Raw genomic sequence first — 72,089 nt, forward strand, 5'->3', positions numbered from 1 at the left:
CTGATATAATACTACTCTGTGAATGTGATTTAGGGTACTGATACAGTACTGCTCTGTGAATGTGATGAGGGATACAGATACAGTATTACTCTGTGAATGTGATGTGGAATACTGATACAGTATTACTATGTGAATGTGATATAGACACTGACACATTACTTCACTGGGAATTTGATGGGGTACTGATACATTATTCCTTTTGGAATGTGATGGTTTCTTATAAAATACTACTTTGTGAATGTGATGTAGGTATTGACACAATACTCTTCTGTGAATGTGATGGTGGTACTGATATAGTACTACTCTGTGAATGCGATATGGAATACTGATACAGTGCTGCTTTGTGAATGTCATGTGGGTACTGATACAGTGCTTCTCTTTGAAGGTGATGTGGGGTGCTGATACAGCATCATTCAGTGAATGTGATTTATGGTATTGATATAGTACTACTATGTGAATGCGATGTGAGGTACTGATACAGTAATATTCTGTGAATGTGATTGGGGTAATGATATTGCACTACTCTCTGAATGTGATGGGGTTTACTGATACAGCACAACTCTGTGAATGTAATGTGGGTAATGATGCATTATTTCTCTGTTAATGTGATGTGTGGTATTGATACAGTACTATTCTGTGAATGTGGTGGGGGCTACTGGTACAGCACAACTCTGTGAATGTGATGTGGGGTACTGATACAGTACTACAATGTGATAGTGATGTGAGGTGCATATACAGCAATATTCCGTGAATGTGATTTATGATATTGATATAGTAATATTATGTGAATGTGATGCGGGGTACTGATATAGTTTCTGTGAATGTGGTAGGGGTTACTGTTACAGCACAACTCTGTGAATGTAATGTGAGGTACTGGTACAGCACAACTCTATGGGTGTGATGTATGGTATTGAAACAGTACTATTCTGTCAGTGTGATGGGGCTATTGATACAGCATAACTCTGTAAATGTGATGTGGGGTACTGATACAGTAATACTCTGTGATGGTGATGTGGGGTGCTGATACAGAACTATTCCATGAATGTGATTTATGGTATTGATATAGTACTACTATGTGAATGTGAAGTGGGGTACTGATACAATACTATTCTATGACTGTGAGGAAGGCTACTGATACAGCACAACTCTGTGAGTGTGATGGGGCTACTGACACAACACAACTCTGTGAATGTGATGGGGGCTACTTATACAGCGTAACTCTGTGAATGTGATGGGGCTACTGATACAGCACAACTCTGTGAATGTGATGGGGCTACTGATACAGCACAACACTGTGAAAGTGATGGGGCTACTGATACAACACAATTCTGTGAATGTGATGGGGCTATTGGTACAGCAGAACTCTATGAATGTGATGTGAGCTACTGATGCAGCACAACTCTGAATGTGATGTTTATAGTTTATACAGGGTGTATACCAGTTGGTATGTCTTTAAATAACTTTTTGGCGGTTTTCTGTAGGCAGTCATTCTATTATTCAATTTAGATGGGTATAAATTGACATGAATTTGGATAATGCATTGTTCTGAGGAAGACTGTGCTTTACAGTTGAAAGCGCTTAACCTGTACCTGTACTTTTTTTACTTTTTTTACTGTTTGGACTCATTAAATTTATCTTTTGTATCCTGGTGTACGAGCAGTGTGGTCTATTGCACATCCATCCAGATTGTGTTATCTACCTGAATGTGATGGGGCTACTGATACAGCACAACACTGTGAATATGATGAGACTACTAGTACAGCACAACTCTGTGAATGTAATGGGACTACAGATACAGCACAACTCTCTGAGTGTGATGGGGCTACTGATACAGCACAACTCTGTGAAGGTGATGGGGCTAGTGATACAACACAACTCTGTGAGTGTGATGGGGCTGCTATACAACACAACTCTGTGAATGTGATGGTGCTACTGATACATCATAACTATGTGAATGTAATGTGGGGTACTGGTACAGCACAACTCTCTGGATGTGAGATGTGGTATTGAAACAGTACTATTCTGAGATGGCGATGTGAGGTGCTGATACAGAACTATTCAGCGAATGTGATTTATGGTATTGATATAGTACTACTATGTGAATGTGATGTGGGGTACCGATACAATACTTTTCTATGACTGCGATGGAGGCTACTGATACAGCACAACTCTGTGAATGTGATGGGGGCTACTGATACAGCACAACTCTGTGAATGTGATGAAGGCTACAGATACAGCAAACTCTGTGAATGTGATGGGGCTACTGATACAGCACAAGGCTGTAAATGTGATGGGGGCAACTGATACAGCACAACTTTGTGAATGTGATGGAGGCTACTGATACAGTGCAACTCTGTGAATGTGATAGAGGCTTCTGACACAGCACAACTCTGTGAATGTGTTGGGGGCTACTGATACAGCACAACTTTGTGAATGTGATGGAGGCTACTGATACAGCACAACTCTGTGAATGTGATGGGGGCTACTGATACAGCACAACTCTGTGAATGTGATGAAGGCTACAGATACAGCAAACTCTGTGAATGTGATGGGGCTACTGATACAGCACAACTCTGAATGTGATTTGGCTACTGATACAGCACAACTCTCTGAATGTGATGGGGGCTACTTATACAGCATAACTCTGTGAATGTGATGGGGGCTACTGATACAGCACAGCTCTGTGAATGTGATGGGGCTACTGATACAACACAACTCTGTGAATTTGACGGGGGCTACTGATACAGCACAATTCTGTGAATGTGTTGGGGCTACTGGTACAGCACAACTCTATGAATGTGATGGGGGCTACTGATATAGCACAACTTTGTGAATGTAATGTGGGCTACTGATACAGCACAACTCAGTGAATGTAATGTAGACTACTGATACAGCACAACTCAGTGAATGTAATGTGGGCTACTGATACAGCACAACTCTGTGAATGGGATAAGGGCTATTGATACAGCACAACTCTGTGAATGTGATGGGGATACTGATACAGCACAACTCTGTGAATGTGATGGGGGCTACTGATACAGCACAACTCTGTGAATGTGATGGGGCTACTGATACAGCACAACTCTGTGAAAGTGATGTAGGCTACTGATACAGCACAACTCTGTGAATGTGATAGGGCTACTCATACAGTACAACTCTGTGAATGTGATAGGGGCTACTGATACAGCACAACTCTGTAAATGTGATGGGGCTACTGATACAACACAACTCTGTGAAAGTGATGGAGGCTACTGATACAGCACAACTCTGTGAATGTGATAGGGCTACTCATACAGTACAACTCTGTGAATGTGATAGGGGCTACTGATACAGCACAACTCTGTAAATATGACGGGCTACTGATACAGCACAATTCCGTGAATGGGATGGGGCTACTGATACAGCACAACTCTGTGAATGTGATGGGGGCTACTGGTACAGCACAACTCTGTGAATGTGATGGGGCTACTAGTACAGCACAACTCTCTGAATGTGATGGGGCTACTGATACAGCACAAGTCAGTGAATGTAATGTGGGCTATTGATACAGCACAACTCTGTGAATGTGATGGGGCTACTGATACAGCACAACTCTATGAATGTGATGGGGGCTACTGATAGAGCACAACTCTGTGAATGTGATGGGACTACTGATACAGCACAACTCTGTGAATGTGATGGAGGCTACTGATACAGCACAACTCTGTAATTGTGATGGGGTCTACTGATGCAACACAACTCTGTGAATGTGATTGGGCTACTGATACAGCACAACTCTGTGAATGTGATGGAGACTACTGATACAGCACAACTCTGTGAATGTGATAGAGGCTACTGATACAGCACAACTTTGTGAATGTGATAGAGGCTACTGATACAGCACAACTTTGTGAATGTGGTGGGGCTACTGATACAGCACAAAATCTGTGAATGTGATGGGGGCTACTGATAAAGCACAACTCTGTGAATGTGATGGGGGCTACTGATATAGCACAACTCAGTGAATGTGATGGGGGCTACTGATACAGCACAACTCTGTGAATGTGATGGATGCTACTGATACAGCACAACTATGTGAATGTGATGGGGGCTACTGATACAGCACAACTCTGAATGAGATGGGGCTGCTGATACAGCACAACTCTGTAAATTTGATGGGGGCTACTGATACAGCACAACACTATGAATGTGATGTGACTACTGATACAGCACAACTCTGTGAATGTGATGGGACTACAGATACAGCACAACACTGTGAATGTGATGGGACTACTGATACAGCGTAACTCTGTGAATGTGGTAGAGGCTACTGATACAGCACAACTCTGTGAGCGTGATGGAGCTACTGATACAGCACAACTCTGTGAATGTGATGGGGCTACTGATACAACACAACTCTGTGAATGTGATGGGGCTACTGATACATCACAACTCTGTGAATGTAATGGTGGCTACTGGTACATCACAACTCTGTGAATGTGATGGAGGCTACTGATACAGCACAACTCTGTGAATGTGATGGAGCTACTGATACATCACAACTCTGTGAATGTAATGTGGGGTACTGGTACAGCACAACTCTGTGGATGTGATGTGCGGTATTGAAAAAGTACTATTCTGTGAATGTGATGGGGCTATTGATACAGCATAACTCTGTGAATATGATGTGGGGTACTGATACAGTACTACTCTGTGATGGTGATGTAAGGTGCTGATACAGAACTATTCAGTGAATGTGATTTATGGTATTGATATAGTACTACTATGTGAATGTGATGTGGGGTACCAATACAATGCTTTTCTATGACTGTGATGGGGGCTACTGATACAGTGTGACTCTGTGAGTGTGGTAGGGGCTACTGATACAGCACAAGTCTGTGAATGTGATGGAGCTAGTGATACGCCACAACTCTGTGAATGTGATGGAGGCTACTGATACAGCACAACTCTGTGAATGTGATGGGGGCTACTGATACAGCAAACTCTGTGAATGTGATGGGGGCTACTGATACAGCACAAGGCTGTAAATGTGATGGGGGCTACTGATACAGCACAACTTTGTGAATGTGATGAAGGCTACTGATACATCACAACTCTGTGAATGTGATAAAGGCTAATGACACAGCACAACTCTGTGAATGTGTTGGGGGCTACGGATACAGCACAAAAGGGATTTGCCCTTTTCCCAACTCTGTGAATATGATGGATGTTACTGATACAGCAAACTCTGTGAATGTGATGGGGCTACTGATACAGCTCAACTCTGTGATTGTGATGGAGGCTACTGATACAGCACAACTCTGTGAATGTGATGGGGGCTACTGATACAGCACAACTCTGTGAATGTGATGGAGGCTACTGATACAGCAAACTCTGTGAATGTGATGGAGGCTACTGATACAGCACAACTCTGTGAATGTGATAGAGGCTAATGACACAGCACAACTCTGTGAATGTGTTGGGGGCTACTGATACAGCACAAAAGGGATTTGCCCTTTTCCCAGCTCTGTGAATGTGATGGATGCTACTGATACAGCAAACTCTGTGAATGTGATGGGGCTACTGATACAGCACAACTCTGTGAATGTGATGGATGCTACTGATACAGCACAACTCTGTGAATGTGATGGGGCTACTGATACAGCACAACTATGTGAATGTGATTTATGGTATTGATATAGTACTGTTAGTGTGATGTGTGGTATCGATACAGTACTACTCTGTGAGTGTGATGTGGGCTGCCAGTACAACACTATTCAGTGATTGAGATTTATTAATTTGATATAGTATTACTTTGTGAATGTGATCTGGGAAACTAGTCTTTGAAAGTTATGTGATATAATCTAACGGGTCCTTCTCTGTGACTGTAATGTAGGTGTACTGCTGGTATTGCTCTACTTCTGAATGTGACATGGAGGAATTTTGAAGGTTGTGCTTTCCGGGAATAATGTATGTGTTGGTGCTATTATTATAGTCCCCAAATATGATACCGGGTAAAGATGTCAGTGTTTTGTGAAGCAATCTAAGAATGCTATGCAGGGGAATTTGATAATTCTGTTATTTCTGTTATGGTGTTGATTTCTGTTTTTTTGTGTGAATGTCCTGTTAATCTGTTGCTTTCTGAACATTACACAGCATACTGTGAAGTTACTGCTCTATGAATAATACACCGGGGTACTGCAATCAGTTCTGGCTGTAAATACAATATGTTTCACCTATTAAACAAGCATAGGATCAGGGTTTATATAAGATCTTCGAAAGCTTAGGTTGTCAAATGCCAAAACGTCGACACTTAAACATCAAAATCTAATAAAAGTGATAGGCCAATTACCCAAATTTGTTTCTCTGGGAGAATATTTGCTTGACCATCATCGAGGATTTGCCCTTTTCCCAATATAGGGCATCTTGGAGTTGGTATATTTAGTTAAGGGGGTGTGGGGGCACAGTCCCCCACATCGGGGGGGGGGTGTGGGGGAGAAGCCTCCCACTTGATTAGGGTTTTAGAGTTTGTTTTTTTTTTTTGTTGGCCATGCAAATTTTTTCCCCTGGGAAAAAATTGCGTAATTGGCCTGTTGCGTTTATTAGATTTCAACATTTAGGTGTCGGTGTTTCAGCATTCGACAATCTAATCTTTCAAAGATCGAATATAAACCCTATCATCACACCATATAAAACGTTTTATACCTCTAGTTAGCAAACACAGCTTGTTGAGTTGGACTTAGTGCATTCTGGTTGGTTCTACTGTCTGAGCATGATATGGTTACTTTGATAGTTTCTGCTCTGTGAAATTGAGGTAGGAGTCTTGCAATGATCCTGCTCTGAGAATGGGATGTGGGCACTTTGATGCTGCTGTTTTGCAAATATGATGTAAGTTCATTGTAAAGCTGCCTAAATGTGATATTGATGCTGCTGTTTTGCAAATATGATGTAAGTTCATTGTAAAGCTGCCTAAATGTGATATGGTGTACTCTGATGTTCCTGCTCTACAAATAATTGCTGCTGTTCTGTACATATGATGTTGGTCCTGTGATTGTACTGTTCAGTGAATGTGAGTACAGTGAAAGTAATGTAGGGAAAGTGTGATGTTAGTACTGTTCTATGAATGTGATAGTGCTACTGTTAAGGTCCTGGTCTGTCCATGTGATGTGAGTACTGTGATGGTACTGCTCTATGAATGTGATGTGAGTATTGTGATGGTACCCTTCTGTGATACTGTGATTGTACTGTTCTATGAATGTGATGTTGGTACTGTGATGGTAATATTCTGTGAACATTATGTTGGTACTGTGATGACACTGTTATGTGCATCTAAGTACTGTGAATATATTGTTCTGTGAATGTGATGTTCATACTGTGTTGGCACAGTTCTCTGAATGTAAGTTGTATAATGGTACTAATATATAAATGTCATGCTGGTACTGTGAGGGTACTGTTTTATGAATGTGAGTATGGTAATGATACAGTACTGAAAATGTGATAGTGATAATTTGATGAAATTATTCTGTGAATGTGAGTACTGTGATGGTACTAATGAATGAATGTAATGCTGGTACTGTTAAACTGTTTTTTGTGACTGTATTGATCATACATGGGTGGCACAGTGGTGCAGCAGTTAATGCTGTTGCCTCACAGCAAGAGGTTCTCTGGTTCAATTCTTGGCCAGGGTGCCATCTGTGTGTAGTTTGCATGTTCTCTCTGCATTTGCTTGGGTTTCCTCTGGGTACTCTGGTTTCCTTCCACATTCTAAAGACATGCATTTAGAGCATTTCTCCCTGGGTCTCTGCAGAAAATAGGCCCTGTCCAAGTCCGACTTTCCCAGTCAACAAATGTTAAAATAAAAATAAAAAAACAAGTACTGTGATGGTACTGTTCTGCGTATGTGATATTGGTTCTGTGATGGTACCTTATTTGAATATAATTTGGTACTGTGATGGTACTGTTCTGTGAATGTGAGTACTGTGATGATACTGCTCTATGAGTGTGATGTGAGTATTGTGATGGTGCTATTCTGTGAATGTGAGCACTGTGATGGTAATGTATAGAGAATATGATGTTGGTACTGTTCTGTGATTGTGCTAGTGTTGCTGTTATGGTACTGGTCTGTGCATCTGATATGAGTACTGTGATGGTACTGTTCTATGAATGTGATGCTGGTACTGTGAATGTAATGTTCTGTGAATGTGATGGTGCTGTCATGGTATTGTTCTGTGAATCTGAGTATTGTGATGGTATTGTTTTGTGAATGTGAGTACTGTGAAGGTAATGATCTGTGAATGTGATGTTACTGTAATGGAGCTGTTCTCTGAATGTAAGTTGTGTGATGGTACTAATATTTAAATATCATGTTGGTACTGTTTTGTGAATGCGATGTTGACACTTTGATGATATTGTTCTGTGAATGTGAGTACTGTGATGGTACTAATCAACGAATGTGATGCTGGTGCTGTGAAAGTGCTTTATTGTTAATGTAGTTTATTCTGTGAATGTTATATTGGTACTGTGATCGTACTATTCTGTGAATGTTATATTGGTACTGTGATAGTACTGTTCTGTGAAAACGATATTGGCATTATAATGGTACTATTCTGTGAAATTGAGTTTGGTAGCCTAATGGCACTGTCTTGTGAATGTGATGTTGGTGCTGTGATAGTATTATTCTGGGAATGTGAGTATGATGATTGTAATGTATAGAGAATGTTATGTTGGCACAGTTCTGTGAATCTGATAGTGCTACTGTTATGCTTCTGGTCTGTGCAAATGACGTGAGTACTGTGATGCTGCTGCTCTATGAATGTTGTGTGAGTATTGTGATGGTACTCTTCTGTGAATTTGTTGTTGGTGCTGTGATGCACTGTTCTCTGAATGTAGGTTGTATGATGATACTAATATATAAATGTCATGTTGGTACTGTGATTGTACTGTTTTGTGAATGTAAGTACTGTGATGGTACTGTGCTGTGAATGTGATGTTGATACTTTGATGATATTGTTTTGTGAATGTGAGTACTGTGATGGTACTAATCAATGAATGTGATGCTGGTACAGTGAAGGTGCTTTTTGTGAATGTAATGTTTGTACCGTGATGACACTGGTTTGTGCATGTGATATGAGTAATGTGATGGTACTGTCCTGTGAATGTGATGTTGATACTTTGATGATATTGTTTTGTGAATGTGAGTACTGTGATGGTATTGTCCTGTGAATGTGAGGTTGATACTTTGATGATATTGTTTTGTGAATGTGAGTACTGTGATGGTACTGTCCTGTGAATGTGAGGTTGATACTTTGATGATATTGTTTTGTGAATGTGAGTACTGTGATGGTACTGTCCTGTGAATGTGAGGTTGATACTTTGATGATATTGCTTTGTGAATGTGAGTACTGTGATGGTACTAATCAATGAATGTGATGCTGGTACAGTGAAGGTGCTTTTATGTGAATGTAATGTTTGTACTGTGATGACACTGGTCTGTGCATGTGATATGAGTAATGTGATGGTACTGTCCTGTGAATGTGATGTTGGTGCTGTGATAGTATTATTCTGGGAATGTGAGTATGATGATTGTAATGTATAGAGAATGTTATGTTAGCACAGTTCTGTGAATCTGATAGCGTTACTGTTATGCTTCTGGTCTGTGCAAATGACGTGAGTACTGTGATGCTACTGCTCTATGAATGTTGTGTGAGTATTGTGATGGTACTCTTCTGTGAATTTGTTGTTGGTGCTGTGATGCACTGTTCTCAGAATGTAGGTTGTATGATGGTACTAATATATAAATGTCATGTTGGTACTGTGATTGTACTGTTTTGTGAATGTAAGTACTGTGATGGTACTGCCCTGTGAATGTGATGTTGATACTTTGATGATATTGTTTTGTGAATTTGAGTACTGTGATGGTACTGTCCTGTGAATGTGAGGTTGATACTTTGATGATATTGTTTTGTGAATGTGAGTACTGTGATGGTACTAATCAATGAATGTGATGCTGGTACAGTGAAGGTGCTTTTATGTGAATGTAATGTTTGTACTGTGATGACACTGGTCTGTGCATGTGATATGAGTAATGTGATGGTACTGTCCTGTGAATGTGATGTTGATACTTTGATGATATTGTTTTGTGAATTTGAGTACTGTGATGGTACTGTCCTGTGAATGTGATGTTGATACTTTGATGATATTGTTTTGTGAATTTGAGTACTGTGATGGTACTGTCCTGTGAATGTGATGTTGATACTTTGATGATATTGTTTTGTGAATGTGAGTACTGTGATGGTACTGTCCTGTGAATGTGAGGTTGATACTTTGATGATATTGTTTTGTGAATGTGAGTACTGTGATGGTACTGTCCTGTGAATGTGAGGTTGATACTTTGATGATATTGTTTTGTGAATGTGAGTACTGTGATGGTACTAATCAATGAATGTGATGCTGGTACAGTGAAGGTGCTTTTATGTGAATGTAATGTTTGTACTGTGATGACACTGGTCTGTGCATGTGATATGAGTAATGTGATGGTACTGTTCTGTGAATGTGATGTTGATACTTTGATGATATTGTTTTGTGAATGTGAGTACTGTGATGGTACTAATGAATGAATGTAATGCTGGTACTGTTAAACTGTTTTTTGTGACTGTATTGATCATACATGGGTGGCACAGTGGTGCAGCAGTTAATGCTGTTGCCTCACAGCAAGGGGTTCTCTGGTTCAATTCTTGGCCAGGGTGCCATCTGTGTGTAGTTTGCATGTTCTCTCTGCATTTGCTTGGGTTTCCTCTGGGTACTCTGGTTTCCTTCCACATTCTAAAGACATGCATTTAGAGCATTTCTCCCTGGGTCTCTGCAGAAAATAGGCCCTGTCCAAGTCCGACTTTCCCAGTCAACAAATGTTAAAATAAAAATAAAAAAACAAATACTGTGATGGTACTGTTCTGCATATGTGATATTGGTTCTGTGATGGTACCTTATTTGAATATAATTTGGTACTGTGATGGTACTGTTCTGTGAATGTGAGTACTGTGATGATACTGCTCTATGAGTGTGATGTGAGTATTGTGATGGTACTATTCTGTGAATGTGAGCACTGTGATGGTAATGTATAGAGAATATGATGTTGGTACTGTTCTGTGATTGTGCTAGTGTTGCTGTTATGGTACTGGTCTGTGCATCTGATATGAGTACTGTGATGGTACTGCTCTATGAATGTGATGCTGGTACTGTGAATGTAATGTTCTGTGAATGTGATGGTGCTGTCATGGTATTGTTCTGTGACTCTGAGTATTGTGATGGTATTGTTTTGTGAATGTGAGTACTGTGAAGGTAATGATCTGTGAATGTGATGTTACTGTAATGGAGCTGTTCTCTGAATGTAAGTTGTGTGATGGTACTAATATTTAAATATCATGTTGGTACTGTTTTGTGAATGCGATGTTGACACTTTGATGATATTGTTCTGTGAATGTGAGTACTGTGATGGTACTAATCAACGAATGTGATGCTGGTGCTGTGAAAGTGTTTTATTGTTAATGTAGTTTATTCTGTGAATGTTATATTGGTACTGTGATCGTACTATTCTGTGAATGTTATATTGGTACTGTGATAGTACTGTTCTGTGAAAGCGATATTGGCATTATAATGGTACTATTCTGTGAAATTGAGTTTGGTAGTCTAATGGCACTGTCTTGTGAATGTGATGTTGGTGCTGTGATAGTATTATTCTGGGAATGTGAGTATGATGATTGTAATGTATAGAGAATGTTATGTTGGCACAGTTCTGTGAATCTGATAGTGCTACTGTTATGCTTCTGGTCTGTGCAAATGACGTGAGTACTGTGATGCTACTGCTCTATGAATGTTGTGTGAGTATTGTGATGGTACTCTTCTGTGAATTTGTTGTTGGTGCTGTGATGCACTGTTCTCTGAATGTAGGTTGTATGATGGTACTAATATATAAATGTCATGTTGGTACTGTGATTGTACTGTTTTGTGAATGTAAGTACTGTGATGGTACTGTGCTGTGAATGTGATGTTGATACTTTGATGATTTTGTTTTGTGAATGTGAGTACTGTGATGGTACTAATCAATGAATGTGATGCTGGTTCAGTGAAGGTGCTTTTTGTGAATGTAATGTTTGTACCGTGATGACACTGGTTTGTGCATGTGATATGAGTAATGTGATGGTACTGTCCTGTGAATGTGATGTTGATACTTTGATGATATTGTTTTGTGAATGTGAGTACTGTGATGGTACTGTCCTGTGAATGTGAGGTTGATACTTTGATGATATTGTTTTGTGAATGTGAGTACTGTGATGGTACTGTCCTGTGAATGTGAGGTTGATACTTTGATGATATTGTTTTGTGAATGTGAGTACTGTGATGGTACTGTCCTGTGAATGTGAGGTTGATACTTTGATGATATTGTTTTGTGAATGTGAGTACTGTGATAGTACTAATCAATGAATGTGATGCTGGTACAATGAAGGTGCTTTTATGTGAATGTAATGTTTGTACTGTGATGACACTGGTCTGTGCATGTGATATGAGTAATGTGATGGTACTGTCCTGTGAATGTGATGTTGGTGCTGTGATAGTATTATTCTGGGAGTGTGAGTATGATGATTGTAATGTATAGAGAATGTTATGTTAGCACAGTTCTGTGAATCTGATAGTGCTACTGTTATGCTTCTGGTCTGTGCAAATGACGTGAGTACTGTGATGCTACTGCTCTATGAATGTTGTGTGAGTATTGTGATGGTACTCTTCTGTGAATTTGTTGTTGGTGCTGTGATGCACTGTTCTCTGAATGTAGGTTGTATGATGGTACTAATATATAAATGTCATGTTGGTACTGTGATTGTACTGTTTTGTGAATGTAAGTACTGTGATGGTACTGCCCTGTGAATGTGATGTTGATACTTTGATGATATTGTTTTGTGAATTTGAGTACTGTGATGGTACTGTCCTGTGAATGTGAGGTTGATACTTTGATGATATTGTTTTGTGAATGTGAGTACTGTGATGGTACTAATCAATGAATGTGATGCTGGTACAGTGAAGGTGCTTTTATGTGAATGTAATGTTTGTACTGTGATGACACTGGTATGTGCATGTGATATGAGTAATGTGATGGTACTGTCCTGTGAATGTGATGTTGATACTTTGATGATATTGTTTTGTGAATTTGAGTACTGTGATGGTACTGTCCTGTGAATGTGATGTTGATACTTTGATGATATTGTTTTGTGAATTTGAGTACTGTGATGGTACTGTCCTGTGAATGTGATGTTGATACTTTGATGATATTGTTTTGTGAATGTGAGTACTGTGATGGTACTGTCCTGTGAATGTGAGGTTGATACTTTGATGATATTGTTTTGTGAATGTGAGTACTGTGATGGTACTGTCCTGTGAATGTGAGGTTGATACTTTGATGATATTGTTTTGTGAATGTGAGTACTGTGATGGTACTAATCAATGAATGTGATGCTGGTACAGTGAAGGTGCTTTTATGTGAATGTAATGTTTGTACTGTGATGACACTGGTCTGTGCATGTGATATGAGTAATGTGATGGTACTGTCCTGTGAATGTGATGTTGATACTTTGATGATATTGTTTTGTGAATTTGAGTACTGTGATGGTACTGTCCTGTGAATGTGAGGTTGATACTTTGATGATATTGTTTTGTGAATGTGAGTACTGTGATGGTACTGTCCTGTGAATGTGAGGTTGATACTTTGATGATATTGTTTTGTGAATGTGAGTACTGTGATGGTACTGTCCTGTGAATGTGATGCTGGTACAGTGAAGGTGCTTTTTTGTGAATGTAATGTTTGTACTGTGATGACAATGGCCTGTGCATGTGATATGAGTAATGTGATGGTACTGTCCTGTGAATGTGATGTTGATACTTTGATTATACCGTTTTGTGAATGTGAGTACTGTGATGGTACTGTCCTGTGAATGTGATGTTGATACTTTGATGATATTGTTTTGTGAATGTGAGTACTGTGATGTTACTAATCAATGAATGTGATGCTGGTAAAGTGAAGGTGCTTTTTGTGAATGTAATGTTTGTATTATGATGACACTGGTCTGTGCATGTGATATGAGTAATGCGATGGTACTGTCCTGTGAATGTGATGTTGATACTTTGATGATTTTGTTTTGTGAATGTGAGTACTGTGATGGTACTGTCCTGTGAATGTGATGTTGATACTTTGATGATTTTGTTTTGTGAATGTGAGTACTGTGATGGTACTAATCAATGAATGTGATGCTGGTACAGTGAAGGTGCTTTTATGTGAATGTAATGTTTGTACTGTGATGACACTGGTCTGTGCATGTGATATGAGTAATGTGATGGTACTGTCCTGTGAATGTGATGTTGATACTTTGATGATATTGTTTTGTGAATTTGAGTACTGTGATGGTACTGTCCTGTGAATGTGAGGTTGATACTTTGATGATATTGTTTTGTGAATGTGAGTACTGTGATGGTACTGTCCTGTGAATGTGAGGTTGATACTTTGATGATATTGTTTTGTGAATGTGAGTACTGTGATGGTACTGTCCTGTGAATGTGATGCTGGTACAGTGAAGGTGCTTTTTTGTGAATGTAATGTTTGTACTGTGATGACAATGGCCTGTGCATGTGATATGAGTAATGTGATGGTACTGTCCTGTGAATGTGATGTTGATACTTTGATTATACCGTTTTGTGAATGTGAGTACTGTGATGGTACTGTCCTGTGAATGTGATGTTGATACTTTGATGATATTGTTTTGTGAATGTGAGTACTGTGATGTTACTAATCAATGAATGTGATGCTGGTAAAGTGAAGGTGCTTTTGTGAATGTAATGTTTGTATTATGATGACACTGGTCTGTGCATGTGATATGAGTAATGCGATGGTACTGTCCTGTGAATGTGATGTTGATACTTTGATGATTTTGTTTTGTGAATGTGAGTACTGTGATGGTACTGTCCTGTGAATGTGATGTTGATACTTTGATGATTTTGTTTTGTGAATGTGAGTACTGTGATGGTACTAATCAATGAATGTGATGCTGGTACAGTGAAGGTGCTTTTATGTGAATGTAATGCTTGTATTGTGATGACACTGGTCTGTGCATGTTGTATGCGTAATGTGATGGCACTGTCCTGTGAATGCGATGTTGATACTTTGATGATATTGTTCTGTGAATGTGAGTACTGTGATGGTACTAATCAATGAATGTGATGCTGGTACAGTGAAGGTGCTTTTTTGTGAATGTAATGTATATACTGTGATTACAATAGTCTGTGCATGTGATATGAGTAATGTGATGGTACTGTCCTGTGAATGTGAGGTTGATACTTTGATGATATTGTTTTGTGAATGTGAGTACTGTGATGGTACTGTCCGGTGAATGGGATGTTCATACTCTGATGATACTGTTCTGAATATGTAATATTTGTTATGTGATTGAACTTTTTTGAATATAATTTGGCACTGTGATGGTACTGTTCTGTGAATGTGAGTACTGTTATGGTAATGTACAGAGAATGTGATCCTGTACTGTTCTGTGAATGCGATAGTGCTACTGTGATGGTACCAGTCTGTGAATGTTATATTGTTACTGTGATGGTACTGTTCAGTGAATGCTATATTGTTATTGTGATGGCACTGTTCTGTGAATGCTATATTGTTATTGTGATGGTACTCTTCATTGAATGTGATGTTGGTACTGTGATCGCACTGTTCAGTGAATGTGTTGTTGGTACTATGATGGTTCTGTCAGTGAGTATGATGGTACTGTGGAGGTTCTTTTCAGTGAATGTGCTCTTGCTACTGTGATGGTACTGTTCAGTGAATGTTATAGTGGTACTGTGATGGTAATGTTCCATGAATGTTATGTTGATACTGTGATAGTACTGTTCTGTGAATGTTATATCGGTACTGTGATGGTACTGTTCAGTGAATGTCATATTGGTACTGTGATAGTACTGTTCAGTGCATGTTCTGGTGATACTGTGATGGTACTGCTCTATGGGTGGGATGTTATTGGCACTGTGATGGTAATGTTTTGTGAATCTGTGTACTGTGATAGTACTTTTCTGTGAATATGATGGCACTGTGATGGTTCTGTTCTGTGAATGTGATGTTGGCACTGTGATGGTGAATGAGAATGTGAATCACATTAACTTCAATAGTATTCTAGCCATTTCTTGCTATGGTGATGAATTATTCATTTTCAAGTAATTTTCAAGTAAGTGTATATATATATATATATATATATATATATATATATATATATATATATATATAGGTGTGTGTGTGTGTGTGTGTGTGTGAGTGCATGTCTGTGTGTGTGTGTGTGTGTGTGTGTGTGTGTGTGTGTGTGTGTGTGTGTGTGTGTGTGTGTGTGTGTGTGTGTGTGTGTGTGTGTGTGTGTGTGTGTGTGTGTGTGTGTGTGTGTGTGTGTGTTCGTATGCATTTATTCTTAAAAAAATGTTCCACAAAAGGAATATGCAGAAATTTAATTCGACTGGACATAATTACCCTGTTAACTGTTAATGACAAACATCAGATACCTGATTTCATAAAACTGTCATGAACTTTATAATATGTTTAGCAGTAATTAACTGTTCAGTGCTTTTTTAACTGTTTAAAATGGTTGCAAGGAAGAAAAGATGTTGAAAAGTTGTTAAAAACTGTGCTTATCAGAGATTATCCTGTGAGAAGATTCATTATTGGTAACAAACTGCTAATGCAGGCAAATTTTCAAAAATATCAATAAAAATATAAAATAAATAAATAAATAAATAAAAATATCAGCAGTCTAGCCTGTTTAGATGCTAATAAGCCATAAACGTTTTCTACTTGATTTAAAACATTGCTGTAATGTTTAAGGGAAAAGAGCATTTTGAACTACCACACTGCATTTCTAATCAGCAGCAACATTGTAAATTAACCAGTTTAACTATATTATACTTTAACAAACCTTTGCATGGAGATGCTCCTGTCATCAGACCTGTTTATTGGACAAAAATAAAAAGATACATATTAACCAAAGTACAATGTCACCATCATGCACAGCCTATGCTACAGTAACAATGTGTTGGTCCATTCTGTGATATCAAATCATTGTAACCTGTACTCTGACATTTCATTGCAGCACTTTCATGTTGTCTTTATTCCACACCATATTGTGCATTATTTATTTATTTTTTTAAATACTCCAGCAAAATAAGACAGATTTTAAGATGTATGCTATGTAATATATTAGAAGGATAAGCCTTACAGCTTTATCACATCTATTTGATGTTCAGAACTTGTCACTGAAATTTCTGATGAAACTCTTTTGAAAATATCAAGACTGTACTGTTATGCTGTTTGTAAAACATAAACAGCAAAGAGGGGGATCCTCATTAAGGTTACACACTAAACCAGATCTATTCTGCAGCACTCATTCTGAGACCATGTCTCTTAAAGCAAGTTACCTGATTAGGCCAGTTCTGAATTATCACCAAGACCCCTTGGACAGAGTTACACTGGACTCACAACAGATAATGGTGTTATGACATAAAAGAGGTGATGTAATAGAATTGAGCAGTCTCTGCAAACTAAGAGTGAAATTTAGAAATCAGAATGTTGCATGGCAAATGGTACGCTATATGCCAACAGAATGATAAGTAAATAATGATTAATATATGTGTGTGCAACAGTGGGGGCAATTAGGCATAAATGTTACTCAGAGACACTGATATGGTAAGTAAATAATGATTAATATATGTGTGTGCAACAGTGGGGGCAATTAGGCAGAGTTGCTACTCAGAGACACTGATTACCACCTCAGATATGCACAGAGAGGGACTAATGTGCAGACTTCCTAACATGGAGGCAGTTCCTATTATAATATATAACATAAAGGAGTGGATAACAGTCCAGTGGTCATTAGGAGCATATCAGTAATGATAACAATTAAAGTGTCCCCACGCACACTGTACTGCCCAGATGTAAATGAGGGCACCAAATAGTTATTTATTTGTCTTTGTTCACTAGGATAATCCAACTGGGCAGAGCTCATTTTTAGGGGAGGCCTAGGGGGAAAAGCTCCATTTAACACACACTAATGAAATGTAACTCTCTCTCTGCTATTGATACAGTTCATTGATACAATGTTTCTTTACATGAGTTAGAACAAATTAGAGAATGGGCTTACTGTACATCAGCACCCTGACTGGAGAACGAGCGTTCTCCAGCAGGGTATTAATGTACAAGTAATGCCCACTGAAAAATGAGTCTGCTGCTTCATTGCAGCATATCAAGATGCCTTGGAGCTCAGACTGCTAAAAAACTCATGGCCAACATTACTTTTACATTCACTAAGCAGCACTTTTGCTGTTTAGTGAGTGTAAAAAATTAAACAGAAAGAAGTGCATATGTGTGTGTGTGTGTGTGTGTGTGTGTGTGTGTGTGTGTGTGTGTGTGTGTGTGTGTGTGTGTGTGTGTGTATGCACTTGTATGTATGTGTTTATTTTACTATATGCATGTGTGAGTGAATGTGTGTATGAAAGCAGAGGAGACTGTATATGTGTGAGAGAGATTGAGGAGACTGAGCGATCATGTGTGAGTGAATGCCTGTACAAAAGCAGAAGTGACTGTGTGCATGACAAACATCGAGACAGTGATCTTGTATGAGTGCAGATATGAAAACAGAGAAGACTGTGTGTGTGTGTGTGTGTGTGTGTGTGTGTGTGTGTGTGTGTGTGTGTGTGTGTGTGTGTGTGTGTGTGTGTGTGCGAGAGAGAGATCAAGACAGAGTAAGAGCGATCTTGTGCAAGTGAATTCTATATCATTTTTGTATATATAACACCATTAACATATTCTACAGAAAGTTTGAAACATTAGGTGGAGGAACTATTTCACATCAAAAATATACAAAAAATATATATAGTACTTAAAAAATAAATAAAACACAACAATTTTACAGACAGCCCATTTTCTAAGTGCAATAATGCCCTCCAGTGTGTGTGTTAATGTGTAATTAATGTCCTTCCAGGGGTGTAGATGCCTTCTGCCTGCAGCATTGGGCCTCATAACACCCCTGGGTGGGTATTAATTACACATTAACACACACCCTGCCGGGCATTATTGCTTACTTATTTTACTTGAAACAGTTAGGCAATAAACATAGTGATGACAGGCTGAATTACAAATACTTACCTAGTTTTATATTGATATTATGTCTAACAATATGGATGCTCACTTAAGGCAGTGTATTAACAGTTTCTTAAATGCATTTATATATTTTAAATCTCGTTTACCTTAGTAGAAAAGATATAAGAAATAATAGTAGAAGGTTGAGTTAGAGACAGAGGTAGAAGTAGGCAGGACTATTGTGAGGGACTGAAAAAAAAGAAAAGATAAACTCTCCCAGCTAGGTATCAGCCCATATGTTACCCGATGGGTAGCTAACTGGCTCACTGATAGCACCCACTCAGTCAAAATAGGGGAAGCTACCTCTAGTGGTAGACCCATAATGAGTGGTGTACCCCAAGTGTCAGCTTGGGGCCTCTACTGTTTGCGATATACTTTTCTAAGGTGCAAGCCTAAACCAGTGGTCTGTGGCTGACCATGTTTGCAGATGACTTAAAGCTGGGCACTTTCTTAAATTCCCCTGGTGATGTGAACATCCTTCAAGAGGGTCTTACTCAAACTAATGATCAGTGCCAGGAGCATGGCTTCAAACTGAATGCCAAGATATGCATCATTATCCCCTTTGTGGAAAATGGTGCCCCCACTAATTATCACATTAATAACAATGCACTAAGCATGCAAGCAGTCATGAGGGACTAGGGCACCCAGGTGGATAGCAACCTGACTGTTGACCACCATGTTGCCTCTGTTGTACTGAAGGCTTTCTACATAGCCCACCTCATAAGTAAGGGTATTTCATCCATGAACAAGGAGGTCATAACATCCTCCCTTATCAGACCCATTATCAAGTATAATTCCCCTTTTGGCATGTACCTTGCAAAGCACATGCAACAGCTGGAGAGACCACAGAGGTTCCTGACCAGGAAAATCCAGGGTCTCAAACACCTATCCTATGCAGATAGCCTAAAAGCCCTGTCTCTGTACTCAGTCTTGTACAGACTGCTCAGAGGTGACCTCTAACCTATGTCTGGCATACAAGGCCATCTCAGACCCAGCCTTGATGGAGTTGCTGCATATTCATAAGTCGGAATCCAGAGAGGCAACTCACATGCCAGGCCTAAACCTGGTCTGTGACATTAATAGAACTGCTGGCGGGATAGATTTGTGTCCCACAGACTCCCCCATCTGTAGAATAGACTCCCTCTCCATGTTAAGCAGAGTACCTCTCTAGCCATCTTTAAGATGAACCTGGACAACTGGATGGTAAACAGAAAATACACTCCTGGGATCCCACCTGTGTCCCTGCTGGATAGGGGAAACAAGTGCTGACTTTGTGGGAACATAGGAGAAATTCTTGGCTAGGCTTATAAGGGCCTCTGAGCCAATAGCCTAGTATCAACTTATGAACCTATGAACCTAAAAATGCTAAGTGACTGGAGAGTCTGATAATAGTGAGTAGTGTAGAAGTATATATTAGGGAAGGTAGGAGATGTGGTTATTTATAGAGGTCTAAGTCAATGTTTGAAGGACAGGCATTAAAATATCATGAAAGTATCAAAGTATCGGCCTGGTACAGAGCATGAGCAGGACCATGAGGCACTGAGATGTTGCTTGAGGCTGCTTTTGAAGTCTGTAAGTTTAACCAATAGTTTAATTTTATTTCTGGGATAGTGTTCCATAGTTTGTAGATGGTATTACATAAAATGATATTATATAAATATGACGTGAAAACTTTACAGCCATGGAAACATGTTGCTTGTACAATGTGCATATAATTTTGTGAAATGAAGCTGTGATGAAAGGAGGCACTGCCAGCACAGCTAGCTGGAATTTTGTAAATAATTATGCATCATTTGTGACGATCAAATTGATTTAAACAAGATGCTTTTGTTACAAATGTGTTAGAACTCTATATCATGTGTATATCAAAGTGAGTTGTACAGACATTTGTGTTGAAAAGGTATTTGTAAAGTGCTTGTGTTTGAAATGCATGCACAGTGTGCCTTACTGGAGAGAACAGAAATGTATATGCACTATTGTATCTGTTTAAATGTATGTGTTTCAAAGAGTAAACTCAAGGGGTTAACCTCAGTCCAGCAAACTTTAGAAAAATATCTGAAATTAAATCACTTTATAGGCTAGGCCATAAAGATGCTATCTCACAGGTTTTGATGCAGCCACAGACACAAAGGCTGTACTAGGAAGCTTTTTCTACTGTCTTTGGGATAAACCAATTGTCACTCAGGAAGAGTGGAAGTGTTTAATTGTTTTATGACCTCCAGAAGCTCAAAAGATTTGAACAAAGTCCTTGTGTGTGTTTTGGGTAGTTGCTATGTCCTACCAGCTGCCAGCAATGGGGGTTTGCATGAGAACTAGAAGGCAGATGGCCAGAAATGATGAACTCCTGCAAGCTATCACAACAGTAATATTTTAGATATTATTTGGAAAAGTCTCTTAAAGAGCCAGAGCATTCTGCACTCTGTCCTGGACCTGACAACAAGAAGAACCATTCACCACATCATCTGCATTGCTCTAATTATGTAAGTTATTAGGGAATAGTAACTCTCTAGCATACAGTCAGGAATACAGTGAAGCTTAGTTTAGGTATTGTTTTTTTTTATTTGTTTGAGACTGTCTTCAATGTTCGAATAAAATTTAGAAAGGCAAACCAGCAAACATAAAACTTGTAGAATCTATCCAACAGCACCAAGAAAGCAAGGGCACCAAAACTAGCGCATTCATTCACATTATTTCATGTGAACCTCCTCAGAAAACTTGAACTCCACCCACAAGACCATTTTTATAGTGAAATAACTTATCACATGACAAATTATGTCATAAAATCAAAAAACTTCAGGTTACAAATGCTTAAAAGTTTATAAAAATACATATAAATGTAAATATACAACTATCATTTTTGTATATAAAACAGAATATATATATATATATATATATATATATATATATATATATATATATATATATATATATACACATATATATGTATATAAAATATTATTTACATGTCAATGCTTCATCTGCAAAAAACACAATGTTTATAGTGTCATTCAAACCAGGTGCATAATCTACCCCAAGATGTATTTGTCAGAGAGATTCTTTAAATTCCAAAAGAGTCTTACAGTTACCCATAAATACCTCTTGAACAACACTATCAATCACAGAAAACTCAAGTCAATTTATTTAAACAAACAAACCAATGCTTTAGCAAGGCATTTTACTGTATGTGCTGACATGTAAATAATAGCTTTTTACACACACACACACACACACACACACACACACACACACACACACACATATATATATATATATATATATATATATATATATATATTCTGTTTTATTTACAAAAAAGATAGTTGTATATTTACATTTGTATGTATTGTTATACACTTTTAAGCATTTGTAATGTGAAGTATTTTGATTTTATGACATCATTCGTCATGTGATAAGTTATTTCATTATAAAATGGTCTTGTGGGTGGAGTTGAAGTTTTCTGAGGAAGTTCACATGAAATAAAGTGAATGAAAGCTCTAGTTTTGGTTCTGTACTTTCTTGGTGTTGTTGGATAGATTCTACAAGTTTTATATTTACTGTCTTCAATGTTGTTTTAAATATTTTCTGTGATTTTGAACTCTGATGTCACTGTGAATATATACTTAGTATTTTCTTGTTCTTTTATTATTTATTATTAAATATATTTAAACCTTTCATTGTGGCTGATCTTTGTAGAGATATTAAGTTTTGAGAGTACTGCATATTTATTTGGTGACACTGTGTGGGCCACTTCTAATAATCTTGGTTTTGGTCAAGTTACCTTTTGTATTAGTATCAATATTACACAGATAAAATTAACACACTTTGTTCAGGGCCATAATGTAGCTGCCAAGGGGTTCTGGTGGCAGTGGTAACTACCTTATAGTCTGGGCAGAAGGGTGCATAGCTAGTAAACCTGTGCCAGCCTTTCCCAGGTGTGTGTGTGTGTGTGTGTGTGTGTGTGTGTGTGTGTGTGTGTGTGTGTGTGTGTGTGCGTGTAGAACAAATGTACAAGAGTTTGTGTGTGTCAGCTACTTGGGCAGGGACATGAAGCACCGGCAGAGACAGCATTGGAGGACTTGGCTTGGAACCCTGGCTAAGGACTCCACTCTATAGCTGTGCAAGGTGGGGGTCTTATTGGGATCTGGGTTAAAGATGGAGATACTAGCCCCAGACTGACTGTGGTCTCTGTGTGCTCTTAAGGGAAACTGCACTTGATGCAGAGAGCTCCATCTGGAAACACTGTGTGTGTACCTGTTATCCTCCCAGTGAACATCCTCTCAGGTGCCAGTGGTGAGGACTGAGGCTCTTTGATTACTGGTCCAGTGGTGGGTCATCACATATTTATTGGTTGGCAGTGGTGGGATTACCACATCACATACTGGGATTCAGTGGTGTGGCTATTGAACTCCTGTAGCTTGTAAACTGTGGTCACTAAAGAAGGTGTTTGTACTCTCAAGCAGTCACACAGTAGAGACTAAGAGTTTCATATCACAATAGTTTTATTTATTTTTGTTAGCTTAGTTAGTCAGGGAGAGCAGGCAAGGATGTCAGCAGAGGATTATGGCAAGCTGACAAGGAGCCAGTTGGCTGAGATGTGTCAAACCAAAGCACTGGTGCATGCTGACCTGACTAAAGTGGAAATTATTGCAGCCTTAACCACAGCTGCATCACAGACCAGCAACCAGGAGGACAACCAAACTGGCCTTGGGGATGTACAGCTCTCAGAAAATGGACAGTTCAACATTTCCTCAGAGGACGTAAACATCCATCTGGAGTTAAAAAGACTTGAACTGGAGGCCATACACTTGGAAATAGAATCAGCAGAGAGATTGTGGCATCGGGAGGCTGAAGAAAATAAGAAACTGCAGCATTTGGAGTTTGAAGAAAAAGAGAGACTGAGATGTTTGGAGGTTGAAGAAAATGTGAGGCAGAGGCAACATGTAAAGGAGATACTGACTCTTTGCCAGAGTCATAGAGGTAATGGGGAAGGGAATAACTGAACCCCAGAAGAAATTAAGGTCAGTAAATTTCTTTCACAATTTACTGAGGGTGATAATTTTTGTAGTTTTATTCATATGTTTAAAGGGTTTGTAAACAGTATAATGTTGACCAAGGGCTCTGGGTACAGTTCTTGACCCACCTTACTCCATGGTAAAGCTGTAACTGCTATTTCTAAATTGTCTGATATTGATTGTCTGGACTATAACCAAGTAAATAAATATTTATTAGAGTGTTTTAACACCTGAAGCTTATAGAAAAAAGTTTTATGGGCATAGACGCAAGGCAGATGAAAGTGTATGTGATTATATTGTTGAGTTAAGCAATTATTTTCATAGGTGGGTGAGTGGGTGTCAGGTCACCACTTTTGAAGGGCTGGCAGACCTTTTGGTGAGGGAACAAGCCTTTAGCACTTTGCCTGAGGACATGAGAATCTGGTTGGCAGATAGGGAATGCAATACAACAGATGAGATGGGAAAAAAGGAGACCTGTACCTAGAAAGCAGGGCATCACTGCACAGGAAAGGGATACCCAGTACTGCACATGGGTATAAGGGAACCCATGGTGGGCAGCCTAACCATCCCAACAGAGTGAGCCTGTAACAAGGAAAGCCGCTAGTTCAGGTTCAGGTACACAGCCAGCATCAAGGGTTAAATGTTTTAAACCAGTGGGGCCATGTAGCATATAGGCCCCCAAAGGTCTCTTTGGTTGGCCCCTTGTAGGGTTCCTGAGAGAGTCAGACAGACTCTCAGGGAGGAGATACAGGAAATATTAGAACTGGGGGTAATCCAGGAGTCCAGCAGACCTGGGCTTCTCCAATGGTGCTGGTACCAAAGAAGGATGGCAGCACCAGGTTCTGTGTGGATTTCAGGAAACTAAATAGTCGCACAGAGTCAGATGCTTACCCCATGCCTAGGACAGATGAATCCCTAGAGCAGCTGGGTGGGGCTAAGTATCTTACCACTATTGATCTTAGCAAGGGTTACTGGCAGGTTCCCTTGACTCCCAACACTAGAGAAAGGTCAGTCTTTGTGACTCCTTTCAGCTTGTATGAGTTCACAAAGATGCCCATTGGGATGAAAAATGCTTCAGCGACTTTCTAGAGGCTGGTAGATCATATCCTAGCAGGTGCAGGAGATTTTGCCCTTGCTTACCTGGATGATATTGCCATCTACTGCCATTCCTAGCAAGAGCACCTTCAGCATGTCAGGGAGGTGCTGGTCATACCACAGAGGGCAGGATTGACCATTAAGCTCAGTAAGTGGCAGGTGGGTATGGCAGAGGTCTCCTACGTGGGACATAGAGTGAGGAGTGGTAAGATCTAACCAAAACCTAACAAAGTGGAAGCCAGTCAGGCATGGCCTACTGCTATCACCAAAAACATTTTTAGTGACAGCAAGGTACTACAGAAAGTTTGTCCCAAATTATCGTACCATAGCTGCTTCCCTCACAGACCTGACAAGGAAAAACAAGATAAGGTAGTGTGGATCCCAGTATGGGAGCAGGTATTGCAGAAGCTTAAAGGAACTTTGAGAGAACCCCCTGTGTTAGCCAGTCCAATTTACAGCAAAGAATTTGTTGTGCAGGTGGATGCTTCAAACCATGGGGAGGAAGCTATATGGTGTCGATCATATGACATTCAAACTTTAAAACATTCGAATAATTAATAGTGACCCAAACCAAAAGGACTAAAAACATTTTCACTGCTCATATCTTATTATCCATAATCAAGACCTTTCAGTTTCTTTGTTTATACATTAACTTTTATTTAATATCTTCCCACATATTTGTGGCTTCTATAATAGAAACCTTTTTAATCTAAACATCTAAATGCTCCATGTTATCATGGTCCCATAAATATGGGTATTGCTGATCCAGTTCATGTGTGGGAACATAGTTTACTGTTACAGCCTTTGTTTTATCATCATTACTTTCATATATCTAAAGATATGAAACTGTCTCACACTTTTCCACAATACCAACATGTCCTTTTCTACATTTTTTCAGGTATAAAATAATATATTTTGCAAATTAAGCCATTTGTTATTACTATACAGTGTAACTCCTGGAATTTGTGAGTCCCTTGTTTTCTTTGCCAAAATGGCGTAAATATAAAGGAAATGATAAAGGGGGAACACGATTACCCTCAACTTATTCTTCAAACACAGCTTGTTGGAGGGGAACCCTCCCATTCTAATTGTTGCCTCTGAACTTATATCCTCCTGATTAACCTTTTTATTCTATCAGATTATGAAAATGCTTCCATTGGCCTACTCATATATTTCTAGCTGACTCTATCAAATGCTTTTCCTGAATCAAGACCTATCAAAACTGGCAGCACTTTCTTATCTTGTGCTTTCCTCTGAATTGTCATTATTATCTTTTATTTATGCATGCATTTGTTTGTTTATTTGTTGAGAGTGTAGTCACAACAGACCGATGGCTTCTTTTCAGTGCAGTGCCTACGTGGTATTCGTATTAACTAGGGAAAATGTTGACAAGTCTCTTTTCTGATAGTCTTTGGAGGACAGGAAGTGTATCACTCTCTGGAACTGCTAGGTGGCACTGGAGGCCTGCTACCACAGTTCTGAGAATTCCAAGATGGAGGAGAGTGCAGCAGAGCTGTGGTGAGGAGCAGGTGAAACATTACTGAAGGAAGGAGAAGAAGATGAAATAACTGTTACAGAGTTGAAAAAATGGGGGACTGGAGACCCAAGAGCTGATAGTTTTGATGAACCAGGGAGAGGCAATGGAAGGACAAGAAGCAAGAGGAAGTAAAATACTTTGTAGAGTATTACAGGAGGTAGAAATTGAGAGACTGAAAACACAAAAAGCTGGTGAAGGGAAGACAATGGAGGGATTCTCTGTGTATTGAGTAGCCATTTTTCAGGGTTTACTTTTTCAACAAGGTTTTTTCTTACAAAAAAATTAGTTATGCAGATGCAGCAGGGCAGAACAGAAAAAGAATAGAGAGGGGACAAAGATTTGCAGTTTCTCAACAGCTTCAGAGAAGATGACCAGTGGTAAGAAAATCAGAATAAAAAGTAAAATTGATGGTGGTATGAGCAGATATGACATTATACATAGTATTATTTGTATGCTAGGGTTTAACATTAACAACATAAAAGCATTGATTCATTTGGAAGCTGAACATTGTTGTGAAGTGACATTTGAAAGCTTTAACTTGCTAGAAAAATTTAAGGCTAAGACTGAAAAAAGAAATGCAGTAGCACTATGATAAGATGGATACCCTACACAACGCCGACATTCCAGAATGCTGACAACCATATGGCCGACACCATATGATCGACATTGAGAATGCCGACATTGTAAGAAGTCCACAGAAAACGAAAATAAAATTTCCTTTAAACTGCTAGCAGGGGGGGCTACGTCCCCCTGCACCCCCTGTGGGGGGCTCTGCCCCACACCCCCCCCATAACTTTAATATACCAACTCCGAGATTCCACTACAGTGCAGGAATGGAAATCTTTCCATTCCTCACTATAGTGAGATGCCAGTTCCGTATTGTCGGCATTCTGAATGTCGATCATATGGTGTCGGCTATATGGTTGTCGGCATTCTGGAATGTCAGCAAACTGAAGGGGACCCGATAAGACTATTTATTTCACAGCATGGGAAAACTAAAAACAAAATAAATCTGCAATTTAGGACTTCTGACATGGATGAGTAACAGTTATATGTAGCGAAGTACATGAAGTTAAAAAAAATATGCGATGAAAGAAATGTACAGATGGGGGTTGTGAAGTGAGGGTAACAATGGATGTTAAGGACGAGGAAATTCAACATATTTCAAATATAGCAATTGTGAATGGTAAGAGAGGATTTGTTCGGTATCCAGGCCAACCCAAAGAATGTTATTTCTGAGGAAATTAAACTAATTTAGGACAAAACTATGCCAAATAAAAGTGTGGCCAATACAAAAGATATACAACAAAAAACTGTAAGCCTTTTTATAGAAAACATAAAGAACTTGGACATTTCTGGTTTGACTGTCCCTTGTTAGAAAAGGAAAGAAGTTAAAGAGGAAAGGTCAGAAGAAGGGCAAACAGTAGAAAATATTACTACAGAAGGTGACAGAAGTGAAGGTGGTATCGGGAAGGGGATACTGAAGAAAGGTTAAATGAAGAGGCAGTTAGAGAAGAAATAACAGTGCAGACAGTGGCTGCTATTTATTTTTTATGTATTTATTTCTGTATTTATTTATTGACATTTGATTACCAAGAAGATCCTACTGGGTAGATGTTATTTTCAGCAGAGGCCTGGGGGAAAATCTCCAAGGTATTACAAATCATTTTAAGAAAAAAAATACAAGCTTCAAAAAATACAAAAACATCTACGGTTTAAATGATGCTTAATTAGACATAATACAAAAACATGAGTTAATATACATATATCTTATGTAACAATAATTTAATATTTAGAAAAATGTAGACATTTTAGAATAATTAAAAGTTATTTAGTATAATACAAACAGGAACTGAAATGTGAAGTGAGAAAAAAAAACGGGAGATAAACTGATTAAAATAAGGAAGTGACTAATGAAGGTAGCTGTTCATGTTTTGGGATATATTTTATCACGGGGTTGAACAAGTACAGAGGCAGATTTTAGCTTTGATGTCTTTCAGAATGGTTTTAAAGGACTGGAGAGTGGGAACTTACGTGATGGATATAGTTAACGAGTTCTCAAGGTCATAGTAACATGCTGTGAATACAGACCATGACCAGCAGATTTGCTAGGTGTGCGGACAGAGAATTTTTTTGGCCATTGGATTGTAATGACTGATTAGGAAGGTAGTTGTGTAGAATAATATTTAGTGCTGGACAAGCAGATGGAAGCTGGATAATTTTATAGGTGGTAATAAGCTGCTTATATGTTAGTTGATGGAATCAGTTTAGGCTTGTTAATATACAAGAACAGAACAGGTGCTATAGTCTGTAAAACATATAGAATATAATGCATTACATCGATATCAGCACAAAACTTGCAGATAATATTGTAATATTTAAATGCATGGCAAGAAACTCAGAATAGCTCACTGCACAATGAATTATCACAGTGTGAATAGCACACTAAAGAAATGTGCAAGTGATTCATAAGTAATGAGAAATGGTTGTTGAATCACGTTGTACTGTAACAAAGTTAGAGAAAAATGATCACAATTCAAGCATTTTGTAGAGAATTTTATTAGACAAGTTACCAGTGAAAGGAGAATATGAAATATTAGGTGATGGAGGAAAGAAAATGTGTTGATTGCAGCAAAGAATAAATGACAACAAAACAGCATCTTTTGACTGAAAAAAAGAATAAAGATTTTTGGAAAAGGTTTAAAAATGAAAACTGATGGGAAGGGTTTATAAATGTACAAATATGAATATGGTATTATATGGGAAGTTTAATAAAATAAAGACATGTGTTATCAATAAATGGCATAAAGTACTGTTTTTCATAATATGGGTGCTGTGAAAAAAAGATGTGAGAATTTGTTATACAAAAATAATAAAACAGGATGGTATATTAGTTGAAATAAGATGACTGTTGAAGAAATGGTAGGGGATAGAGACTAAATATAAAAGGAAAAGGAATGAAAGAAATAGAATTGTTGAATTAAGTTCATTTATGTTGATAACCTGTAAATAATTTTAAGTATGAATATAAAAAAATGCAGATAATTGATGTAACATTTTTATACTGCATAAAATGAATATAAATGTGAACAAACCACTCATCTTCCTTCTAATAAGTGATATGGGATTTTATATCCAATTGAGCTGCCACTAACCCAAGCAGATAGGGCCCCAATTACATTTTTTATCCAAATAATGGTACACTTAGGAGCACACCCTCCATACTGCACTGTGTGTGTCTTTCGGCTTTCCCGGTTAGGGGTCGCCACAGCAGAACTCCGGTCTGCTAATGATTGGCAGTTGATTTTTACGTACTGGCTTGCCAGGCCTGACGCACAACCTTCAATGAAGGTACGCCCATTCACGCATGTCTCCACGCAGAAGACGCTCTAGCTGAGAATCGAACAGGACAGCGTCTTACTGTGAGGTGACAACGCTACCGCAGAACTAATCCAGCTATCTGATGTGAGAGTAGAACCCACCACGTTCTGTGCAAATAGGAAGTGTGCTACCTGTTGAGCTACTCAGATTACTAATGTGCTATTAATTTTGTGAAAAGCTTGCCTTCCTCCACAAAGGCACACTAATTCATATCTATCAGTTTTAACAAAACCTTTGCCATTCTCTTAGCTAATACACTATAGTCTTGTTTTAAATGAACCATAGCTTCTTGTTGCATTGATGTTAACAGTATGTATCTGTTTCTAGAATTTTTGAAGATATGCAGGAAAAAGCCCAAACTAGTAATGCCCAGCTACACAGGTACTGACTTACCTCATTGCTGGTAACATGCTATTTATATTTCCATATCCTCACTCTATAATAACCCTATGAGGCAGTAATGCCCTTAAGTGCCCCTTCTTCTTATAGGTTCAGAGGTTCATAGGTTCATACTAGGCTATCTGCCCTGGGGCAATTATAAGCCTAGCCCGATTCTGTATGGCTTACGCCACCCCTTGATTTGAGTATACTGTGCCCTTTTTAAGGTTTATTTTACTGTGCCTCTGTCTAATAGTGACACTGGAGTAATCCCTGGGACAAACCTACGATCCCCCATCCACCTATCGAGATTCTTCTTGAAGAGATTCAGTGAGGTGCTCTGCCTCACATGAACTGGAATTCTATTCCAGAGCGAAGGGAGCCTCTGGGTTATGAACCTGTCCCTCCAGCAAGTTCTATTTATTTCTGTGCTGAGGGTCAAATCCCTCGAGCGTGTGGCTCTAAGGGATTTAGATTTACTGAGGTGGAGCATGTCCATTAATTCTGTATTTGACATAGCTTTGTATGTCAGGCATAGATCGCCTCGAAGTAGGCGGTATGCAACTGAGTAGAGCTGGAGTTTTTTTAACCGAGCAGCATATGGCATCTGTTTGAGACCCTTGATCCTCTTGGTGAGATACTTTTGGGGTCTTTCTAATTGCTGCAGGTGTCGGGTAAGGTACATCCCAAAAGGGGCATTGTATTCTATGATGGGCCTGATGAGGGATGAATAAAGGGGCATGATTACCTCTCTTGATCTAGATGTGAACCCTTCGTGATGAGGTGGGCTATGTAAAAGGTCTTTCTAACCACTTTGGCAATGTGGTTTTCAAAGGAGAGATTGCTATCAACTTGGGTCCCCAGGTCCCTAATAACTTTCTCTGCACTTAATGGGATTCCGCCTATGTGGTAATTTGTGGGCACATTGTTTTTGCCAAAGGGTATGACTATACATTTTTTGGCATTTAGCTTTAAACCATGGTGCTGGCACCAGTTATCTGTCTCTGTGAGACCTTTTTGAAGGATGTTTGTGTCAGCTGGAGAGTTGATTATGGCGCCCAGTTTGCAGTCATCTGCAAACTTGGTGAGCCATAGTCCTCCCACATTTGCCTGTACCTCGGAAAAGTATATACCGAACAAGAATGGTCCCAGGACAGAACCCTGTGGGATGCCACTTGTGACCGGTTTCGAGTCTGACATGGCTCCAGCAACTCTCAGTCTGTGGGTTCTGTCTTTGAGCCAGTTTGTGACCCATCTTGTGACATAGGGGTTTATATTTAAGCTGGATAGCTTATCTATAATGCCCGAGTGGGGTATTGTGTCAAATGCCTTTGCAAGGTCCAGATAGGCAGTGTGGACTACCTTCCCTTCATCTATGGCTTTGGTGACTGTTTCGAAGAAGTCAACCAGATTCAAAAGGCAGGATCTGCCCTTGACAAAGCCGAACTGGGTAGGATCTAGTGTCTGTAGGTACCCAATGTCTTTGTTTATGAGCTCCATGATGATCCTCTCCATAACCTTGCAGACTAAGCTAGTCAGGCTTATGGGGCAATAGTTTCCAGGGTCCGTAGAGGCTCCACCTTTGTGGAGTGGGACCACTGTTGCTGTATGCCATTCTGTGGGCACATATCCTGTGGTGAGGATGAGATTGTATAGCTGTTTTATTTGAGGGATTAGTTCCTCTTGGAGTTCATGTAGGACGCAACCTGGGATGCCATCTGGTCCCATGGAAGCAGTGTTTTTTGCTTTGGAGAGGGCAGCCTTCATCTGAGCATCTGAGATGTTTGGGAGGCAGCCCTCTGCCGGGATATATACTTGCTCTTTTGGGGGGGGGGTTTGCACTGAACCTGTCCGCCAGGATATTGGCAATGTCTGTGGGTTCAGTGTATTTTTTGTCATTTAGAATCAACTCAGAACAAGTCTGGGAGTTGCATCCCAGGTTTCTAACATAACTGAAAAAAGCCTTATGATTGTCTTTGGTGTCCTGTGCAATTTTTCTCTCGAAGCTGGCCTTGGAGGATTTTATGAGGGATCGTAATTTTTTGCTAGTACTGATCAGAGATCTAACTAACTTTCCTCTAGAACATGTATTTTATCTAACACTATTAGCCTCTAACCATTCCTATGTCTCAGTTCAGTTAATGCCTCTCAAGTTATCCCATCTTTACACTGTTCCCAGGTGTGAGCATATTCAATATTGTTATCTATGATAGCATGACTAGCTGAAGTTTTGTAAATACTTGTAAATAATTTTAAATGACCCTGTGTTATACACACCAGCATGACCAGCTATGGTTTTATAAATAAGTTTGTGTTTTGAGATTATTACTTAGATTTATGTAAGATGTTTGAATCAAACAGTGTTCTTCCGGCTGACCAAATATACATGTTTCTTAAAAAGTTTTAAATGTAGGTTATGCCAGTCAGCTGACCTAGATGTGACATCATTGTGTGCCACAGCTGAGAGAAATAGACCCCAGGATTCACTAATCTTCCGTGCAGGACTAACTTAGTCCTGCACGGAAGCACCCATGCATATTAATGAAGGCCCACTGCCCGACCTCCTAGGCTTACATGGAGCGTGTACGAATGCAGGGGGCATGTCTGAGAGCAGAGCTCTCAGAATAAACATGCCCCTGCAATGTAGAACAGCACAAAGTGGAAATAAATGTGCAAGACTGCTCATAGGTGTCTGCATATCCCCACCAACAGTCCCCCATGTGTACAACAGCAACAGGACATAAAAATCAAAAGAAGAAACCCTTTAATATTTTTTTAAAAATCTGAGTACGGCTAACCATAGGTGCAGGGGTGTGTCCATTGCTTAGCTACGGTTAAAGTAGCTTAAAAGGCTGAAGAGGATAACAAGGAAGATATATGCAAATGAAGCAGCACAGCAGTAGTGTAGTGGGCAGAGCATTTGCCTAACAAGCAGGCATTCCCAGTTCCAGTCCCACTGTAGCACAGTCTATTTTACATAGCAAAGCATGGTATAACCAATATTTTTATGCAAAACCCATTAAATAACATATATTTATGAACTAGAAAAACAATGGCAGAAATATCACCAAGGCTAACGCTGTTTCCCAAATACTCATAGAAATGAAATTGGAAGTGTAGTCCACAAAAGATATGCCCAATTTCCGTATAAAAAGTTTTAATAAACACTGGTAAAGTAAAAATAAAAATAAAAGATAAAAGTCCCTTGTTGTATGAACGATAAGCGCTTTTGATTAAATCTTCTTCAGATCGTAATATAAGTGGGACAACCATTTACTTATATAAGAAATTTTAGTAATTGTCCAACCAATGGAGTTCAGTGCACTTCACTCTAAACCAATCAATTTGCATATTTACTTCTCCTGTTTTGAATAACCAAAACCAGTAGTGGTCTCATATTGTTGGCACACCTCCAAATTCAATTGTGAACATGTTTTTTAGCTGAAATGCAAATTATTTAGAGTTTTGACCAATAAGAGTTTGCAAATCTCAATTTTAACCAATCAGAATTGTCCTCGGATGTCTTGGACCGTACATTGTAAACACAATATCAGGTCATGTCAGGATCTATATTTTGTTTTAATAGTTCAACAGAACCAAATCTCCTATATTATTTAAGAAAATGATCAACTGCGATCAAATTAAGATTGCATCTACCAAGATAATATTGTCCTTTTCCACATTGTAAATAGTTTTAAGCTCTGTAGCAATGAAGTAGAAAAATTAAGAATAGATAATCATACAAAACATTATAGAAACATCACAGAAACATCACCTATGATGAGAAACAAGCCATTTATAACTTACAACAGAATACTAAGATTGTTTTGAAACCAGCAGATAAAGATGGAGCCATTGTTGTTATGGACACCATATGGTATATTAATAAAATGGAAATTATGTAGAAAGACTCTAAGATATATGTAGAAGTAACACCCATTATTGTAAATCAGGCTATTAACAGAGTAAGTTCTTATTTGAAGGATATGGTATCACAGAGACAAATTGATCTGGAATTGTTTAACTTCTTAGATGTATCTAAACCTACTATTCCAATTATAAATGGACTTCCTAAGATACACAAAAATGTATTGAATCCACCATTACGACCAATAGTATCAAGTCAGAGATGGATTACAGGAAATATGTCTCTGTATGTGGAAAAGGAATTAAGAGAGCTTTTAACAACTTATGAAACAGTTTTGAAGGACACTAATGATTTCTTATATAAGATAAGTATGACCATGAAGAGAATCACAAATCATCACGACCTTTTATTAACTACTCTTGATGTCAACAATCTCTTCGCTGCTATCCCACATGACACGGGGATAGAATCAATAAGAAGAATACTATCAGGAAGGAAGACCACAGCAGAGGCCTACATAATTTGCACTCTACTTGAATTAATATTGGAAAACAACTACTTTGTATATGATGATAAAGTCTACCTACAAAAATGGGGGGGTTGCTATGGGCACACCCTGTGCAAACAGTTATTCCAATTTAGTTCTAGTAGAGCAGGAACTGCAACATGTTCCCCATTCCGGCAATCCATGGTATTTTGTGGACTATTTGTTTATCCTATGGGAAGGAGAAGCTGAACAATTACGACAATTTAAGAACTATCTTGATTCCACCACATCATTTCTAACATTTACAGCCAGTTATTCTAAAGAAGCTGTAAGTTCTTCAGATGTGAATGTCATTCTTAATGAGACAGGTACTTTGGATACAGAATTACCCAGAAAAAATACATGGAGGAATCACTATTTACCAAAGAGTAGTATGCATCCTAGACATATTACAAGAAATAGCATGCACAATGAGATTAGAAGGATTCATAAGCATTGTAATCAAGAAATTACACGTGATAAAGAGGTTAAATTCCTACAAAACAATGTGAAAGAAAGAGGCTACAATGAACATGATGTAAAGCCTGTTGTTAATAGAGGATGCAACAGGTCTACACATCACAATGAAACAACTAGGATTTCTTTGACTTACAGTACTGATAATTATGTTCAAAAAATAATAAAACAGTTTTGGCTGATTTTAACACAAGACCCACAGTTAAAAGATATCGTAGGAGATAGACCATCCTTTGGTTTCAAGAACAAGAAGAATTTAAAAAGGCTATTGTGTTACAACCATGGGAACAATAATAATCAGATAGTAGGCCATAAAGGCACTTTTAGGTGTGGACATTGCAATATTTGCCACTTGGTAGATAAAAGCAACTGTTTTGAACATCCAAGAACTAAGAGATGTTATCTCTTCAACATAAAAGCAACTTGTACAACTACAAATGTAATTTATCTTGAGACTTGTAAGAATTGTTCATCTTTCTATGTAGGAAAAAACAATCAGATGTTTAAAAAACGAATTCAGAGATACCAAAGAAATATTGTTAACAAAGACATTCATAATGCATTGGCCCTACATGTTGAAATGAATAAGAATCATTCATTTATGTTCAAAGTTATTGAGACCATACACTTTGGCCCAAGGAAAGGCGATATAGAAAATCTCACAGAATTAAGGGAGACAAAATGGATCATCAATTTAAGAGCCGATCAACCACCAGGCTTAAATAGTGCCATACCCTTGAAACCTGTTCTGAAGATGAGAAGACCAATTATAAAATAATCACATGAATGGAGGACTCCTATGAGATAGGATATCCACATAATGGTTTTCATTTAATATTTCACTTAGATAAAGATTAATTTCATCAACTATTGTCAGCAAGATATGGAAGATGTCATACTTCACAAAAAGGAAAATAGATACTGAGAAGAATGAAATAGAGAGATCATCTCCCACAAGGAAACCTATTATAAGTTGAAAGTGCAATGCTTCAACCGTAGGACCTTTATAATTAGAACTGGAAAGCAAATTCATAATATTCTTCCTCAGTTTAAGTGATAATAAAAGTTGATATCAGTTTCATCTGATCCGTCACATGGTATTACATTTTATGCATACACATATGAAGAGAACTGGGATGTTTGCAAATTTTGCTGCCAACCAAATTGAAGTTAAATGGGAAATGATATATGCGACTGCCAGCTTAGACTGATATCACAGATTTGCAACATCATCGGGTATTTAGGTATAAGATACCGTAAATCACAGATCATACTGATATGATTTTAGATACCAACTGAGTAATCTTGTATGTAAGAAGGGATAATCTGTGATTGGCTATTAATATAACAAGGAAATCCTCTGAGAAGGAAGTATGACTATTATTATTACTGGTTTGGAACAAGCCCGCAATATTAGATCAGAGACACTGATTTGTTCAAGTACTTAGCTCATTTGCATATGTCATTAAGTTAGGAGCATTAAGATTCAATGATATTCATTTCAGTAAATCAATAATATACAAAAAAGTTCTTTGGAAAATGTTAAGGAGAGCCTTTGCATGAAATTTATGTGCCCTTTGCTTTCAAGTGCAAGCCAACGATAGCTGGAGATAGTTATGGCTTTCATTTAAAACTATTTACAATGTGGAAAAGGACAATATTATCTTGGTAGATGTAATCTGAATTTGATTGCAGTTGATCATTTTCTTAAATAATATAGAAGATTTGGTTCTGTTGAACTATTAAAATGAAATACAGATCCTAAATAATCCAAATAACAATGAGTACCACAGGAAAATGTACGCTCCTGAGCAGAAAGCACAGAAATAAAATCATAAAAAATAAAGGAAACTGCTCAGGTGCAAAACCATGCAGAAAATAGCAAGCAGCATACAATGAGTCTCTTCAGACCAAAGTCATATAAATCACACCAAACAGCATACAACAAGTCTCTTCAGACCAGGAATATAAGAATAATCCAATCCAGTGAAGCAAAATGCTGTTAACTTCTTTAAAACCAAATCTTTTATTAGCAGATACCTGGTAAGCACTTTCGCCAAAGTGGCTTCTTCAAACCATAAGAGTATAAAGCAGTTCAAGACACACCTTATGTACCTTCAAGTACACCTTCAATTACTAATTAAGCCTAATGATGACATTATAATTAAAGCATATACATTTAAAGTGAACAATCAAATAGTATTACAATACACCTATACAAGCAGTAAAGGCAAAATATTTAAAACATTATTACTGCATAAAAATGGACATCACTTAAGCATCCTAAAGATATTATATAAATAATATCTTTAATGAATCCATCAATAAGACAATTTATTATAAAAAATATAAAAATGTTTAAAAAACTATTTAAAATGAAACCTTCTGTTTTTAAGAGCTGGTCTTAAAGGGACCTTATCATTAAGACCAGGGTGAATATGTGCTTGCAGTCTGATAACCCAGGTAGTTTAATTTCTTTCGGTATAATTCCTTAGGTCCCCTCCCCTCAAACTAGGTGTATTAATATATAAAACTAAAAACTTAAAAGTATGTGAATCATTGGTTTCTAAAACATGTTTAGACAAAGCATTGGTGTTTGACCAAATACGGATCTGGTATAAGTGCTCCCTCACCCTGTTTTTAAGCCTTTTATCTGTTTTACCGACATAGAAGGCAGGGCAAGAAGAGCATAAAGCGAGATAAACTACATGTTCTGTATCACAACTAGCACTGACATCAAAGCTAAAAAATTGAGATGTACTGGGATGTATAAACATGTTTGATTCACATATAAATGTGCAAAAATTACACTTATTACATGGTTCGGTGCCTAAATGACTTCTATTTTCATGGAATGAAGTAGCATTAGTATTAACATAAGAGTCTATGTAAATTCTTCTTGTTTTTAAATAAAAATTGTGGGTATTCATCCACAATTTCCCTAATATTAGGGTCAACTGTTAAAACATTCCAATGCTTACACAAGATGTCTCTTATTTGGTAGAAATCGTGTGTAGAATAATGAGATTTTTTGTGTTGGTACATTGATATTTGTGGCATTACTTTCTGTAGTATAATATTCCTTGCTCTGCTCTGAAAAATAAGGGCATGCCCTATCTAATCTAAAGTTCTCTATACACTGAAAACCTATAGAAATTTCATCTTCTTTGTATTTCCTTGTTAATAATCTTTTATGCAGGGTTACCAATTCCGTTTCAAAACTACCTGGCATAGGGTTTAACCTAGATGCCCGGATTGCCTGACCTTTAATAATATTAGTAAAGACATATCTAGGATGTATACTTTCCCTGTGTAATAATGTGTTTTTATAGCAAGGTTTTCTGTATACACCTGTGTTAAGTTTACCATTGCTATGGCATTCAATATGAACATCCAAGAAGGGGATACTACAAGATGAGACTGTGAAAGTAAATTTCAAAAAACTAGTAAATTAATTGATTTCTTCAAAGAAACTACTCAACTCATCCTCATTACCATTCCAAAGAAGAAACAAATCATCCACAAAATGTCTATAAAATATGACATGTTTCTTGTAAGAGGGTGAAGGAAAAAACTTCTGCTTTTCACACATAGTCATGACTAGGTTGGCGTAGCTATTGGCACAAGATGTGCCCATAGCTACGCCATCCTTTTGAAGGAACAATTCATCATTAAAAAAGAAAATATTGTTTTCTAACACTGTCTCTAATAACAGGCAGATTAAGTCTATCTTGGTGGCTACCATATCAGTGTAGTGCGACAAGTACTGCTGAATACTAACTATACCTAATTGGTTAGGAATATTAGTAAAAAGAGATTTAACATCCGTTGTAACAAGCAGATAAGGGAGAGTATCAAGGAGATTGGTGGTTTCCTTATACAGCTCCAACAAAAACAGTTTGGAATCCCTTAGAATAAATGGATTTAAATCGACTACTGGTCTTAACATTTTTCTACAAACACTGACAGGGGTTCAGTAACCCAACCTCTGCTTGCTACAGTGGGTCTCATTGGTGGATGTATGGGATCTTTATGTACTTTGGGTAATCCTTGTATAGTTGGAATCAATGGGTTTTCAACCCATAGAAAATTGTACATTTCAGATGTAATTGTACCACTTCTATTCAAGTCATCTAATGTATTATACACCCTAAGAACATGTTCTTGTACAACATGCAAGACTATAGGTATATAAAAAGTAGAGTCACTCAGCATTTCCTTCATATAACTATTATATACTTCTCTAACACTACTACTGGGACACCTTTATCAGCTGGTCTGATTGAAATGTTTCTATCGTTCTTAAGATTATTTAGTACCTTTTTCTGTCTAAAAGTTAAATTACCCTTCTTGGAATAAACAAAAGGTTTCTTTCATATAGAGTAAATATCCTCTCCAACCATTTTGCAAAAGGCATCCACTAATGGATGTAAACTAGGAACAAATACACTAGGTTTACGAAATTGTACAAGTCGTGTGTTGCTAGCACCATTACTAAAAAACAATTTTAATTGCAAATTACGAGCAAACAATTTAATATCTAAAATGGTGTCTATCATGTTACTACTGGTAGTAGGTATGAACGAAAGTCCTTTGTTTAGGACTTCTAACTCATGCCTGTCTAAAGGTCTGTGTGAAAGATTCAATACTAAGTTATTGTCACTTTCTCCCACATTTTCTTCAAAGTGGGTTCTTTCAACTCTCCTCCCAGGGCTTTCCTTTTTTGCCTTCCCCTGCTCATAGAGCGACTTCTTCCTCTGTTGTGTATGTTGGAAATTGGGAAAGGGGTAGGGTGTTCTACAATCCTGGGAGTATTAGAGTGTGGAAAAGTTTTTCTGCGAACTACTGGTTCACTATTTGGTGATGTATAAACAACAGGTAATTCAGAAATATACCTGCTTTGTTGAACAGGCTCAACATTATTAAATACACCATCACAATTCTCTGAATTAACACTATTAGAAGCTTTAATAGCTGTATTAGATTCTAAGTTCAGATTTTCTTCTACTACAGAATTCACAGTACTATTAGTATCAACATTTAGTTCCACATTCCTATTATTAACAACATCACCCATTGATTCCAGCTATACAAAGATTACCCAAAGTACATAAAGATCCCATACATCCACCAATGAGACCCATTGTAGCAGGCAGAGGTTGGGTTACTGAACCCCTGTCAGTGTTTGTGGAAAAAATATTAAGACCAGTAGTCGATTTAATCCATTTATTCTAAGGGATTCCAAACAGTTTTTGTTGGACCTGTATAAGGAAACCGCCAATCTCCTTGATACTCTCCCTTATCTGCTTGCTACAATGGATGTTAAATCTCTTTTTACTAATATTCCTAACCAATTAGGTATAGTTAGTATTCAACAGTACTTGTCGCACTACACTGATATGGTAGCCATATTTTTTATTTATTTTTTTTACACAATTTTTATTTAAAAACAAGAGGAATTTACATAGACTCTTATGTTATACTAATGCTACTTCATTCCATGAAAATAGAAGTCATTTAGGCACCAAACCATGTAATAAGTGTAATTTTTGCACATTTATATGTGAATCTAACATGTTTATACATCCCAATATATTTAAATTTTTTAGCTTTGATGTCAGTGCTAGTTGTGATACGGAACATGTAGTTTATCTCGCTTTATGCTCTTCTTGCCCTGCCTTCTATGTCGGTAAAACCGATAAAAGGCTTAAAAACAGGGTGAGGGAGCACTTATACCAGATCCATATTCGGTCAAACAACAATGCTTTGTCTAAACATGTTTTAGAAACCAACGATTCACATACCTTTAAGTTTTTAATTTTATATATTAATACACCTAGTTTGCGGGGAGGGGACCTAAGGAATTATACCCAAAGAAATGAAACTAACTGGATTATCAGACTGCAAGCACATATTCACCCTGGTCTTAATGATAAGGTCTCTTTAAGACCAGCTCTTAAAAACAGAAGGTTTCATTTTAAATAGTTTTTTAAACATTTTTTATTTTTTATAATAAATTGTTTTATTGATGGATTAATTAAAGATATTATTTATATAATATCTTTAGGATGCTTAAGTGATGTCCATTTTTATGCAGTAATAATGTTTTAAATATTTTGCCTTTACTACTTGTAAAGGTGTATTGTAATACTATTTGATTGTTCACTTTAAATGTATATGCTTTAATTATGATGTCATCATTAGGCTTAATTAGTAATTGAAGGTGTACCTGAAGGTACATAAGGTGTGTCTTGAACTGCTTTATACTCTTATGGTTTGAAGAAGCCACTTTGTCGAAAGCGCTTACCAGATATCTGCTAATAAAAGATTTGGTTTTAAAGAAGTTAACAACATTTTGCTTCATTGGATTGGATTATTCTTATATTCCTGATCTGAAGAGACTTGTATGCTGTTTGGTGTGATTTATATGACTTTGGTCTGAAGAGACTCATTGTATGCTGCCTGCTATTTTCTGCATGGTTTTGCACCTGAGCAGTTTCCTTTATTTTTTATGAAATATAGATCCTAACATGACCTGATATTGTGTTTACAATGTACGGTCTAAGATGTCAGGACGTAATTTGGCTCTCTCCATGCTATGAATATTCAAGTGCGAGCCAACGATAGCTGGAGATAGTTACGGCTTTCATTTATAACTATTTAGAATGTGGAAAAGGACAATATTATCTTGGTAGATGTAATCTGAATTTGATCGCAGTTGATCATTTTCTTAAATAATATAGGAGATTTGCTTCTGTAGAACTATTAAAACGAAATATAGATCCTGACATGACCTGATTTTGTGTTTACAATGTACAGTCCAAGACATCCGAGGACGATTCTGATTGGTTAAAATTGAGATTTGCAAACTCTTATTGGTCAAAACTCTAAATAATTTGATTTCAGCTAAAAAACATGTTCACAATTGAATTTGGAGGTATGTCAACAATACAAGACCACTATTGGTTTTGGTTATTCAAAACAGGAGAAGTAAATATGCGAATTGATTAGTTTAGAGTGAAGTGCACTGAACTGCATTGGTTGGACAATTACTAAAATTTCTTATATAAGTAAATGGTTGTCCCACTTCTTATTACGATTTGAAGAAGATTTAATCGAAAGCATTTATTGTTCATACAACAAGGGACTTTTATCTTTTATTTTTACTTTACCAGTGTTTATTAAAACTTTTTATATGGAAATTGGGCATATCTTTTGTGGACTACACTTCCAGTTTCATTTCTACGAGTATTTGGGAAACAGCATTAGCCTTGGTGATATTTCTGCCGTTGTTTGTCTTCTTTATAATTTTTATTTGGCAGCCACACCTCGGCAGTGAGAAGATTTGTTTTACTATATTTATGAACTGGAGTATTGCAGGAAATGCACATGTGAAGAGTCGGAATCATAATGAATAAGGCAGTAGTAAGCAGGTGTAAGCACAGATAAGCAGTAGTTCTCATATGGAAGCACTAGTAAGTGTGTTGCGTTTGCACGGGGGTAAGCACTACCTACACAGATTAAGCAAAGGAGAAGCTAACTGGGTGTAAGAAACTGTGACCCTAAGCTAGCAGTGCTTACCTCCACGCAAACCCATGCAAACCTGCTTACAACTGTGTTAAAGTGCCTTAATCACTCTGTATCCAATAGGCCTTGTTCTGCCCAGCAACAAAATAAACAGCCATGCAGGTCTTAAACTCAGGACCCTATACACCATAGTCCCAGTAGTTATCCACCAAGCCATCACAGAAGTACAGAAGAATGAGGTAGGAGTAAACATGTCCTCACCATAGTATAACCAAAGTGAACCTGTTAAAGGCATCAGTATACCATCATATGTGCCATAACCGACTACATAACATAAATATGTGAACTGGAGTACAGCAGTAAGCCCAGAAGTGAGGTGTACTTGTATCAGAGTGTCGAAGTCCCCAATAAAACACAAGGACCCCACAGAGTGTACGTACACATCAATCAGGGATACAAGGCATACATATAAGGTGTAATGAATAATAACACAATACCAAAAAGGTCTTATAATGAATGTCTACTGTAGGCAACACCAAGCATTGCACAGGCCAGCTTAGGAGGTGTGAGCAATATGCACACCAGCTAACTTTTTGTGCCCAGAGGTACACCCCTTTAAACAATGCCAACCTTAGGTAAGCAGGTTTGCCCATAGCTTAGCCTTTTCAAAACCAGCCAATCATGGAAAAGTGTGGGAAATTCGCCCTACTTAAACACAAGAGGATGGAATACAGCTCATAACTGGTTGTAGCTTCCCCTTGCAGGCACTATGGCAGTAAGGGGAGAAGGAATTCGCTTCCGGGCACAGCGTCGGTGCATCCAGGAGTCCAAGGTTATGGCTGGACTCCTAGTTAAAGACCATGCACAGACACTGCTGCAGGGCCAGTACCAGGGCTCCCAATATAAGGTGGAGGCCTGGGACCATCTCACCCACGACCTCACCAGTACCACTGGCACACCCTGAACTGGTAAGCAGGTCAGGCACCACTATGCTGACCTGAAGCGGTGGAAGGGGGACCTCTTGGAGGAGTGGCTCCAAGAGGCTAGAGCATCAGGGGATGTCCCAGCCATGTGTAAGTATCAGTTCACTACCTGTTTAATAATTGCCAGTTCAGGTATATCATGGATAAGTATGGCTAAATATTCCTCTTATGTCCCCCACAGCTGCAATGGAGTGGGCCGCGAACCAGGAGGCCCACATCTGCTGCCTGGCGTGGTTGCGATGTGAGGCAGGTTGGTAATACTCATGCTTTTACTGTCATAGGAATTAAAAATAAAAGTAGTAGTAAAGTAATTGCTAGTATAAAACCTGTATTGTTCAAGGCAAGTACTGCATACACTAGAGAATATGTCAGGAAGAGTCTCATATTGTCTGTATGGCAATAAAAGGGTAATATCTTGACAAACCAGGTCTAACGTCTGGACTGTATTTGTATATTCTGGCATCATATGGTAATGTAGATTTGCAATCATGTAATAGTACTGTAGTATTAATCACTGTTACCCGCACCATGCACCATAACGTGAATGTGTAGGAATGCCTGTATATGACAGGTGTAATCCCCAGAGGCCATTAAGTACAACTGAGAGACACATAGACAGTAAACAGGGGGAATGCCGACATCAAAACCCGAATAGCACATGCAACTGACATGTGAACTGTTATTTTATTAGCACACACAGCCACGGTTTGAATCCTGCCAGTGGTAGTAGTTTGCATATAGAATTATACACCACAACTGTATGGATATGTCATGACTGTCTATTAAAGTGGCCCATATCTAATGCCTATCAACCTCTCCCCCTGGGAAATCAGTGGGATGATCCCAGACATATAGGCAGCAAACAGGAAATACAACTGATTGACGCACATCTATGACAATAAACATGGTACACTAGCAACTCTCCAATATCTTATGTGACTAAGAAGCCACGTATGTCCCATTTACACCCCAACCTGTTAAGCTGTGGTCAGAGTGTGTACAGTAACAGAGTGAGATGCATGCACATAATACTAATGTGTAATCTGGAACCTTGTGTGGCAACAGTCAGGTAGTGTTAATAAACATTGCTCCCACAGGTACTTTGGATATGAAAACTGTGCTGTGAAATACAGACGAATATAACCTGTACTGGTACCGTCCACCCTGGGATTGTAAGGGATTGTGAGTGTTGCAGTTTCTCTAAATAATAAAGTATCACTGGTCACTGTCACCCACACTGTGCTACATAATATAACTGTGTAGGAAAGCATGTATATGTGTGTGTCAGGTTACTAAAGGTGGAAGAGGGCAATATTCTAGATATGTCCAGGCATACCAGCATGTGGTCAACACATGGCCAGAGTCTGTGCAGAAAGAGATGGACAGCATAGTGCAAAACATCAACCCAGAATCTGGCCGTATATGTACAAACAGTTAGTCAGTCTTAACAAACATTCCGTCCACAGTTGTATCAGGTAAGAGGTGTATATTGCAGGTAAAACCGGTTCATGTGTAATGATGTTGATAGCCTTATCAGTGTCCAATATAGGTCTATAGGGTGGTGTAGTAAGACTTGTAAGGTACAGATAACAGCACTGACTGGGAAAGTAATGTGGAGTACAGGAATATACTATTTGTTAATTGACATCTTTCTCTTCCCCCACTTTATCTCCAAAAATAATCAACATACCCACCTTAATTGGTATGTACTGACTCTGATAATGTCATTTGATAAATATTCAAATGGTTCCCATGCACGTGCCATATTGAATTATTCCAACATTGTTGGCATGGTGCCATCAAAGTACCTGCATGCTGTTCATATTATAACTGTGGTCCCATCTATGCATGTGTTCTGTTTGCTATGCAACTGTTCCATATCTGGTGTCTGGGTTAATGGGAATATCTATGTATGCTGTTATACATAACCCTGGAATGTGTTTACTATTACTAACCCATATATGATGTTGAAATCTAAATACTATAGCACACTTGGGAAGGCCGGTCTCAGCGGAGCAACCTGTCCCACCTCAGCTGGCCAAGGCACCAGGCACCAGCATGTCTGGTGCCCAACCCTGCACCACCCTGTCCGTTGGTCCTGCACCATCTTCAGGTGGAACCACCTCAGGCGACGGGGCTTGCCCCCCCCGGGAGTGGGCGTGGAAAGGCATCTGTCAACCGTCACCAAGTCGGGATCATGGTGCTTAGCGCAATCAACGCCCAGGTTGGTGATATTCTATGCCAGCTTGAGGGCCGCTTGTCACAATTAGTCAGCCTGGCTCTGTGGCTCAGCCCCAAGCACAGCCACCTTTGGGGCTGTGAAGGTGCAGTAGTGACTGCCCATGGGTGGGGAAGTCAGTCCCACTGTTACCACTAGGGGGCTTGTGGGCGTCTGATATGCTAACACCCCTCCCCATGAAGGTGTTTACCATCCACATGTGTCACATACCCCTCCTGTATGTTTCTTGTGTGTCTTGTATTTTAACCTATCCAACCTACCAACCCAAATATACCTACTACCCCTACCCAACATCCCACTCCCACCTGAAAAAAAATCCCACTCCCACCTGAAAAAAAAGGGGAATCTGTTCCCACAAAAAAATCTTGTCCCATAGATAGCTGCCCATTTTGCACATGTGTCCACTGGACACATGTAATCTGGTCTAATTGACACCACAATGAATTTTTGTTGCCCTCACCCCTCTCCCAGGGGTTTGAGAGTCCGACACTACCTCCAAATTCAGTGTATATGCACAGCTGTTGCTGTAGAAGAAATGGGCAGCTATGGACCTTCCCTAAATCCTTCCTGCACATCCCTGGCCTATTTTCCCTACTGTCTTTCCCTCTTTGTTTCCCTTTTCACCACTTTCCTTGCAACCCTTTTTTCTTTTCTTTTAAAGAAATTAGTGCGGGGGTAAGTGGCAGTAAGCACTTTTAAGCAGCAGTAAGCGGGTTTAAACCTGTTTACATAGGGGTAAGCACTGCCTACACAGGTTAAGCAATTTAGAAGCTAACTGAGTGTAAGACACTGTAACCGGAGGTTAGTAGTGCTTAGCTCTGCGCAAACCTGCTTAAAACTGCTTTAAAGTGCCTTAATCACTCTGTTTCCAACTGACGGTGTTCTGCTCGGTAACAAAATAAACAGCCTCTGCAAGGCTCAAACCCAGCACCCTGCACATCATACAAAAAGTGATTTACCACTAAGCCATAGCAGATATACATAACCCTGATGTTTTCACAAACATATCCTAAAGCAAAATCAGTCAACAGTGCAGGAAATGTAGTAACAAAGGGTGCCAACATGTGGGTACAAATAGGGATATATGTCAAATACTGCTTTAATACACTTAAAACATTGATAGTTACACAGTTATAAGTATTAGAGCATATATTTTAAAGGAGGTTAAATCTGAAACACAAAAGTGTCGACACTAGTTACTGACTTCAATCCTAAGATCATCCATGTCAATTGCCAAGAGAATGAGGTAATGTCCAAAAATATGAGCTGACCATGCATGGACATATGGACATATATATATATATATATATATATATATATATATATATATATATATATATATCTATATATATATATTTACATACACAGACAAAAGGTATTAGTAGCCATACATATGTAGATGTAATGTGGAAGTACTGGGTGCCAAGTGTATCCCTCAGCCACAAGCCTTGTAACTGGTACCTGTGAAATGTGTTATGTGGAACCCATTCCCACCAATGAGAATACTGACATTAAACATATACCCACCCACAATTCAAAGGACATGACACGACACACAGGTATGCATACACAGATAACCTTTATTTGTGTACTATACAATAATGTATGCCATTACTTACAGCACATACATTTTGAAATATGTAATCAGTGATGAATGATGCAAGGTCCACACAAAACAGTAGATGTAAGCAATGTGGATATATAACATACTATGCTGTCCAGGCCAAGGCCTTCAATTAGTACAACAGTAAACAAAGGATTTGCCTTCAAGATAAGTAACAATCAACAATTACAGATGTAGTTCAGCAGCCTCCAATTACACCTTGTAGTCAAGCCCTAGGGGGAAATGTATTAGTTGTGGTAATGTCAATGTATCTGTCACATGTATGGACCCTGACCAACATATTTTGTGTGAGTCCACGATATGACTGGCATGACAGCAGGAATGCTAGCAGTAAATAATGATAGGCCATTACCTAACAACCCCTAACTGTACCATAGCAGGACAAAGCCTGCCATATTTGTGGAGGACAGGGGCAGGAACACAGGGCCATACTTGCAATATTGCTGTTACACACCTTGGAAATTGCTGGTGTTACAGGATTTGTTGCAACATACCCTTATGCAGGAATAAGACATCAGAAACACAAATGGATGTAGCCATGTACAGATAGCATGCAACAGATAGACTGCCAGTGACATATCTAGGACAAGACCTGTGTGGTGCACAGACAAAACCAAACAGACAATCCACTGGCCATCATGTGGATAGGCTCACAGTTCAGTGCTATGCAGACAGACTGCATTCCATCCTAAACTACTATGCACACACAAACACTGTAAGACCACCAATATAAAATACACATAGCAACACTACTCACTTTGTCTGTAGGTTTGGAACCTCATACAAATGTGTAGTTGGCCAGTGTCTGCAAGTCCTGCTGTAAGAGGTATTGCAACCTGCTGTCTGTAACATTGCTGCCCCCATACAGGAAGGATGTCCTCCATACCGGAAAGGTTAAGGGACAATGCCCACATGAGTCAGTATATTATAGTAGTGGGTTAACATTACAGTGGTTATCCAAAGTACTACACAGCAGGCTGCATGCAGTTAGCAACTGTTGCACACTGATTGGTGCAGAGCCCATCACTTGATCATGTGCATCACCTACAAAAGCCATGCTGCAAACCATTCATACCAGCTCAATCTCTCTAGTGGAGAGAGAGAGAGAGCGACACAGACAAAAAAATACACGAAACAACAGAAAGCTGTCACAGCTGTCAGAAAAAAAATACAGGTATGTAAAACATATATGTATTTAACTGACTGTAGTATGTGGTACAGAATAATAGGCTATATGATGTGGAATGATTTATGTGTGCCATCTGTAGTTGTCCCTGTAATGATGTTCTGCTGAACAACTGCTCTGGACAATACTGTCTGTCCCTGTAGGCAGTGGGACATACCTGCCAACTGTGCATATCAGCAATGAATGACAAAGATGTAAGCCATAATATCTGTGTTTGGTATGTTAGTGTGGACAATAGCTGATGGTGAAAGTACTGCTGTCATAATAGACACATGGGTGTCAGAGCACATCACTTGCAGGACAGTCATGTTAATGTGTCATGTAGCATGCACAAATGCCATAGGTGTATAATAAGCTTACCAGCAATCTCTCACCATATATACCACCCTAATGTTAGTCTGTGTTCATATGCAACACCTGTGTGTGTTGCAGCAAGGAAGAACAGTGCAGCTGTGAATGAAAGAGAGTTACAGAATGTGGACAAGATGTCTGTATGCACCCCACATATAGATAAATATCTGTGTGATATATAATTAGACGTGTATGTCTACAGATATGCAGACACATATAAATGTAGGTATATAAACAACCCACAAGATATATCTACACATATATGTACACACACACACACACACACACACACACACACACACACACACACACACACACACACACACACACACACACATATATATATATATATATATATGTGTGTGTGTATATGGATCTAGGACGTTTGATCGAAAGATCAAATATCCAAATCAATAATCACCAAACAAACTTTAATGAAAGCACTTTCATTGAAAAAGCGCTTTCGTTAAAGTGTGTTAATTAAAAAAAAAACACTACCTTTATGTTTCTGCAGGAAGGCTTCACCCCCCTGCACCCCTCATGTGAGGGGCTGTGCCCCCCAAACCCCTTCTACTTTTGTATTCTCCCTCCGAGACCACACTACAGTGGGGAAAAGGGAATTTTCCCTTATCTGCACCGTAGTACGGCCTCGGCAACAGGCATACTTACGCGAAAATGCTTCTTCAGTGAAAAGCATTTTTGCATAGGTATGCTCGCCCTAAATGGATTAGGTCCTAGATCTATATATATATATATATATATATATATATATATATATATATATATATATATATATATATATATATATATATATATATATATATATATATATATACATATAGTGGCACTGACAATGGCATGCAGGTTAAATAGTTTGTAACAGGCCAGCAAAGATAGTGTCTCCACAGGGAACATGGCTACAAACACATAACACAAAGCGTGGTACAATACAACATATGTCCCAATGGTAGGTAAGCTGTTGAAATACCAATTGCATTATGTGAACGGTTTGTTGTAGCTGATATGGTGGGGGTTGACAGAGATGTGTATTACATACTGTGGTAACCTTGCTGTATGAGTTGCTCAGACCTGTTTCCATCTTTATGCCTTTCAGGGAAAATGGCTCACACCAGACTGCCACCATTCAGTGGCACAGAAACTGATGTAATTGTTGAAGACATGATACATCATTACCAACTGGTGTTTGGCCGGACAGCCCGTGATCAGCAGGAGAGGACCGCCCTGTGGAACGATTTAGTCTACAGGGTCAATGATGTCAGCCTGCAGAAAAGCAGCTATGAGCAGGTCCGGCATCATTGCTCTGACCTGCTTCGCCATGTATGCTGGCGTGCAGCTACTGTACAGGGGGACCACCTCACAATGGGGGGGGGCATGCCATCCATCCACCCCTCACCCTTGTGGAGGAGCTTCTCAGTAGCCTTGTGGCATCTGCCTGCCTGCAGAACCAACAACTGGCAGGGAGCATTGTGGAGGTGGGTGCCACCAACACACCAGCTGAGGAGCATGCAGGTAAGGCCCCAGGGCACATCAGTAGACCACTCTTGTATATGCATCCGCATCTGTACAGGTACATCATGCATATCTGAGATGTCATATATATAGTCTGTTTCTGTGCAGTAGTAATAAACAGTTATGCATAAGCTGTAGTATTGTGAACTTCTACTGTTGATGTACCATAATGCTGAACTCACCCTTTATGAATGCCACAACTGTGGCCACTGACATCAACTTTCTTGCACTCTTATGTAGGACCCTCCAGGATACCACCAAGGCAGCAGCCTGTAGCCAGTGAGTATGGTTCATGTTCATGCTTGACAATACACCGGGCATGTAATAGATATGGGATATTCCATGCACACATCTAACATACCTACCCATACTGCATGCTGTACACATTCACATTTTGTTGCTGTGAAATGCACTGCATCACAGTAGAGACCATGATGGGTTATTGGAAGGGTACATCAGACACATGCAATGTAACTAACATCCTGTCATTGTGAAATGTGTCCAAAGGGATGAGAAGTTTGGCAGGACACACGGCCTACAGTAGGGACATGTGTGAAACAACACCCTCATATGGTGCTACAACTGCAAATATACCTGTATTACAATAGCAGCCGTTACAGATCAACACTATGTCATAACATAGTACTGTGGTCCACATAATTAGCTGGTAGTAGGCTGTTGCACATAGTGTCCCATTCTTGGGACACTGCAAACTGACACATGTGTAGGCCATAGTTGTCAAGCGTCTGCAAAAAAGCTGGAGGTAGGGAGGGTGTGTCATCATGACAAAGCAGTGCACTGCAGCGGGGATCCTATGTATGCTAAGAATGGATGTATGTGCACAAAATCAGGTTAAATAACTGTGGCAGATGTAACCCTGACCCCACAACAATAGTGACAGCAGTGTGTGTACTCCAAGGGATGTGTACATGAGTAGACCTCGCAACCATGCAGAGATGTGGGACATGTGTAGGGCACCCCTCATAGCCATGGTATGGTCTGGTGGTTGGCACTGTAATAGTCTTGTATTGGTCATAAGTGCACTGCTGATGTTGTGATCTATAAAGCAGACATCAGGCATTCACAAATGACATCTGTTCACATATCATCCCAGGTATGAGATGCACTAGCACATAGGGGCTGTGAGCATTGGAGATGACATAACTGACACAGTATTACATATGCAGCAAGTATAGTGCATAGTACAAGGCAGGGTGCAGAACAGGTCTACAGTAACACTTTGTACATGGGTGCAGTGTTATCAAGGGGAAGGGACATCGCCTACCAACACAGCCCATGCATCACACACATGTATACTGGCACTAGCATGAAGTCACTATAGTTGCACTGCATGCTGTTGGGTACCATATGTAATGCATGCTGACAGAAGGGTAATGGGAGGACTGTGTGCACAAAAGTTGTGCAACCTCACATGTAGGTGTGTGTGTGGGGGTGGTTGTGTGTTGATCGTGTCTATAAGTGCAACCTGGTGGAGTGGAGTGTGGTCGATGAATGTCAGATGTGTTTGTGCATGTGTGTCTCTTTTTGTGGCTGTCCATGTATGCACAGGTGATAGTGGAGTTGATCACATGGCAGTACTTCTCCTTGGGATTGTGCTGTACATGTACATGGAGTGACACATGAGACACCAGGACAACCTGTCTAATATGTGAACACAGGACAGCTGATAGTATAACAAGGTCTCTAGCATGGAACATGCATTAGGAGGGAAAGTACACACCAGGTATACACATCATATTGCCAGCAGCAGATAGATAACTGGCTACCAACGTATGCAGCACTACTAATGCAATGGGGAATTACCAGATCACACCAGTGAGTGCATCCAGATATTACTGTTGTCCACATGATGGGATGATTGTGCAGCAGATGTGGCATGGACTGAGCAAGACTGTAGTATGAGACTCTGGTGTGTGACATATGTAGTGAATGTAGTAGCCTCAACCATATAGGGGCCATGCACACCATGACTGGACATACAAAGGGTAATACTGGATGACAGCAGTGAGACCATGTACAACCTACTCCACTCATGTCAGGGAGGTGATGGAGTAACAGGTCATGTGTTGTGATCACACGTGTAGGCTTGGAGAGGAATGATATATTAATGGGTAGTATTAATGAGTGTATGTTAGCAAGTGCCATGCAGGATGGGGAACATATGTAACTGAATGTGGGACTGTCTGTAAACCCAGAGACAGGGAGTTAGTAAGGTGGACTGTCAGTGTGTGTGTGTGTGTGTGTGTGTGTGTGTGTGTGTGTGTGTGTGTGTGTGTGTGTGTACTGTTATGCAATGTTGTACAGGTCTTAAAGTTTGTGTTTGTTTCTCCCACAGGTGGCGAGGTTGGTCAGGGTCCCTCCTGCATGCAATCTGAGGTTGGTGTCCATACAAACATCGATGATGGTGATGGTACTGTTGAGGTACAGCTGAGGTTGTCAGATGCTGACACTGCGCCATCATTTGTCATCACCCTGTTAGCCACCCCAAGTCCGCACACAGTAACAGTGTCCCTACAAACCCCATCACAAGTGGCCATAGCAGAGGGACAGTTGGTGGTTGGTGCCTGTGACCAGGAAAGTGTGGTGTCCAGGCTAACTGTGTCAGGTCACAGTCAGAATAGCAGGATGTCCAGCAGAACACCACATCAGCAGATGCACCATGGTGCCATGGTGCTCATGGGATTGCCACTGGTCATCATGCCCCTGGCAGCGACGCCACAACTGGTACCACCAGAAGCATGTTTCAGGCTGTAATGGAGGCATGTATGGAAATGTACACCTGACAGGGCCTGAGGCTGCAGAGGGCTGCTTTTCCATCTGTAAGTGACAGCTTCCATGAACTTGCTGCTGACCTCCGTGAATAAACCAATATCATGACTAGATGGTGGGGTGAGATGGAGGGCCTACTCGACCGTGGTATGTCCGTGCTTGAACATGTGGTTGGAGTGGAGTGACGGCCATGTGGACATAGGCCAGAAACACCAGCAGCTGGCGGTCAATGTGAATTTGCTAGGATGTCAAACCACTCCTGTAGTGGCAGTACCGGCCCCAGTACATCACTGGAGGTGCTGTCCACACCACACCACAGCAGGCCTCATGCATGTGGCCCTAGCCAGTCCCAGGTGGGACATGGTTCCAGCGGACATCTGTCATCATCAGGGGAAAGTAGCACCTCAAGATCTGTACCTGCACATGCCCATGTAACCCCTGGCAGGCAAAGTCAGCATGTCTGTGACTAGAGGCAGTAAACTGCACACCCTGCCAGGTATGATCTGCAGCTGTCCAACAACACCTGTATAGGGCAGCCATATGGCAGAACTGTGTGCATGCATACCCACACACTATGCAACCACACCTAGGGCAACCCCATACCAACACACACCACATCACCACGCCCCAATCAAAGAACTAAACCCCTCACCCACACACATGGTGACAAATGTATGGACCACCCTCGGCCTCTGGCAAACCAGCAACACACCCTGTGCATATGATGATACCTGTGCCACATCTCTGTCATCCATAACAGTGATGCAGGGACAGGCTAATATGGTTCTGATGCACACGGTGACTGTAATAGAGTGCTGCAATGTACTGCAGTGTAAGATGTTGTCAGGGGTAATGTGTAATGCATATATGTCAGGTAATGTAACCATGCAGCTATGATGCATTTCAGCTGTTAGTAACACTGATTGATTGTTATCTTTAAAGTGTTATCCATTTGTGTTGTAGGTGTACAAGTGTCAGCAGGAGGATGTTCTGCAGTCATATTCCACAAGGGTTATGGCACTGTGGTGACACCATGGCCATGACATATCAGGTGTACAGTTGCACACATGTCACAGGTTTGTATTACAGTTATTGCCTGTGCCACATTGACAGGTGACCTGCTGTTACAGGTATAATCTGCACCCTTATGTCAACCCATTCACATACACACACAGCCTTACTTGGCAACACTGTAACTAGACCCCTACCTAGGTATGTAGTGCTACTGAACTGTGTGGCTTTCATTGCACACACAACACCATGTTTAGGGTGAGGTGTGTACCAGGTCACATGTTACATGCAGAACATCCACAGACATGTACAATATGGTAATGGGGGATTTAATGTTTGTATATGGAGAATACATAGTGTGTCATACCATCATATACACATTGATAGATACATAACAGGCAGACACACATCTTAGAGACCTGGGTTTATTGTTACTAGCTAACTAGTCTGTGTGTCCAATGTGTTACAGGTAAGCTGCACACAGCACAAGCATAACTGGACTTCTATCCTGTTATCAGTTACCTAAATGATTGATGGTGACAGTGGTCACCAGAAAGTGGTATGTGGGATATATACCGGGTGTACCATGGTGTAATGACAATGTACACAGCACCCACATCCCCAATGGATATTGTACACACTGGAACCCATCATGATACTCTGACATACCAACTATCACACATTGCCCATGACACCAATACAACCCATTGTATATCACAACAGTGGTACCACAGGGATATGCATGTGATGCACAAGCCACAGGCACAGTAGGGTGTTGCATTGTGATGCCTCACCTATGAGCAGTGACAAAACTATCTGTACTATTGCATGGGTAATGTGTAGTGTAATAGGAGTATGTGGCCTCAGAATGGTGTACCCTACAGATATGCAGACATGCAGACATACACACACTTGGCAGACCTCATTGGGTTTCCCATACCTATTGACCCATTTGCACAACACTGTTGTGCTGGTACTGCAAGGCACATTTAGCTGTTAGGGAGAGGAGTGTAACAGGGTACATGTCATGTCCAATAGAGCAGCAGCCACATCTGACTATGGCAATGGGAGTGGAGGTGGTTGTTGAGGCTGTTATGGAATTCCCAACTACAGGTGTGATAACAGACAAACAATGATATCCTCAGTAATGCACATGTACACATGTCAATACTGTGGTGTATTGCTGCAGGTGGTCATAGCTGTGTACATGACTATTGTCCATGGAGGGATTGGATGTGTAGGGGGTGTGTGTACATTGGTATCATGCCACCTACCATGTGCCAGCAGGCAAACTATCGACAGACACCATGTTTGTGACTGGCAGGGTGAGAGTGACATGCATCAGCAATCCTCTGGGTGCCTTCTGCACATGGCCACTGAGGTGATCCAGTTGACATGTATGCAACATGTATTACAACACATAGTTAGTGTCTGTGATGGAGACCTGTACCCAAGCATGTTCAGTTGACTGTGGTAGTGTAGTGTAGTGTAGGTACCCATGGCATGTGGCCCATACAGGGTGTTGTCTTATATATGTGACAGATAGTACACAGCTGGCTACACATGTCAGTGTCAATCAGGCATAGGTTGTCTGCATGTATCCCAGCTGGATACCTGCCATCTGCACATCTGTAGAGGGGCTGACAGACATCAGTTTGTTGAGTAGCTATGCAGCAGGATGAATGTGTCAACAACTGGATGTTTGACACCAATATGTATGCCATTACTACGTGTTGTAAGCCCTCACTAACATGTGCTGTACAGACAGTACTCTACAGTTACATTCCACATGTCTGATTATTATCCAGTAGGGGATATATACGGTAACACAGCCCACACACAAGTACATGACAGTGAGCCCTCAGAGTGCAGCTATGCCCACAGGTGTGCTTGTTGTCAGTAACAGTGTTAGCACTCTTCCCTTCCCTGGGACAGCACTATTGACAGTAGTAACGCCATGTTACACTACATGCCAGTGTGACAGCACGTACCCTGGGTTGCTACACCTACATGTCACACATTCACATGGATAACATTGCTGTGCAGGTCTCATATACTTGTGTGTCCCAGACATGACACTCAATACCCTTTGCTACTGTAATGACAGCACATAGACACATGTACTGTACATGGCAGTACATGCACATATTACAGTTGTCATTTTCCAGGGTTTGACATAGCCTTGTATGTTACACAGAGATAGCTTCTGTGTAGATGATATGCCACAGAGTATAGCTGGAGGATTTCTAGATGGTCGGCATAGGCCATCTGTTTTAGGCCTGTAATTCTTATAGTGAGGTATTTCCACTGCCTTCCCAACAGTTGCAGCTGTCTTGTAAGGTACATACCAAACAAGGAGTTGTACTCTATACTGGGTGTAATGAGGGATGAGTACAGTGGTACAATTACCCCCCTTTTTTCTGGATGTAAAGCCCTCATTGATGAGGTGTGCCACATAGAAGGATTTCCTTACTGTTGTGGCAATGTGGTTAATGAAGTGTTGTGGCAATGTGGTTAATGAAGGTGAGATCACTGTCCACCTATGTCCCTATGTCTGTCAGCACACTTTCTGTGTTTAGTGTACTGCCACCTATGTGGTAATTCATGGGTACATGGTATTTCCAAAGAGGATAACTATACATTACTTGGCATTAAGCTTAATCCCATGGCTCTGACACCAAGCATTTGTTTCTGTAAAGCCATGTTGTAGAATATCCACATAATTTGAGGATGCAATAATGGCTCCCAGTTTGCAGTCATCTGTGAACTTTGTTAGCCAGAGTTCCATAGTGTTGGCCTGTACTTCAAGAAAGTAGATGCCAAACAAGAGCTGTCCCAAGACTGACCCTGAGGTACTCCAATTGTCACTTGTCTGGAGCAGGGATTGGACAATGCTACTTTTATAGTCTGGGTTCCATCAGTAAGTCAATTGGCAACCCATCGAGTGACGCAGGTGTTTATGGCCAGCTTCATAAGTTTAACTATGTCTTTAGAGTTGGGGATGTTGTTGAAGGCCAGATATGCTGTGTGGACTGCCTTACCCTCTTCCACAGCTCCGGAGACTGAATCAAAGTAGTCAATCAGGTTCAGGAGCCAAGACTGGCCCTTCATGAGCCCCACCTGGGTGGGTTCCAGTGTTTGCTGGTTGCCAATGTCTTTGTTTATAAGTTGCATGATAATGCATTCCATGCCCTTGCAGATCAGGCTCGTCAGACTGATGGGACGGTAGTTCCCAGGATCCAAGGTGGATTCCCCCTTGTGGAGTGTGATAACTGTAGCTGTGCACCCTTTACATCCGTCCATTTTACTATTTGAAAGAATGTATGAAATGGACTTTAAGGCTTTTATTAACTGTCAACACAAGTGTGAATTAAAGACCAACTTGAACAAGAATGAACGGGAAGCTCTAAGAAACTTTAAACTTTTACCCGTCCGCCTAATGAAACCTGCCAAAGGGGGTGGGCTGGTCATTATGAACAAAATGGAATACAAGGAAAGAATGGGGAAGATACTTGAAAGTAACGCATATATTAACGTGAGCCTGAACGAACTGAACATAGCATGCAACCGCATCAGAATGTTCCAGAATGATATGTTCATTGACTCACTCATCGACCTTGACATGTTTAACTATTTGTCAGTACTATCACCTAGACTACCTGTACTTTTTGGAATACATAAAATCCACAAGAATCAAGGAGATCCACCTATGCGCCCCTTAGTGGACGCTCAACAATCAATCACCTATTCTTGTGCTAAGGTGACAGATGACATTCTGAAGAGATTTGTGGCCCTGGAACCTCAGATTTGCAAAGTCTCTTGGACATTTTTGATGAGTATTAACTCCTTAGCTTATAATGAACACTTTTGCTTTTTAACAGTAGATGTTTGCAATCTATACACGGTGATCCCACAAACCTTGGGAATAGAATGGGTTATCGACCATATGAGATTTAAAGGGGCAGAACATTCAGAACTGAGATTTGTGGAGGAATTGCTAGGTATAACACTGTCCAATAACTATATTACCTTTGATAAAGAATTTTTCAGACAGCAGATTGGTGTAGCTATGGGCTCCCCTTGTGGAGCTAGTTTCACCAATTCAGTCATGGCCAAATGGGAAAAAGACACCATTTTTGATAACCCTGGACTGAATGAGTGTATTTATTATTACACCCGCTTTTTAGATGACATTTTTATGATTATTAAAGGGGGTGTTGAACTAGCTGCTGAAATTTTGAGCAGTTTAATACGTCTACCACCTTTCTCAGGTTTACTAGTAATTTCCACATAGATTCTATGAGCTTCTTGGATGTGGAACTATCTAAAGATAGAGCACAGAAAAAAAATCTAGCAAGGATTTTCCGAAAGAGTACTTACTCTAACTCATTCATACATTACATTAGTTTTCACCCGCTGCACCAAAAGAGGAGTGTAGTGAAGGCCCAAGTGGTATGAGCGGCCAGGATGACTATGGAGGATGACCACTTCTTTGAGGAATGTGAACTTTTGAGGTCCATGTTCCTCAAGAGGGGGTACCCCATTGAGTTGATTGCTGACCTTATAAGGGAGGTGAGTAGTAAAAGGGCCTCTGGTCACATCAGACCCACCCACTCCCAAGGATGGACAGCAGCTCACACTTTGGAAACCAACATCTCAGTAGAGCTAGAACTGAGTAACCCCGTAGTTAGGAATAGTATTGGAGCACAAAGGGAGCAAAACTGTTTGAGATTCGTGACTACATTCTCTTTAGATTATGAAGCCCTGAGCACAATACTGGGCAAAACTGGCAGTTGTTACTGTCTGATAGGGATATACAAGGAAAGTTGGGAGACAAACCGCTGGTCACCTGGAAAAAAGGAAGAAACCTAAAAAAACTTACTGAAAGTAGGAAGGAACCTAAAAAAACTTACTGAAAGTAGTAACAGCACTTTTTGAGGCACCCCAGGGACATTTAAATGTGAGGCATGTAACCAGTGTCGACACATTGCTACAGGGTCAAAAGTCATTATTAGAGGGCGACAATATTTCCTGAAGAACAAGTTCAACTGTAACTCCAAAGCCTTAGTCTATGTAGCATTATGTCAGTGCTGCCCTAGTTTTTATGTAGGCAAGACTGACTGTAAGTTTAAGGAAAGGATTTACGAACATGTTTATTACATTAACAAAAGGAAAATGGAGAGCCCACTAGCTAGACACTGCGCTGAAACCTCTAACCACAGTTTCAAATTTAAGGCCATTGACTCAATTGAGATGAATAGTAGAGGATAGGTGTCTACACTTATGTTGGAGAAACTGGAACTTTTGTGGCAGCTTAGACGCAATGCATGCTTTCCACTGGGCTTGAATAAAATGACTTCTATTTTATGTGTGCTAAAATTAAAGAGCCTTAGAGATAATAGCTGTGCACACATTATTTTTGTTGGATGGTTAAATAATAGATGCTCATTAGCCCTAGAAAGGTTATAATTGCTAAGTTACACCCACCTTTTATAGGTTAAAAGTAATGTTACATAACACAGTTTTTATGAAAAGACTTTCACGGGTCCCTGAACATTAGCTACAAGTAAAGTGAACTAACTACGATTTTAATTAATACTGTTAAAATTACTACATGTTCCATTACAAGGCAACAGAACTTTGTTTTTTTATAAAACTAAGACACTCATTTTACCTAACGGCTAGACAAAAACAAACTGTTTGACTTCAGTATTTTAGGATTATACCTTTAAATTATGTGACTGTGCTTAATTGGCTTAATTGTATTAACAAGAATGAGTCACTAGGCTCATACTTAAACTTGTTTTTTCTTTCTGAGCACTATTGTCTGAAGAAGTTAGGAGAAGTGTTTCCTAATGAAAAGTGCTTTACACTTTGTGACTTGGATTCTGTGCAGCCAGATCGTTTTTAACTTTTTATTGCTTGGCAGTTACTGGAATGTGCAGCGGACTACTGATTGCTGTAAACTTGTTTTACTCAGCTATTAAACCTTGTTGGACTTTGCAGTGTACGCTCGTCTTGTGTTGTGAGGCTATGATTAAACATGGAACTTAGGTGAGATGCAGGTTTATTTTGTAGTTCATATAGTACACAGCCTGGGATGTCATCTGGTCCCATGGATGCTGTATTTCTAGCAGTGGATATGGCAGTTTCCACCTGTGTGGCCATGATTACTGGAATTTGGCAATCTTTTGGTACTGAGATGGGCCTTTTAGGGGGTGAGAGGAGGGTGAATGCGGCACTAAATTGATCTGCACGGATATTGGCAAACTCCTTGGAATCAGTACATTTAATGCCATTCTGTTGTAGCTCAGAGTAGTTCTGAGCATTGTTGTTTAGATTCTGGCCATAATTAAAGAATGCCTTGTGGTTGTCTTTGGAGTCTATTGCAATTATATTTATGTAACAAGCTGTGGTGGATTTTGAGGGATATCAGATTCTTACTGAGGCTAGTAAGGGAGCAGTTTGCATTTTGGGATTATCCTTTTTTCTGCAACAGGGTCTTCCTTCTGTTGTATAGTTTGGTCATGGCAGTGGAGCAGAAGATTGGCTTCCTTTTTGGGATGGCACAATTCATGCACAAGTGGATGTGCCCATACAGTGCCTTAGTGTAGGATTCACCAGTTGCACTTTCAGCTCCCATCTCCATGGGTGTCATGAGGTTTGTCACTTCTGACTTGAGTAGCATGGCATTGGCTTTGGAGAGGGTTTTATGGAGGATTCCTTACTGGTGGGTGGGATGTGGATGTCAGCGGTGATTACCTTATGGTTAGACCTGACCTATGAGGGGTTGACCACTGGTGTGGAGCATCTTACTCCCATGTTGGTAATGACCAGGTCTAGGATATTGGAGACCCTGGTTGGACAATGGATTAGTTGATCCTGGGAGTTGGAATGTATGACTTCCAGGAACCGTTGGTAAAGGGTGGTGGTACATGAGTTGTTTTCCCAGTTAATGGCAGAGTAGTTGGAATCACCCAGTATTATGGTGTTTGGTTGTATCTTAATATTGTCCAGTATGTTTATAATGGTGTAGTGAGAACCTTGGGCCATGGAGGGGGGAATCTGTAGCAAGCTACAATTTGGATTGCAGTCTTAGGTTCATAGGTAGGTACTAGGCTATCTGCCCGAAGGCATTTATAAGCCTAGCCAGAATGTGTTGGCTTTCGCCGCCACCTTAGATTAGTTCTCTGTGCCTCTGTCCAGCAGAGCCACTGAAGTGATCCCTGAGGTAAACTTTCTGTTTCCCATCCACTCGTTAAGATTTCTTTTGAAGAGTGTTAGCGAGGAGCTCTGCCTAATGTAGATTGGGATCTTGTTCCAATGCATGGGAAGTCTCTGGGACAGGAATCTATCCCTCCAGCACATCCTATTTATTGTTGTGGTGAGGTTTAGATCCCTAGAGCGTGTGGCTCACCTAGTGTTAGTTGCATCTGGAGATTCTCAGATGCATTGTGTTGGAAACTAGGCTGGAGGTGTGAATGACCTTGGTGAATATGGAGACTCCTCCACCTGTGGTGTTGTGGTCTTGGTTTGCTGCCCAACATGTGTGATAAGGGTTCTAGCCAGGTATTACAGGTGTGCTCTCTGGAGCGTTGAACCAGGTCCCAGTTACTGCACAGATATTAATGTTCCCCATTTGGTGTTTACATTACGCTGCCGAAAACTCAAACTGTCTACAGCGTAATAATAGACACGAAAATGTTGAAACCCCCAAACATCGAACACACACAAAGAAAAAAACACCCAAACACAACACAAATTGCTCTATACAGGAGGGCAAGCCCCCCTGCACCCCCCACCCCCACACCCTCCACTACTTAAATATACCAACTCCGACATCGCACTACATTGCAGTAAACAGAAATCTCCCCTTACGGAGATTTCCTTTTACACGCGCGATCACTTTCGCTTTTGACATTTTGGTGCCGACAATACCAGCTTTGATACTGTCGGCCTTTGACAGGGTGAAGTAGACCCCCCCATTTGTAGGTGTGCCTCAAGAGAGTGCCTTTTTAGGTTTAGACTTCTAGCATTGAGTCGCATTACCATCAGTTTTGCATGCTTGTATCTGTTACAGTGGTGGATTTGTCCTTTGAACCTTGCCTAGATAAGGCACTATGGGGGGTGCTAAGAGCTGTATTCAGTAACCTGAATCCCAGGGGCAACAGGTGCAGACCATCGCTGGCAGAGCATCGTGGTTTGCACGTCATGTCATCCCAGACAGACCGATACTGGATCCCCTTTAAATGACATCAGAAGCTTAGCCACTTGTTGAAGTCATTGCTGTGTATATGTATATGTGTGAGTGTTTATATGTAGATATATATATATATATATATATATATATATATATATATATATATATATATATATATATGTACATATATAGCTCCATATATGTATGTGGATATATATATGTGTATATATCTACATAGATATGTGGATATATGTGCACACGTGGATCTACTTCGAAATGCCGAAATGCCAGAATGCTGACAGCCATATGGCCGACAGCCATATGACCGACATTCAGAATCTCGACATTTCGAGTACATCCATAGAAAATAAAATAAAATTTCCTTTAAACTGCTATCGGGGGGGCTATGCCCCCACACCCCTTGTAACTTTAATATACCAACTCCGAGATCACACTACAGTGCAGGAATGGAAATCTTTCCATTCCGCACTATAGTGAGATGTTGGTTTCACATTGTCGGTATTCCGAATGCTGGCCATATGGGTGCCGGCCATATGGCTGTCAGCATTCTGGAATTTTGGCATTGTGAATGGGACCCGTACACATACAGGTTTACCACATGCCCAGAACATGGAGTAGAGCTCTACCTCAGTACCAATAGTCCCAACCCCGTAGTGCAAGAGGATGTCATGGATGTATTGCGGGTATGTATGTAGACTGTTGCTACTGTCATAGGGGTGTCTTAACAGACATGTTGGGTGTGGGAGGTCACATCTCCTATAGACGTGTACCATTGCCTACAGACAGACATCCTAGGGGCAGCATACTACAGTCCTACTGCTAGCACAGTAATAATCCTGTGTACTACAGCAGGGATTTGACCACTATATGTGGACAGTCTGGCACTCTGTGGTCAGTCTAGAAGTGTACACATGTCCCCTTCATGGGCGACATGTGTACACCCAATGTGGATGTTACTAGCCATGTACATGGGTATATCACGACAATACTGGGTTACATATGCCCACACAGTGTATGCACGCACACACGCCAGTCTGTCCAGACACATAATACCTGGTGGTGCTGAGTTCATATGGCCACATACTACCCAGTAGATAATGACATGCATCTGTACAGCATACCACTGCTTTGTCAGAAATATACAACAGTTATGCTGGCCTGGCAGCAGTATGTCTTGCAAATAACTGGACATAACAGCACAGTAGGTATTTACAGTAGGCTGCTAGGCATGTCACAAAGCACTGGTCAAACAACAGGCAGACTGCCACAACACTAGAATACATATTGTATGGGGGAATACAGATGTACTTGTGATTATAGCGGTCTCAACAAGCAGGTCACAGTACAGCATAGCAGACACCTGTGAGAATATGCATACCCACATCAAATGTCAACGCAGCCACAGCCACATACGATACACAAGCTTAACACTGGAGCAGCATCAGATAGAACAGGACAGAGAACAATGATGTCTACCAGAGTCTGTACAGAGGCATGGTTCGTAAAAGCAATACACATACAGAGCCCATGGTTTGTAAATGCAATACACATACAGAGCCCATGTTTCGTAAGCGCAATACACATACAGTCGTCAATCATCCTAAGTCAGGGGTCTGCAAGCTGCGGCTCTGGAGCCACATGTGTCTCTTCAACCCTGCTGTAGTGGCTCCTTGTACCTCTGAGGATTAATGGACGCTCTACAGCACAACACACACACACACACACACACACACACACACACACACACACACACACACACACACACACACACACACACACATCAAGCAATTCCAATGCAGGAACACAATTATGGACATATGTTTGGTATTGTTCTTATACACTTAGTTATATTATATTTAGTATAACTATGTATGAAACCGTATATGCTCTGCTATCTTCATTGTAGGAGTCAGATAGCTGTTGTGCCTCCTGATGGATTTAGTTCGGTGGGTGAGGGGTCAGGAATGGCTCTTTGGAAAGTGAAGGCTGCAGACTCATGCCCTACATACACAGACAACAGTTCTGTACACACAAACACAGAATGTCCAAGTAATGTCCTCAGAAGCAGTCCCTACTACACACATGTCCAGCAGTCTGTTATCTGACTGGCTTGTTATTAAATATTGATGTCAGTAAATAATGGTGTACAGACCATATGCACCATATATATATGTGGGCTTCATTTGCACAACACATGTGTGCACCTCTGCAGTCTAGAGGTCAGTGTATGTAACAGTGTTCCAAATCAGCCCAACAAAAAGGTGAAGCAATAAAGCCCTGAAAGGACAAACTTGAATCAAAAGTTTTAATACATAGACACCATTAACGCTCACAAAAATATGTTTTCGTTTGACGTACACTTCATCAAATGCAGGCTTTAATTAAACTCATTCTATATATACTATTTCTCTTACATATCAAACAATGAAAAGTGAACCAATTAATGAATTAATTGTTACAACCTAAGCAGAAAAACATATGTATACCTGGCATTTAGGAACCAAAACTGGTTATAGATTATTCACTTTACTGAATAAAAACATAAAACACCCAACAAATAACAACACATTGATTTAAAACCTATTTAAAATACATTTTCACTATATGTGAATGTAAAAAAAATTAAATTAATTAAAATACATTTGAATATTTATCTGGGGAAATGTCACCATCTTGTGGATTGTTTAAAAATTGCAATGCCCTTCAATATGCATAAAAAATACCAAAGTGTTTGAATGTGAACACAATCTAAAAAAACGCTTTAAAACCATTTTTTTTTAAAAAGATTTAAACAGCATATAACTAATAAATTACATCAAGGACCACAGTGTATATTGTCTCAGTTGTACCACAATCAAATCTTCTTATAATTTGGCTGCTCTAAGCTTCAAGAGGGAGCTTATAGAAATATGGTCATTCAATCCAGGCTTTTTATTAGCTTCCAAGGTGATCTGCCGCCATAGCTCCTTATATGCATTAGTTTCTTTCCATAGCCCCCCTCCAAGATTTTTATCCACCTTTTCCAAGGTGAAAAGTAAGTAATGGGCACTATACACACTCTAGGCTATGCTTGTACAAGGCATTCGTGTCGTTTTTATTTGATACGTCATCTGTGTGTTCGTATATTCTTTTTCTTAACTTTCATTCCATTTTACCTATGTAAAACGCATCACAGAGCTGACACGTGGCCATATAGACAAGCCCACTACTGTCACAATTTGTAAATTTCTTGCTTTCCAAGAGCCTATTTCTACATTGCAAATATATATTCTCATTGTTGTAGACAAAGGCAGATTGGGAACATTGCCCACATTTAAACGTTCCTCTCCTCTCCTCTTTTTAATCATTGTAACCCCATAATCAAAGTTACTTTCCAAAAGGTTTTTCAAATTCCTCGAGATTTTGTAGACAATTTTAATGCTTTCCTTTTTTATTTTGTCCAGGTCCGTAAGGGCTACAAATCTATCCCATTCATTGTTAATAATACCCCTTACCATGGTGGACCCAGCATTGAATTCCAATATTAAAGCCCTATCAAAATTTTCCACCAAGCCTGTATTATCCATTTTTGTGACCTTAACATCCCTTTTGTCTAGGATAGGTTGGTATTTCTCCAGTCTACCTTTTAAAACCTAATTTTCTACTTCAAGCAACAAATGATCCAGATAATTCATAGATTTAAACATTTTTCTTAACAATTCCATTTCCTTGTCAAAGTCCTCATTTGTGGATGTCATCCTAGAGTCCCTTATATATTGTCCTTTGACAATATTTTCCTTGTAATGCTTAGGATGAACACTATCAAAGTGTAGATAGGAATTGTAATGTGTTGGTTTTCTGAAAACCTTGGAATTAGACATATTGTCACACTTGTATATTTCCACATCCATATATTGTAAAGTGTCCTTACTGGTTTTCTGGTCTAAGAAAATAGTAGAATTGTTAAGGTATTCTATAAAGTAAGCCACTTCACTTTCTGGCGCCACCCACAAAATCACTATATCATCCAGAAATCTCTTGTACAGAATCCAATTCTCCTTGTAGATGGAATCTACTACATACTTCTCCTCCCACTTGGCCAAAACTAGATTTGCATAAGTGGGGGCACAAGCTGCACCCATTGCTACACCCTGTATCTGGTGAAAAAAATTCACCTTTAAAACAAACAAAATTGTATCTCAGGACAAAGTCCAAAAGCTGCAACGTTTTCATCCAGGAACAAGTCATTTTCTTCATAATTAATTTCTTCTAGTACCTTCAAAACTTCCCTATGAGGTATCAAGGAAAACAAATCCACTATGTCAATGGTAAGAAAAGTTAAGCCTTCATTATATTTCTCCTGACTCAAACACCTTAAAAAGTCCCAGGAGTCCTTTAGAATGTTCTTTTTTTCTAATCATAAGCCCTTTAACTTACAGTCCACATACTTGGCTAAAGGCAATGTCTTGGACCCATCCACAGAGACAATGGGCCTCAGTGAGGGGTGCTTCCCATATTTGTTTGTCTTGGGGATCCCAAAAATATGGCTATTCTAGGTTTTTCTACCTTAAGGTAATGGTACGTTCTTTGGTCAGTAGAGCCTTCCACTACTAGGTCCTCCAGAATCATATCTATTCTACGATACGCAATGTTTATCTCATTTCTGGATACAGTTACATATTTATTGGGGTCCCTTAGAATGTTATTCATTTTTCCTTCATATATAAAATCATCCATAAGGACCAACCCCCACCTTTGTCCGGTTTCATAGCATTTAAATTTTTATCATTTCTTAGTTCATATAAAACTTTTATTTCATCTGGGTCCAAGTTGCTTCTATATCTCAATTTGTCATACTTTTTTCTGATTTCTTTTTCCACAATACCTTCAAAATTTTTAATTTGTGGGTGTAACGGTGGGTTATAAGTACTTTTTCTTACCAGTCCTTCACGTTCTACCTTGGAGTCATGCTCAAACAATATTTGGAAATTAATTTTTCTTGTAAAAACCTTAATATCCATAAGTGTTTTGGCCAGGTCACCTTGTCTTAGGGGTATAAACTTAATCCCCTTGGATAAAAGTCTAAAATGGTCCTTAGTCAAGATTACAGTGCTAAAATTATAAATACTAAAGTAAAATTTAGTACATCAAGCCCACATCTGTTTTTATTAAATCCTGGTGAAAAACACTGCCTGGAACCACATTATTAGGATACTTCCAAATTCTAAGTTCCTTAGGCACTATAATTTGAGAAATGCATTCTTTCAAATAACTATTCTCTATGTCAGTGCTTTTGCACTTGAAAATAAGTCTTTCCAGTCTGTGTAATAAGTTTTTAAAAGTGTCTGTTTCAGGCCCCATAGCCACAGTTCTGTTTTTAAAGTTGGAAGAAAAACTAACCTGGAGCCATTCATTAAAATCAGCCTGCACATCTTTACTTCCTGAATCTGCATTTCATTTCTCTTGTACAGATGAAGCAGGTGACACTCGGTTTTCATTAGACCCATTTCCCCCCTCAATCGGTCTAAATATCCTGGGAGTTTGGTTGAAACAAAAATCATTGCTGTCTGAGCCTTCTCCTCTCCCGCCATTTTGTTCCAAGGTTGCCAAGCACTTCATGGTTCTGCCCCTCATGTATAGTAGACACCAGCTCCACCATCGATTGGCTGAGGGGTGTAAGTAAGTCAATCAACTGGGAGAGCTGGCCAATCAACTAACTGACTTGGCCCAGCTCCTCCTTGCAGTTGCTTTCCATAGCCTCTCCAGTCATTTCACCATCCATGGCAGCAAAGAAAACACTAGTAAATCAAAATAATTACCAAATGGGCTAAAAGTTCACCAAGAATTCCAAATCCAGACCAACAAAAAGGTGAAGCAATAAAGCTCTGAGAGGACAAACTTGGATCAAAAGTTTAATACGTAGACACCATTAACGCTCACAAAAATATGTTATTGTTTGACATACACTTCTTCAGATGCAAGCTTGAATTAAATTTCTTCTATATATACTATTTCTGTTACATATCAACCAATGAAAAGTGAACCAATTAATGAATTAATTGTTACAACTTAAACTGAAAAACATATGTATACCTGGCATTTAGGAACCAAAACTTGTTATAGATTATTCATTTTACTGAATAAAAACATAAAACATCCAACAAATGACAACACATTGATTGAAAACCTATTTAAAATACATTTTTCACTATATGTGAATGTAAAAATGTTTTAAATTAATTTAAAATACATTTGAATATTTATCTGGGGAAATGGCACCATCTTGTGGATTGTCATGGATGGTGAAACGAGCAGAGAGGCTATGGAAAGCAACTGCAAGGAGGAGCTGGGCCAAGCCAGGAAGCTGATTGGCCAGCTCACCCAGTTGTTTGACTTACTTACACCCCTCAGACAATCAATGGTGGAGCTGGTGTCTACTATACATGAGGGGTGGAACCAGGAAGTGCTTGGCAACCTTGCAGCAAAATGGTGGGAAAAAATGGCTTCTGAAGGAAACAGAGCTCACAGGGAAGCTGCCTGGAGAAAAGGCTCAGGCAGCAATGATTTATGTTTCAACCAAACCCCCAGGATATATACACTGACTGAGGGGGGAAATGGGTCTAATGAAAACCGAGTGTCACCTGCTTCATCTGGACAAGAGAAACGAAATGCAGATTCCAGCAGTAAAGATGTGCAGGCTGATTTTAAAATGGCTCCAGGTTAGTTTTTCTTCCAACTTTAAAAATAGAACTGTGGCTATGGGGCCTGAAACAGACACTTTTAAAACGTATTAAACAAACTGGAAAGACTTATTTTCAAATGCAAAAGCACTGACATAGAGAATAGTTATTTGAAAGAATGTATTATTCAAAGTATAGTGCCTAAGGGACTTACAATTTGGAAGTATCCTAATACTGTGGTTCCAAGCAGTCTTTTTCACCAGGATTTAATAAAAATATTTAACAGATGTGGGCTTGATGTACTAAACTGTATTATTGAAGAGAACAGTAGAGTGAAGGGGAAATTAATGTGTGAAATTGAGATTGTGAATGAAATTATTAAAAAAGATTTAATGTTCACTATTCCTGCTGAAAAGGAAAAATATCATAGTATTCAAAAGGAAGTGGATGGTCAATGTAATGATTTGATAAAAAGAAAAATTAAAAAATTAGAGCGCGACATTTTAGAATACCAAAACAATACTAGTTATCCTAAACCAAAGTCTGGAGAGAGATTTTGGGACAGGAACAATAATGGGAAGTGGAAAAGTAATAACAGTGAGGAACCGACAAGAGGGGGTGATTTAGTGTCAGAATTGGATGACATCTCTGAGTATCTCCCCTACGTAGATCAGAGAGGATCAGAAATAGGAACGAATACCAGCAACAACCGTTTTCAAATTTTCATGGGGGAGCCAGAAAGGGGCTGGGGAGGTATTAAATAACATCGCCCACCCTGATTTAGAAGAGAAAGAGATCAATCGGGACATGGATAATTCTTTGAGATACACATATGGTGATTTTTAGTATTTATAATTTCAGCACTGTAATCTTGACTAAGGACCATTTTAGACTTTTATCCAAGGGGATTAAATTTATACCCCTAAGACAAGGTGACCTGGCCAAAACACTTATGTATATTAAGGTTTTTACAAGAAAAAATAATTTCCAAATATTGTTTGAGAAGGAATCCAAGGTAGAATGTGAAGGACTGTAACAAAAAAATACTTATAACCCACAATTACACCAACAAATTAAAAATTTTGAAGGTATTGTGGAAAAAGAAATCAGAAAAAAGTATGACAAAGTGAGATATAGAAGCAACTTGGACCCAGATGAAATAAAAGTTTTATATGAACTAAGAAATGATAAAAATTTAAATGTTATGAAACCGGACAAAGGTGGGGGTTGGTCCTTATGGATGATTTTATATATGAAGGAAAAATGAATAACATTCTAAGGGACCCCAATAAATATGTAACTGTATCCAGAAATGAGATAAACATTGCGTATCGTAGAATAGATAGGATTTTGGAGGACCTAGTGGTGGAAGGCTCTACTGACCAAAGAACATACCATTGCCTTAAGGTAGAAAAGCCTAGAATAGCCACTGATTTGATTTTTGTGGGTCGCCCCAGAAAGTGAAATGGCTTACTTTATAGAATACCTTAACGATTGTACTATTTTCTTAGAATTCACCTACAAAACCAGTAAGGACACTTTACAATATCTGGATGTGGAAATATACAAGTGTGACAATGTGTTTAATTCCAAGGTTTTCAGAAAACCAACACATAACAATTCCTATTTACACTTTGATAGTGCTCATCCTAAACGTTACAAGGAAAATATTGTCAAAGGACAATATATAAGGGACTCTAGGATGACATCCAAAAATGAGGACTTTGACAAGGAAATGGAATTGTTAAGAAAAATATTTAAATCTATGAATTATCCGGATCATTTGTTGCTTGAAGTAGAAAATGAGGTTTTAAAAGGTAGACTGGAGAAATACCAACCTATCCTAGACAAAAGGGATGTTAAGGTCACAAAAATGGATAATACAGGCTTGGTGGAAAATTTTGATAGGGCTTTAATATTGGAATTCAATGCTGGGTCCACCATGGTAAGGGGTATTATTAACAATGAATGGGATAGATTTGTAGCCCTTACGGACCTGGACAAAATAAAAAAGGAAAGCATTAAAATTGTCTACAAAATCTCGAGGAATTTGAAAAACCTTTTGGAAAGTAACTTTGATTATGGGGTTACAATGATTAAAAAGAGGAGAGGAGAGGAACGTTTAAATGTGGGCAATGTTCCCAATCTGCCTTTGTCTACAACAATGAGAATATATATTTGCAATGTAGAAATAGGCTCTTGGAAAGCAAGAAATTTACAAATTGTGACAGTAGTGGGCTTGTCTATATGGCCACGTGTCAGCTCTGTGATGCGTTTTACATAGGTAAAATGGAATGAAAGTTAAGAAAAAGAATATACGAACACACAGATGACGTATCAAATAAAAACGACACGAATGCCTTGTACAAGCATAGCCTAGAGTGTGTATAGTGCCCATTACTTACTTTTCACCTTGGAAAAGGTGGATAAAAATCTTGGAGGGGGGCTATGGAAAGAAACTAATGCATATAAGGAGCTATGGCGGCAGAT

This window comes from Protopterus annectens, chromosome 6.part0, assembly GCF_019279795.1.
Source record: "Protopterus annectens isolate FY-2018-M chromosome 6.part0, PAN1.0, whole genome shotgun sequence".
NCBI lineage: Eukaryota > Metazoa > Chordata > Ceratodontiformes > Protopteridae > Protopterus > Protopterus annectens.